General features: G+C 35.2%; 8 protein-coding genes and 1 long non-coding RNA gene across 15 annotated transcripts; 3 read left to right on the top strand and 6 right to left on the bottom strand.

Annotated features, from left to right (window-relative positions):
- Positions 1-16,615: 16,615 nt before the first annotated feature.
- Positions 16,616-17,359, bottom strand: LOC123988223. Its single transcript, XM_046287461.1, has one exon. It carries the CDS (start codon positions 17,357-17,359, stop codon positions 16,616-16,618), a length of 744 nt encoding a protein of 247 aa, XP_046143417.1.
- A 1,668-nt stretch (positions 17,360-19,027) lies between these two features.
- LOC123988258 lies at positions 19,028-19,850 on the bottom strand. Its single transcript, XR_006829811.1, has 3 exons — positions 19,501-19,850; positions 19,185-19,428; positions 19,028-19,119 (listed from the first exon to the last, which is right to left on the bottom strand). It is a non-coding gene; the product is annotated as an uncharacterized LOC123988258 (long non-coding RNA).
- Positions 19,851-22,308: 2,458 nt separating this feature from the next.
- On the top strand, positions 22,309-24,314 carry LOC114881347 (ragulator complex protein LAMTOR2 homolog). Of its 3 annotated transcripts, none has more exons than XM_029198108.2 (4): positions 22,309-22,434; positions 22,853-22,924; positions 22,992-23,154; positions 23,519-24,314. In XM_029198108.2, exons 2-4 carry the CDS (start codon positions 22,857-22,859, stop codon positions 23,666-23,668), a joined length of 381 nt encoding a protein of 126 aa, XP_029053941.1. In that variant the 5' UTR covers positions 22,309-22,434; positions 22,853-22,856; the 3' UTR covers positions 23,669-24,314. The 3 variants fall into 3 exon arrangements, with proteins under 3 accessions (XP_029053941.1, XP_029053940.1, XP_029053939.1); XM_029198107.2 differs by lacking the exon at positions 22,309-22,434 and adding an exon at positions 22,442-22,558; XM_029198106.2 differs by lacking the exon at positions 22,309-22,434 and adding an exon at positions 22,442-22,618.
- Positions 24,315-27,517: 3,203 nt separating this feature from the next.
- On the bottom strand, positions 27,518-31,498 carry LOC114881344 (BTB/POZ domain-containing protein KCTD5). 2 transcript variants are annotated; one of them, XM_029198102.2, is made up of 4 exons: positions 31,138-31,498; positions 30,365-30,661; positions 30,081-30,209; positions 27,518-28,800 (listed from the first exon to the last, which is right to left on the bottom strand). In XM_029198102.2, exons 1-4 carry the CDS (start codon positions 31,327-31,329, stop codon positions 28,771-28,773), a joined length of 648 nt encoding a protein of 215 aa, XP_029053935.1. In that variant the 5' UTR covers positions 31,330-31,498; the 3' UTR covers positions 27,518-28,770. The 2 variants fall into 2 exon arrangements, with proteins under 2 accessions (XP_029053935.1, XP_029053934.1); XM_029198101.2 differs by lacking the exon at positions 27,518-28,800 and having other exon boundaries at positions 29,786-30,209.
- A 508-nt stretch (positions 31,499-32,006) lies between these two features.
- On the top strand, positions 32,007-34,894 carry LOC114881345 (glucose-induced degradation protein 4 homolog). The gene is made up of 4 exons (XM_029198103.2): positions 32,007-32,241; positions 32,613-32,780; positions 32,850-33,082; positions 34,032-34,894. Exons 1-4 carry the CDS (start codon positions 32,095-32,097, stop codon positions 34,093-34,095), a joined length of 612 nt encoding a protein of 203 aa, XP_029053936.1. The 5' UTR covers positions 32,007-32,094; the 3' UTR covers positions 34,096-34,894.
- A 4,489-nt stretch (positions 34,895-39,383) lies between these two features.
- LOC114881343 (ras-related protein Rab-40C) lies at positions 39,384-41,189 on the bottom strand. Its single transcript, XM_029198100.2, has 4 exons — positions 40,602-41,189; positions 40,191-40,384; positions 39,824-40,046; positions 39,384-39,744 (listed from the first exon to the last, which is right to left on the bottom strand). Exons 1-4 carry the CDS (start codon positions 40,759-40,761, stop codon positions 39,437-39,439), a joined length of 885 nt encoding a protein of 294 aa, XP_029053933.1. The 5' UTR covers positions 40,762-41,189; the 3' UTR covers positions 39,384-39,436.
- Positions 41,190-44,692: 3,503 nt separating this feature from the next.
- Positions 44,693-49,936, top strand: LOC114881829 (ATPase family AAA domain-containing protein 5). 4 transcript variants are annotated; one of them, XM_029198708.2, is made up of 6 exons: positions 44,693-44,779; positions 45,452-46,304; positions 46,377-46,693; positions 46,894-48,046; positions 48,117-48,534; positions 48,746-49,936. In XM_029198708.2, exons 2-6 carry the CDS (start codon positions 45,475-45,477, stop codon positions 49,469-49,471), a joined length of 3,444 nt encoding a protein of 1,147 aa, XP_029054541.2. In that variant the 5' UTR covers positions 44,693-44,779; positions 45,452-45,474; the 3' UTR covers positions 49,472-49,936. The 4 variants fall into 4 exon arrangements, with proteins under 4 accessions (XP_029054541.2, XP_046143459.1, XP_029054540.2 ...); XM_046287503.1 differs by lacking the exon at positions 44,693-44,779 and having other exon boundaries at positions 45,225-46,304; positions 46,894-46,977; positions 47,206-48,046; positions 48,746-49,935; XM_046287504.1 differs by lacking the exon at positions 44,693-44,779 and having other exon boundaries at positions 45,801-45,886; positions 45,978-46,304; positions 48,746-49,935.
- Positions 49,937-58,490: 8,554 nt separating this feature from the next.
- Positions 58,491-60,920, bottom strand: LOC123988222. The gene has a single exon (XM_046287460.1). It carries the CDS (start codon positions 60,918-60,920, stop codon positions 58,491-58,493), a length of 2,430 nt encoding a protein of 809 aa, XP_046143416.1.
- A 277-nt stretch (positions 60,921-61,197) lies between these two features.
- Positions 61,198-62,151, bottom strand: LOC123988221. The gene has a single exon (XM_046287459.1). It carries the CDS (start codon positions 62,149-62,151, stop codon positions 61,198-61,200), a length of 954 nt encoding a protein of 317 aa, XP_046143415.1.
- Between the last annotated feature and the right edge of the window lie 8,887 nt (positions 62,152-71,038).

Here is a 71,038-nt window from a genome sequence, read left to right as displayed (position 1 = left end):
AACTTCACTGCGACATCTTCGATGGGACTGAGTGTACACGTGATTCAGCTATTGAATATTTATCCAGGTTGCGATTTATGATCACCACGATCTCGAACGACGCAAAAGGTATTGTAATGCGTAATCGCAACCGTGGGCCACGTGGCGCAGTTTGTAAGTGAGCTTACCTGGTCTTCGTAATTCTTTCCTGATGTATCTTTTCCTTCATATTAGCATACCATCCTCGTCGCCAATTCTTCTTGTTGTGTTAAGGGGGTAGACACGGCACGTGATCTCTCCGATTCGAGACGTCGGTATTACAGCAGTTTTTTCGTTGGGCCTGGTGGAACCACTTGCGTGGTCTGTTACGAATTTCAAAGGTTTAATTCTCAGCTAGCGTGCGCGCAATACGATCTAGGAAGGCAACAGCGCTTCAAGTACTTTTACAAGCACATTCAAACGCCAGAGGCATCGCGACAATACGGCTGAAGAACGAAAACGAAACATTGGCGCGTGTTTAGAGTGAGATGTACGGTGATCATGCTATCCTTCTTTGAACCTAAATGATAGAATTGTCCCACTCCGGTAAATTCTGATTGACTGAACGCGTGGATTTTATATAGCGCACCGTAGCACGCCTCGCTGCTGAAAAATATATGCCTACTCTGAAGAACCGAAGGAACGTGCAATCTGCGAATTTTTATAGAAAAAGTTATGAGCTTCTTTTATTTTTTAATTCATAACAGCATACAGGGTGCATCAGGCAATTGGGACGGGTTATATCTTGAATTTGGTAAGAGATAGGAAAAAGCTGTTCATGTAAAAGTTCAATGGTATGATAATGTTTATTTTTCTATGACTTTATTTTCTTCGTGAATGCAACTATGCACTAAAAAAATGCAGATGCACTTTTTGTGTAAATAGAATTGCATTTCTTTCTTTACTCGTATCAACTCCTTGGAAAATTCTGGATAAAAAAGTAGTATTAAAACTGATAAATGGAGGAGCCTTGGCTCCTTCTCTCCTTCTCTTCCCTCGCTACTATTCCTCCTCACTATTACCTATCAGCTATATCTAACAATACAATGTTTAAAAAACTAATATTTCGTGAGATATTTCATATTTTTCATAAGTCATACCATTCAACTTTTACACCAATAGCTTGTTCCTATCTCTTACCAAATTTAAGACCAAATAACTCGTTCCAATTGCGTGACGCTTGTATTTCCAGAAATCTATAGTAATTTTGTTTTTCGAAACTAATAAAAAATACAAAGGAGTCAATATTCTGAGTGAATGCAAATAATTTAAATAAATACATATCTCATATACAACTTATGTATGTAAACATTTGCAGAATTATTGCAAAGAGGAGGTATATTCTTCTCTTGTTATACCTCTTCTTTGAGCGAGGTTTGTTATGGGGCGCTGTGAAAAATCCAGGCGGGCGTCAGTCAAAATGAGAGAAGGACAGCATGACTGTAATGTGTCTCACTCAGTGTTCGGGCGTTGTTGCCTTTTTCACTTGCCTTCGCAGCACAGTTCGAGTGACGTAATCAAGCTAACGCTTGATTCTGACTACGATTCCAAATCGGCAGCCTTTCTACTTAGACGCCACCTTATAACTACTAGCTGAATTAAATTTGTCACGTGACTTACTCTGTAATATCCAGATAATAGCGGAACTCGTCTTTGGGAATGCTTTTACGGGAATTGGTTATTCGTCCTTATATGAGAAGATCTTGAGCTGAATAAGGGCTCATTCGAAAGAGGAAGGTTCAATGAATGGGGCTCAACAAATCGTATTAGTCAAAAAACTCTTATAGTTACCTAAAATATACTTGGATTCAATGGGCGTATTTTCTCGATTTTTCCTCCACTTTGGACACTCATATTATTAGATATCAACACAATCTCGTTAAACCATCGGTTGAGCCCCCTGCGTTGGACCTTCCTCTTTCGAATGAGCCCTCACCCAGCCCTAAGTGCTCTCATATAAGGACAAATAACCGATTCCCGTAAACCCATTAATAGGCCCATTTTTACCGGTAATGTCACCTCGCTGCATTACCCGTGTCTACCCCCTTAATAGTAAGTAAAAGCTGGATAAGTACAACAAAAGATTGGCTGGATAAGTGCAACATCGCTATCCTCTCCACTTGGGGGGATCCTCCTAGGCGAACCATTACATTACATTTTAATTTTCCTGGGCAAGCCCAAGATGGCGTTTCAGGGGAAAAATTCAGGGGACGTCGCCTTATTTAGCAACCAGCTCTCTTCATGCCAAGACCCCTCAAGAGATCTAACAGCTATTCCTGCACCAGTTACCTCCGACAGGCCTCTTTTTGAGCCGTCAGCGTAGATTTCAATAGCTTCATGGGGTCCTTCCTCCCCCCAAAGACCCTTCTTAATTTCTCCCACCAGACATTCATCTGGGATTTCGACCTCTTTCCTTTTTTTCCCTGCCTCCCACTCAACTAATACACAACCACCCTCTATCATATCACACAATCTATTTCTTTCTTCCCTCTCTATATTACAACTCAACGTTCTATTTGCAAAGATTTCAGTATTCCGCCATGCCCTGACCCACGGGTCTGAATCCTCGGGGAGATCCTCGTCTCTGGCAACCAGGGTCCTCATCAAGGATTCAAAGACCAACCCCTTCCCTTTAATTCTTTGTTTTAGGATAAATCTTTCAAGGAGGGCTTCCGCCCTTGACTCCAGGTCCATTATACCTGCCTCTACATTCATAACATTGATAGGAGTAGATATCCTGTAACCCATAGCCGTACGAATGCCAGCGTTATGCAGTCTCATCACTTTATTCATAGCTTTGCTGTTTTCCCAAAAGAAAATAAACAAACCGTACTCTATGACCGATCTAATCAAGCCTTTAAAAAAGATCAGCATAGTATTAGGCTTGACTCCCTTTTTGATTCCTGAGATAAATCTTAGGATATCTAATCTTTTCCTTACTTTATCAACAACATACTCTATGTGTTTACCAAAGTTCAAAGCACGATCCAATATAATCCCCAGAAACATTGTTTGGTTTCCTACTTCAATTAGCAATTCCCCTATTCTAACAACGCTCGAGACCCTACCACTGTTCCTCGCCCAAGAGAAAAGAACAGCCTTCGACTTTTCCTCTGCTAGGTCCAAACTTAACGACCTAAGGTTTTCCTTAAGTGTATCCACCGCGCCTTCTAAACTATGTCTCATTTCTCTAAAGTCCTTACCGGAGATATAGATAACAATATCGTCAGCGTACAACATAATTCTAACACCCCACTGTTCGATGTTTTTACTAATTTCTGCCGTATAAATATTATAAAGTAAGGGGCTCAAAACGGAACCCTGTGGCAAACCTCTATTGATATTCCCTTTAACCTCTGCTGAGAACTTCCTAAGACAAACGGCAGACCTATCCATTAACCAATTCTCTATAAAACTCCTAATCTTTTTCGGACAAGACTTCCTCTTCAAAACATGAATTAGTTTCCCATAGTTCACATGATCATATGCAGACTTTATATCTAGAAAAACCGCTAGTGTGTCTTGTTTGTTTTTAAAACCCGCTTTAATATCAGTTACTAAGGTCACGAGATTATCAATAGTGGATTTCCCTTTCATAAAACCACTCTGATTAGAATCAATAATATCCGCCTTCTCCGTCCATTCAAAGAGTCTATCTTTAATAAGTCTTTCTAGAATTTTACCCAAACAATTTATCAATGATATTGGTCTTAATGCCTTTTTCCCCGGTTTCTCCAAGAATCTAATTATAACCTTTTTCCAGCTTTTCGGAATCCTACCTTTATTCCAAATCCAGTTATAAATCAACAGCAAGCAACCCCTCATATTCTTACCCAGTCTCTTGATATATCCGTATGAGATACCATCCACCCCAGGAGCAGAAGTGAGGCGGACGTTATCCAAGATATTTTGTAAGTCCCTGTCACCAAAACAATCAAAGACCCCGTTTGTTGAGCTGTTTACCTGAATCGACAAGGATTCCAACTCTACACTATCAGGGCTAACATTAACTAAATTATCCTCCAATTGGGATAATTCAAAAACTTTTTTAATCTCCTCTTCCTCCAATTTATTTAACTCCTCCTCATTAATGATCCTACATCCTGTTTTGTTAATTCCATTTTTGATTTGTTTAATTTTCTGCCAAGCTTCCTTTGAGCTTGTGAAACAGTCTATTGATGCAGCGAAATCGTCCCAAGCCTTGTTCTTTTTACCCTTAATCAACTTCTTCATATTTTTTCCCACCTCCCTCAGTGTTAACCAGTTATCCTGATTAGGTCTTTTGACAAAATTCCTAACAGCAGATCTTCTAGCCTTTTTCATTTCGTTACATTCATCATCCCACCAAATTTGTTTTTTGGGAGGGGTCCTACCATTATTTCTCTTCCTAATTCTAAGATTGTTTGGCCTATTTCCCGGGGGAGCTCCACCAGCCTTAATAATAGATCTTTCTAATGCATCAGTGAATTCAGTCACCCTAATGTCTATGTCGACCTCTTCCCATCCCTCTATATTCCAATTTTCTAACAGCTTAGATCCCTCATCCTCAGACGAAATCAGGAATAAGTCCCAGTTCGTATTATTTACCTTAAACTTTTTTGTCGAAACCCCTGATACACAAGACCTATTCAAAAGCTCATCTTCAAAACTCAAACCGATTACCTGATGGTCCGAACCCAATGTCTCGTTTTCTTCGAAAACCATGGCTTTTTCCATAATCATGTGTGAACCAATAAATAAGTCTAAGTTGGACGCAGGACGCCCGTCCGAACCTACCCTTGAGTTCGTATGGGGATTTACTACAAACATATTATTATCCCTAATTACACCTTCCAGTAAGGAGCCTTCCCTGCTGTCCACTACGCAATTCCAAATTTTATTCCTAGCATTAAAGTCGCCCATGAAGATGGTTTCGACTCCAGTCCGTTTATTTTTAAATAAGTACACCCAATCCATTCTATCCCACTTACCCCCCGGCCTTCTATAAACCAAAATCAAATCCCACCTAGTTTGGTCAATCTCAATCGAGATGCCCAAGATCTCCCTATCCTCTCCCTTCCAGGAGATATCACGCCTAATCGAAAACTTTACACCCTCCTCAATAACAAAAGCCAAACCTCCCCCTTGTCTGTTTTCATTCAAATCATGTCTAATGACATTGAAACCCGGAATTACAAATCTATCTTTTTTCTTAAGCCAGGTTTCTGTGATTCCCATAATATTAAAGGGTCTAGCCGTATAAGCATAGTGAATCGGCCCCAGCAACACTTTCGGTTGATATTTATACCACATAATGCTTTTTGCCTAAACAACAACTGTGTGCAATTTCAACCCCCAACCCCCTCTGATAAGGGAGATATGAGGGTAAAACCGAAAACCTTTATCATTTTTTTTCTCGCAAACTATTTAAGATATTTGATCAGATTAAAGTGCAAATAGTAGGTATTCATTAGCTGTATATCATATTTTTTTTTCAAAATTTTTATTCGATGATTAAGGGTTGAAAATTAATAAATAAATTTTTGAAAATGATTTTTATAAACAATCCCTTGGATGACACCCACCGAAAAAATTACAGCGTACCAGTACTACCTGGAAATGTACTAACATTATTCCAGTTATTGATGAAAACAGCGACGAAGATTAAAACTTATTTACAAGCGTGTTTTTTTAACAAAAGTTTTTGAGTGTTCTGTTTCAAATCATATACTTCAACCTGACAATACATAACACAATCAGCTCTTTTTAGGGCTTAATAATCAGCCCTTTTCAGGGCTCCCACATACTTAAAACGAGGAACACCTTAGTTGCATTTATCAAAGGGTGCCATTTTTAACGTACAACATAATCAGCTCTTTTTAGGGCTCCCACATACTTAAAACGAGAAACACCGTGAAAACACGGACGTTAAAAGTTAGGACCAGAAAACTTAATTAAAAAATTTAAATTGTTAATATATTATTTAAATAAATGACTGTTAAGTAACACACAGTTTAGGGAAAGAAGAACTCATACTTTTCTGAGAGCTGTTTCTGGTACGAGAAACGTGGCGGGTCGGCGTTACGTATTCCCCTGTAGGTCGGTTAGGTTGAGCGCCTCTATCGTTCAGGCCGGCTTTGCCTTATGAAAGGGCGTTGCATTGGTTTTATTTTTTTTTAACTATGATGTACCAATCCGACACTCTTGAAATTTTTACAGATAATAGTTAAATAGTAAAGGATTATTCGTAATTTTTTCGGTGGGTGTCATCCAAGGGATTGTTTATAAAAATCATTTTCAAAAATTTATTTATTAATTTTCAACCCTTAATCATCGAATAAAAATTTTGAAAAAAAAATATGATATACAGCTAATGAATACCTACTATTTGCACTTTAATCTGATCAAATATCTTAAATAGTTTGCGAGAAAAAAAATGATAAAGGTTTTCGGTTTTACCCTCATATCTCCCTTATCAGAGGGGGTAGGGAGTTGAAATTGCATACAATTGTTGTTTAGGCAAAAAGCATTATGTGGTATAAATATTAACCGAAAGTGTTGCTGGGGCCGATTCACTATGCTTATACGGCTAGACCCTTTACCAATATATTCTTTGATTTCATTTAGTTTACCTCTAACACTTCTCGCATTCCAGGTTCCTAGACAAAGCTTACCATTAATAACAGGAGTCGCCATTTCTTCTTTTTAGAAAAATAGTCATATCTCCCCGCCCTTCTACCAGCCATTTCATATACTCCTTAATCTCATGAAGTATATTCCTTTTTTCTTTCCTCCATGCATCCAAGTAGGAGGGGCAATAATAAAATTCAATCCTACAAAATATAGCGAAATTATAAACTGTATTTATATAAATGACACAACAATATCTTACTAAATGGCTCCATGGGGCCAAACCCTTCACCTTTTCACATACAGATATCAAAAATAAGACAAAAACATTACTTCTTATAGATATTAAATTCGAAATACCTACATGTTTATGTTTTTTATTACACACAACCACCTTAATGTATCGAAGGTGACTTGACCTTGTCACTGAAAGGCTATAAAGGTCTATTTCCAGGACCCAACGCAATTTTATCCTTATACTATAAAAAAAACTCAAATTGTATTAATGTCAAAAAAATTTTAAGCATACTAAATAAAATAGGAAATAAAATGTCGCCTGATAAACCAACGATAGGTTTTAAGCTCAAAAAATAAAACAAATATAAGACATTTTTCACTTTTTCCCTAATTAAGTAGTATAATAGAAAAATCCACAAACACTTCAACACATACGACCAAACCACTCTCATCCTAAAAAACACAAAACCCTTATAGTCCATACAACTAATTCTCATTACTGTCTTCTTTGTTAGAGGTAATTCTTCCTTCTATCCTCTTCATTAACTCTTCGATTCTACTCTTTTTATATTCGTCCTCCTGCCTAATATTTTCACGCGTCCATCCATACTGCTGGTGTGCATTGCGAGCAATGCTTTCCAATTCTGCCTGTTGCGCCTCCTTCGCCGCCTTTTGGGCTTCATAACGTTCTCTTCTTCTTCTGAATTTCTCCTGAGTTTTTTCTGGGATTGGAACTGACCAGTTGGGCCTATGCCTTATGGTATTCCAGTAGTCATAATCTTCATTCTCTATTGAGGTGCTGGTCCTCTTTTTGTTTTCACATAGCATCTTTTCCACCTCCTGTTCGTATCCTTTGTCCACTATTAATCTCATCAAATCAGATAAAAAGTTCTCTTCCCTTTGCTTTTCTAACTGCTCGATCAACTTTTTATGCGCACGCTGTTCCAACACACTAATCTTCTTGATTGTCTTCTCCATTGGGTAATCGTTTCCAAATTGTAGGCCTTCGAACCTATTTTCTACAGTAATATTGATTGAACTCGCACCCGGTTGGGAATTCTCAGTCCTTTTTTCTTCTTCCCGCAGTCTTCCTCTTTCTCTTCCTCTTCCAAAACTCTGTAAGTTACTACTTCTTGTGTTTCCCAAAGTGTTCTCCCATCTTCTAGCTGCCATGTTGGCAGCATCATATTTATTCTTTGCCTCTCTTGATACATAAAGTTCATCGTCCAGGGGAACCTCCTTCAGTTCCCAGAAATCAGTTTTTTTCAAAGGGAGCGATGGGTAGTCCCTACTACCACCTTCTCTTCCCAAATCTTCATTTTCCCAGCTTACACCCAGCTGTTTAGCAACAATACCTTTTGCAGTGGCATAGGCCACATTTTTATAGGCCATAACTTTTCTAATTGCCCTTTCTCTTTGGTGCACCCAGCAAGTTTTCGACAATGAGGTATGATTCCCACCACAATTCAGGCAGATAGGCGATTTATCACATCTCCCGTGTTCTTTATCTAGACAGATAAGACATTTCCTTACCGCTTTGCAAGAATCTTGAATATGCCCATAGGCAAAGCATTTATAACATTGCTTTACAGGGTCTATATAAGGCACCACATTTAGGGCTACATGGTCTTCCCCAATTTTAATCGAAGTAGGGAGTCGGTCGCCCTTCACTGTGACCATTATGGCGATACCATCCGTCCATACTTTTTTTCCATCCTTGATTACTTTCTTCCTCATCCTCTCGAATTTAAAATCCCCCTGCCCTGGCATTACAAAATCAATCAATTCCTCGATTGAGTCCTCCCATTCCGTGATGACCCCTCTACGCGTCTTTTTGCGATCCAGAAGAAAAGCGTCGTAGCCAATGCCCTGCTTTTCCGCCATCTTGATTATTTCATTAGCTGCTGCCATATCACTGAAAGTAATTTCTGCTTTATTGAGACCTATCATTTTCAGGCCTCTAATGAAGTGTGTTTTTCCACTCAAAATCTTAGAAATTTTTACTATATTGTTCCTTCTGAATTTACTGGTATTTTCCCTCCCCAGTACCATTGTAACGAGGTATTCTCTGCTTCTCAATTCTTCTACATAAAAAACTTTGTTCTCACCTCGATTCCTATTTTTCTTCAGATTCAAGAAGTCTTTATCCGCTTCTTTATTCACAGGAACCTTTGAGGCCGCGCTCGATGATGCCACGCTTTCACAAGCTTCTTCGCCTTGCTGGTTGTTTAACTCGAGGTCCTTACTACCTGGATTTAAACTATTAGAGTCGTTTCTACTTTCTTCATCTCTCTTGTCCCTTTTATTACCTTCTTCAAAATTTTCTACGTCCTCTTCAGCAGCTCCCTTCCTTACTTTTCTATGCTCATCCAACACCTTATTGCTTATAGCGTCGTCCTTTGAAGACTGGGACGCCACAGGGCCTTTCTTCTCACAAACTTGTACGACATCAATGCCAACCTTTGCAGGGGGCTCAAGCTTATCCCTAGTAGGGGTTGGTGACCCTACATTGGTATCATCTAGGGATCCTAACTGCTCTACACTTTTACTAGGAACTTCCTTATTCGTCAGGTTGGTAGTATCCAACGGTACGGTGCTACGGTTAAATTTTTCAAAAAACTCCCTAGCCTCCGCATCTTCTTCTAGATATTCCGATTCAAAATCAACAACCATAACTTTATCTTCCACCGCTCTATTTTTCTTCCAAGACACATCTCCTTCACTTACACTCCTATTCTTCTTTTTTTTACATTTCTTCTTTATTTCTCTCCACTGGAACTCTCCACCCTGTGGCACGGAGGTGTCACAGGGGGGCCCACCGGCCTCCCCTTTATCAATTTTCCTATGCAAGCTTTTCGTGAGAAAATAAAACCCCAACGAAAAATCACACCTATACAATAACCCCCCTGCGTATTCTTAAAAACTCAAGCCCAGAACCCACTGCAGTACTACTCCTTATAGTCCAAAAAATCACACCGCTCTCAGAAACGTCCGATCCTTACGGTTGCCTCCGTGGAACCTCCGACTCTAATTCTCCTAGGCGAACCGAGACGCTCGACCAGGAAGCCGTGTAATATGTTCCGAACCGTAATATCGGTGTGACTAATACTAATTGAACGATAAAACTTTTTTATTTTTAAATTTTTCTTAATGAAATTTTTACTAACGCATTGGTAAGATTTTTCTGATTAAAATGATACCAAACACGATATAGTTTGAATTATATTTATTTATTTATTCAGAATATGCAGCGGTAATGCCACGAATGATCGGTAATGAGCAAGAGCCGTTATTCCATATTTGATTGTGAGTCGAGCAACACACGGTGCGATTGATAGCAAAAATTTTAAAAGTAACTAAGTCACGGTATTTTCAGTGTTAGATTTGTATTCCACGAAAAAATAAATATCTAAAATTACCACAATAGCACATACAAATTTGTCCACTGCATGACACAGTCTGCGACCTTTCAGAATATTCGGGGTCTGTTTTCTGTTATAAAGTCTTGCCATAAAACTTTGAAAAAGAAAGGACAGTCAATGATGGGTCATGATGGGGTATGTGCGGGCAATGACGCACTCAGAATTTGTTCTTGGAAGTAGCTAAGTTGAACGAATAAAAATATTTTTAATACAAAAAACAGTGTTATTAATATGTAACATAAACAGTAATATTAATTTAATTTGGAACAGATTTTGGAAAATTTTCTGTTGTTCCTCTTCCTTTTTCTTTGGGGGGTGCTAGAGCCTCTTGGCCCCCCCTTGAGTGCGCCAGTGTCAGCGCGGGGTATGCAAGGACGCGAACTTTCAAACGTTTGGGACGTTCGACTCTGTTCACCACATGGCAGAATAAGGGAATATACTAAGCGCTTAGTATGTCATTCTCTGTTAAAAATGCCTACTTCCGCTACCTGTGAAAAAGGTAAAAATGCCCACCTGTTAACAGTCTGCTAAGAGACGAGTCTCTGTTAACAGTTAAATGATATTTTTCGTTTAAGAATCATTATTTTATAAATATAACAGTAATTTTCGAATTATTTTTTATTCAGTTCTTGTATTTTTTCAGAATGTTATATATCAAATATTCTTATTTTTCATATATTTATTTAGTATCGATTATTACAATAATTGTATTATTGTATTACAATTAGAATGTAATACAATTATAAGGTAAAATATAATTGTTTCCCAAGCAGCACCGACGAGATAATTATTGTACTGTGACAAAGCTAAATCATCTCGTTTGTGGTATAACAGTTTTCTTCGGGGGTACAATGGGTAATATCACTATTCTACATTATCCATCATTCCTATTTACCGATCGTACCCCAGGCCCACTGGGTCCACTCATCGACGAGATACTGTTAAAGACTGCCAGCCCCTGTGTTAAAGTTCGGCACGCCAAGTGGGCCCAGTGGGCCTGGGGTACGATCGGTAAATAGGAATGATGGATAATGTAGAATAGTGATATTACCCATTGTACCGCCGAAAAAAACTGTTATACCACCAACGAGATGATTTAGCTTTGCCACAGTACAATTATTATGTCTTCGGTGCTGCTTGGAAAACAATTATATTTTACCTTATAATTGTATTACATTCTTATTGTAATACAATAATACAATTATTGTAATAATCGATACTAAATAAATATATGAAAAATAAGAATATTTGATATATAACATTCTGAAAAAATACAAGAACTAAATAAAAAATAATTCGAAAATTACTGTTATATTTATAATATAATGATTCTTAAAGCAAAAATATCATTTAACTGTTAACAGAGACTCGTCTCTTAGCAGACTGTTAACAGGTGGGCATTTTTACCTTTATCGCAGGTAGCGGAAGTAGGCATTTTTAACAGAGAATGACATACTAAGCGTTTAGTGTATTCCCTTATTCTGCCATGTGGTGAACAGAGTCGAACGCCCCAACGTTTGAAAGTTCGCATCCTTGCATACCCCGCGCTGACACTGGCGCACTCAAGGGGGAGCTAAGGGGCTCTAGCATCCCCCAAAGAAAAAGGAAGGAGAACAACAGAAAATATTCCAAAATCTGTTCCTAATTAAATTAGTGTTACTGTTTATGTCACATATTAATAACACTGTTTTTTGTATTAAAAATATTTTTATTCGTTCAACTTAGCTCCCTCCAAGAACAAATTCTGAGTGCGTCATTGCCCGCACATACCCCATCATGACCCATCATTGACTGTCCTTTCTTTTTCAAGGTTTTATGGCAAGACTTTATAACAGAAAACAGACTTCTGAAAGGTCGCAGACTGTATCAAGCAGTGAACAAATTTGTATGTATATACTATTGTGGTAATTTTAGATATTTATTTTTTCGTGGAATACAAATCTAACACTGAAAATACCGCGACTTACAATTAGTTACTTTTACAATTACCGCAGCATATTCTGAATAAATAAATAAATATAATTCAAACTATATCGTGTTTGGTATCATTTTAAACAGAAAAATCTCACCAATGCATTAGTAAAAATTTCATTAAGATAAACTTAAAAATAAAAAAGTTTTATCGTTGAATTAGTATTAGTCACACCGATATTACGGTTCGGATCATATTACACGGCTTCCTGGTCGAGCGTTTCGGTTCGCCTAGGGAGATCCCCCCAAGTGAAGAGGATAGCGATGTTGCACGTATCCAGCCAATCTTTTGTTGCACTTATCAAGCTTTTACTTACTATTAAATAAAAAATTTTATTGAAATACATTTCTCTTCTTTTCGACACCTGTTACTTATTATATTATTATGATTATTACATTATTATTATTATTATTGGTTATATCCTACAGAACCTATGTAATATTTTTTATTCATTTTTATTTCTAAATGATTTCTAAATGAAATTAGAAGAAAATAATTTTTTTTCTAATTTTGTTTTCTATTCGTCATTTTTCCTAAATGAATATTCTTTTACCTTAAAGTTCACATACCCTAAACTTAGAACTAGAGTTCGTCATTTATTAAAAAAATAATTTCCAATGAACTAAAGAGGGTTATTAAGTTACTCCTTTAAAATATTTTACGTCTTAAAAAGTATCTCCGAAAGGTTTGTAAAACGAACTGAACTCGAATCACCGAAGAAATAATAATAGCATCGACCAGATAAAATATCATCTCATGTCTCATGATACAGTTCAGCACCGAACCTCGTCGTTGGTAAACTCACTGATTCTGGTTCTGTTTCTTACTGCGGCCGCAATATATTCTAGAGGGCGTACGAAAACGTCGACTTATAGGAATAAGTGATTCCTTAGGAGTTAGGGTTCCTACTTTATCACTTGATGGAAAACAAGCTCACCACCGTTTTTCATATAGGATTTTATTTATTGTCAATTATTATAAATTTGTAATTACGATGTACATTAACTGGTCCTAACGCACTTGACACAGCTTAGAACGCCCAACAACGCATTTCAATTTTCTGATGAGAACACCCACGCACGGAATACAAAGTTTCTCAAACACAAAGCTACCGCTTCAAACGTCCCCACGAGAATGGAAAAACTTCGATCCGGAACGGGAAAACAACGCTTTTCCCGGAAGTAGATGTCGCGGTAAATTTATCGGAAGTGTACGCTTCGGCGAGACGGTCGACCATCAGCAGAGGTCGCCACACTACCCCCTTCCGAGTCTCTCGACCCGTTAGGGAGAGCAGACGACACCCTCGAATAGGTCCTTAAGGGTTGCGTTGACTCTTCCAATATTTCCATGAATGCGGGTTTCAACCGTTCCACCGAAACGACCTGTTCCTTTCCTCGTAACTCTATAAGGAAGGTGCGATCGGATATTCTCCGCAATACTCGGCATGGGCCCTCGAATGGCTGTTCCAGGGGCCTTCTTACAGCGTCAACGCGCACAAATACATGACTGCACGAATATAAATCTTTGGATACAAAGTGCGATTTGCGTGCGTGATGCACCGTGGGTTTTGGTCGTACTTGTCTCATGGCGTCACGGAATTTACTAATATTAAAACTGTCAAGAGGTTGAACGTCCATAAAAAATTCGCCAGGTAATCTAAGGGGTGCACCATACAATAATTCAGCTGCCGATGCACCTATGTCCTCTTTAAAACTACATCGCAGTCCCAATAACACCGTGGGAAGCACCGCGACCCAGTTCCGTGACTCGTGACACATTATTGCCGCTTTTAGGGACCTATGCCACCGCTCTACCATGCCATTCGACGCTGGATGGTAAGCAGTGGTGCGGATTCTTTTACACCCTACAAGAACCGTTAACGCAGTAAATAGTTGAGCTTCAAATTGAGCTCCCCTGTCGGTTGTGATAGTGGCCGGGGCTCCAAACCTCGCCACCCATGCGGCGCTGAATTCTGAGGCGACGATTTCCGCAGAAATATCTTTGACTGGCACAGCCTCAGGCCACCGGGAAAACCTGTCTATCATCGTAACACAGTATTTATAACCCTTCGCTATGGGCAGAGGTCCTATAATGTCTAAGTGTACACTGAGTCCCATCGAAGTTGTCGCAGTGAAGTTGGCTACAAATTCATTAACGCATTCACGCCGCGTCGGTGAGCGAAGCGTGGTCAACTTCACTGCGACAACTTCGATGGGACTCGGTGTACATGGTCGAATCTACCCTCTGGAACAACCATCTTTTGAGGAACATTGACAGTATGTCTGGCAACCTTACTTCTTTGGCAATTAATACAAGTTCTGGCCCACCGAACTACATCTCTATTCATTTTTGGCCAAACAAATCTACTGCCAATCATCCTCTTCGTAGCTCTACCACTCGGATGCGCAAGATTGTGGACGGTATCAAAGATGCGCCTTCTTAACACCGCTGGTATATAAGGCCTGATATTGTCGGTGGATATATCACAGTAAACGATAGTTTCGGAACCATCTAATTTAAGCTGTTTCAAGTCTAATGAAGAACCACCCTGCGGAATACGTGTAAGCTCTGTATCTAATTCCTGCTGTTGGGCTATTTCTTGTGTACTCACCACGACTGGCATACTGACAACGTCCAGCCGTGATAGAGCATCAGCCACTGAATTATTTACTCCCGAAATGTGAACTATCCTAGTAGTGAACTGTCCTATATAATCTAGTTGACGTAATTGTCTAAGTGAGGCTTTATCAGATTTCTGTGCAAAAACGTAAGTCAGTGGTTTATGGTCCGTCTGTATGGTAAAGTCACGTCCTTCTAACATGTGTCTAAAATATTTGATTGCTTTAAAAATTGCTGTTAATTCTCTGTCATACGTACTATACCTTGACTCTTGGGGTGTGAACTTCTTTGAAAAAAAACCTAGTGGTTCCCACATTCCTTTAACTTCTTGTTGCAAAACCGCTCCCATAGCAATATCGGAAGCGTCTGTAACCAACATTAAAGATGCGTTATCGCGTGGATGTACCAGCAGTGCTGCATCCGCCAATGAGCCTTTACACCTATCGAAGGCTTTCTCAGCCTCAGGCGTCCATTGAATAATTCGCTTATCGCGTTTCCTTACTCCTTCTAAGTATTTATGAAGTGGAGCCTGTATCGCAGCTGCATCCTTAATAAACCTTCGATAAAAATTTAGAATACCCAAAAATCTGCGCAAATCGGCTATTGTCTTTGGCTTATTATAATTTTTAATAGCTTCAACTTTTTCCGGTACAGGCCTGGCTCCCATGGAGTCTATCAGGTACCCCAGGTACTGTACGGAATGTGCCCCAAAAACGCACTTCGACAAATTAATCGATAACCCGTAAGCCTTTAACCTTTCAAAAACACACCTCAGATGCTCCTCGTGTTCAAGCTCATTGGCAGAGGCGATCAAAATATCGTCCACAAAACAGAAAACGAAGTTCAAACCTCTGAGTACATCGTCCATGAATCTTTAAAAACTCTGTGCTGCGTTCTTTAACCCAAACGTCATCACATTAAACTCGAATAGCCCGAATGGCTGGATTGATTGGTATCTGGTGATAAACCCACGTTAAATCTAAAGTAGTAAAAACTGTCGTTCCGTCAAGTCTATGTGCGAAATCCTGCACGTGAGGAATTGAATACTTGTCAGGGACTGTAATGCTGTTTAGACGCCGGTAGTCACCACATAGTCTCCAGCCACCATTCTTTTTTTGAATCATATGTAATGGACTTGCCCACTGACTACTAGAAGGCTGGCAAATCCCTGCTGCAATAAGGTGGTCAACTTCGGCTTTTGCTGCCTTTAATTTTTCAATGTGGTGACGTACCTGATGGGCGGGAACTTCCTGTTTTTGTACTGTCCGAGTAATAGCAATAAATTCCTGTAACAGTCGTCTGTACGGGTTGTTTATGTCAACAGTCGTCAGTGAAGTTTGAGTCGCCGTCTGTAAAAAACCAATAGTTTGTATTTTAGTTAATTCGTCGATCAGTCTCTTATTTCGTAAATCAACCAGAAGACCGAAACGCTTGAGAAAATCAGCACCGATAATAGGCTGTTGAACCTTCGCGACAATGAACTCCCACGTGTACGGACGACGCAATCCAAGGTTCAGAGTCAACCTCCGCGATCCGAATGTACTTATCGGAGTGCCATTCGCCGCATAAATCTTAGAGTCAGTAATGGCGGGTTCTCCTCTTACCGATCTGTGCGGCAATACGGGGATATCCGCCCCTGTATCAATTAAAAAATATAAGTTACTATTCCTATCCTTAATAGTGAGACGGCAGTTCTCGTCGCGACCATCCGACGCCATCTCGATCCGCGGTTGCGCAATCAGTTTCCCTGCGTGGCAGGGTTAGCCGAAGCTCCAGTAGGCGGTGGACCTGGCCATCCACAAGGAATGACGCATCGATGGGCCCTCTCAGCGAACCTCCGGTGGTAGAAACAATAGTTGTTCCCTTCGCGTGAAGTTGACCGACTTCCAGATCGCCCCCTTCCAGGGCTACCGCGTGGCCGCCATCTTGGCTGGGACCTATAGGGTTGGCGGGACTGTCGCGTAGTGAGCGTCTCCACCATCGAGACTAGCTTCTCCACCTTAGCCTCCAGCGCCTCTATCCTGGTGGACGGTGGTGGAATCACAGGGGTTGATGCTTCAATGGCCGCCACCCTCGGCACAGACATCTCTGCAATCTTATCAGCTAGGAGCGCTAGCCGTTGCAGATCCGCCGTATCGCTAATAGCGAGAACAGTTCTCATGCTCTCCGGTAATTGCTCCAAAAAGAGCGTACGCAGAACGTTTTCTCCGACTTGCCCACCAGCCAGATTTCTAAATCTCTGTAAACAATGCGAGGGTTTCTCGTCCACCACTTCACTTCCTCGCAGCAGCTTCCTCAATTTAGTCTCGTGGGACTCATCAAATGCTTCGATGATCCGTTTCTTTATTTCCTCATATTTACCACGCGCCGGTGGAGAGGCCAATACATCCATGACGAAGGGCAGTGCAGTGTGGTCCAAATTCGTCACCACGTAACGGTACTTCGTACCGTCGCTGGTTATTCGCGCCAGATCAAAGGTCATCTCCACTGTGATGAACCATGCAGCCGGATTCTCCTTCCAAAACGGCGGTAGCCGTCATAAGGTAGCTGAGTTAATGGATGCCTCAGGAGCGGGCTCATTTACCGTTTCCTTTCGGTCCGCCATCTTGTCTTGCTGTCCGTCCTCTCGCGTGAGTGAATGTTCTAGCGGCATTTACTGTTTTTTTTTTTGCTTTGATTTCACGCGCTTAATAACGGTTGCACTACGACGATCACGTCGGGGTCACCAATTGTAGGAATAAGTGATTCCTTAGGAGTTAGGGTTCCTACTTTATCACTTGATGGAAAACAAGCTCACCACCGTTTTTCATATAGGATTTTATTTATTGTCAATTATTATAAATTTGTAATTACGATGTACATTAACTGGTCCTAACGCACTTGACACAGCTTAGAACGCCCAACAACGCATTTCAATTTTCTGATGAGAATACCCACGCACGGAATACAAAGTTTCTCAAACACAAAGCTACCGCTTCAAACGTCCCCACGAGAATGGAAAAACTTCCATCCGGAACGGGAAAACAACGCTTTTCCCGGAAGTAGATGTCGCGGTAAATTTATCGGAAGTGTACGCTTCGGCTAGACGGTCGACCATCAGCAGAGGTCGCCACAGACTTTTTCCGCCGCCGCGAACTCCCATAAGGCTGGCAGTCTTTAACAGTATCTCGTCGGTGGTCCACTTGGCGTGCCCAACTTTAACACAGGGGATGGCAGTCTTTAACAGTATCTCGTCGGTGCTTGAACGCAGAGCTTACCCAGGCCCTCCAAACTCCCGTATATACTGTAACTAAAATTAGTTTGGCGCAGAAAATCCAGGCGGCGCTGGTGTCGATACAAACACATATAAATGATATCGGTGAGGTACACATACACAAGCACATGATCCCTATAGACGTGTGCATGGTCTTACTTATTCAAAACTTTCAAAAATAAAAATAATGATAGGGGAAAAATGACAACAATATATGTATAATAAATAAAATATATTAAATTTTTACAAAAATATAATAAATATATATATATATCAATAATAATATACAATTAATCACAATCATACATACAATAAAACACACACTCTGCTCACAGGTTATACTTAATATATTAATACCATGTTAATGGTTTTATACAGGGTGTTCGACAACAGGTGGGCAATATTTTAAGGGGTGATTCTAGGGATCAAAATAAGACGAAAATCAAGAATAACGAAATAGCGTTTACGGCTTTGTTTTCCAGTTATTAGCGTTTAAAAATTCGAGTAAAAAGCGCCAAAAACCTGCAATCCGCTCAGCACCGACGACCGAACGTCAGCTGAGCAGGGGTCGGTACAGTCATAATCAAGAATCGTTCAATAGTAGAAACTTACCTCGTGCTATTCTGTTTCTCGGTACCCCATCATTCGGCTTCGATTCTTAGTTATGACTGTACCGACCCCTGCTCAGCTGACGTTCGGTCGTCGGTGCTGAGCGGATTGCAGGTTTCTGGCACTTTTTACTCGAATTTTTAAACGTTAATAACTGGAAAACAAAGCCGTAAACGCTATTTCGTTATTCTTGATTTTCGTTTTACTTTGATCCCTAGAATCACCCCTTAAAATATTGCCCACCTGTTGTCGAACACCCTGTATATTGTATATGTAAACTGAATACTTACAATCTTCTTCTTCTTTTCATTTGCATCCAGGTATCTTGTTCCTCTATTTTAATAGAGGCGGCCTCTGACATGCAATATTTATTACAGCCTCTGCAATAAATATTTTCATTAACAATTATTTACGCATGCTATAAAAAGTATATAAGAGTTATTACCAAATAAGTTCAGTGTTGGAACTGCTGATGTTGTTAATCTTTTACTCATGAAGTACTTTTATTTAAAGTAGCTGCTACAGATCACCCAGAATTTCAGTTTTCAGGTGGAAGCACAGACTTTGGGTTGTCGCATACTTCCACTCACTGTACCATCCTCTTCTTATCCTTTCTCTCTTGGGGGAAGAAGAACATCCTGTTGTTTTCGTTAATACACCCCCTGATGCTGCATATTTTCTTCCTCTTTCTTTTAAGATACATTTTAATAATTAAAATTAAATATATTACTAAAACAGCAATGTAAACAGTTAATACTTACTTAATTTCTACCTTCTCCTCCTGTTGCTGCATCTCATCAACAGAAGTTATTGAAAAACTTAAAAACGTAGAAAAAATTTTAAAAAATATCTTTTTAAATAATAATAATAGTCATAATAATAATAGCAATAGTAATAATAATAGTAGTAATAATTATAATAATGGAATTCACGAACCTGGAAATTCTGTCACCACTGTCACCCACTATGCGCCATATTTCTTCAGTCTCTTTAAATTTTGAAACAATTGAAAAACGCGACGACAAATTTTCACAATATCTTTAGTTGTGTATGTTAAAATCAGTGATACAAAGTATGCATGTAGAGAAGCGACATCAGCGCCGCCTGGATTTTCTGCGCCGAGTTAAAATTTGCATCAAATTCACAAGAGTGGAATTTGGAGGGCCTGAGCTTACTCAGCACCAGCCCTATCCGACTCTTATATGTTACCTGTACATACATTATCGTCAGTGACTATAGATAGTAGAAGACTGGACATGCCTTTGTTCTCAAAGGCTCGTGAATTTGTGCCTCGAGAACGAGCGCCATCTGCTCTATCCTAATATAAAAATGTGAAACACTTCGCACTATAACAGTCTAATACGCGTTGACGATAACAGAAGATTGCTTCGGTACCCAGGATTGTACCCTTTTGCTTACAGCCTTCAGCTCAGCGTTGTCATATCTCAGTAGACAAAGAAAGAGAATACACGCAAGAGATAAAATGAGATAGATACATGTCAAAGGTATGCCGCAAGATATCTTATTTTGTCGAGCTATGCTCGAGTTAATTCCTAGAAAAAAAACGTTATCCTGCAAACGAGAATTCAACTGCTGGCTCCTAATAAAGCATTACGATTGAGCATGTGCTATCGTGTGTTCACTTGCCAATACTGAAATATTACGGCATAGTAATGAATTAAAGTGAAACACCGTATATGTCATATAAACAAATGTTATAATGTAATCATCTGATATACTATCATCAAATGGTTTCAACAATTTTTTAATATGTTCTGAATCACTTTTTCCTTATACATGGTTTACGGACAGTTCTAGAAATTGAATAAAAATATTATCAATGTAAAAAAAATTAATGTCTACAGAGGGATTTGAACCTGGTACAAAACCGTCAGACCTTAGCACTCTGATACATTGCCTCAGGACTACTAACACTATCGAAAATATGTACTTACTTTAATTTCCTTCATTTTCTATGCTCGTTTGTTGCATTTATAAATATTAAAGATTGCATAAAACACTTATTTGATAAAGAATGAAATTCCTGTATATATGTATGTATTCTTATATCTTTTCTTAAAGACGTACGGATATAATATAGCATTTACATATTAAAAAAGAAAAATTCTCCTCCCTTTTGTTTAAATACTTCACAAATTAATAATTATCAAGCTTTAATTTTTTTAAGAGGTTACACACTAATTAAAAATAAAATTGTCTCCGTGGGATTCGAACTCGACCTTCTGATTGTGACTTTTGCATTCATCGTCAGATTGCTCGGGACTCGCGTCAGAATACGTGAATTGACGGTGGAAAGCACCGAAGCGATAGCGCACACGGATGGAAGCAGATATATGCTTGTGTGTGAAGTGCGAATACTAGTTGCAATACATATGGAAACAGATGTGGCAACATTGCAGTCATACTATATGTGCGTGCGTCTCTTCACCTTACCGTAATCGATAAGGTAGTTGTACCAGTGAGGTAGGGTAACAGAAGAACTGCCAAAACAGGCACGACTGTTATACCGACTGTGGAAACCTCTCTTCATACTGGGGCGTGCTCGCCCCAGAAATGACGACCCTTCGGTAACAAAGGCATGTCCAGTCTTCTACTATCTATAGTCACTGTTATCGTGGCGATGTAATGACCAAGAAATCGTAGGTGGCGATACTATCGAATTGGCCGCAGTGACTACAGATCCGTAGATCGAGTCGAAGTGGTCGAACTAGTCGAAGTGAATTAGTAAGCGTAATACGTGATATATCATATATTGCATCATATATTTTATCACTGGACGTATTTGTCAGCAATTGTTGACATTTATACAATGTACAACATGCAAGGAAGCAGTTACTGCAAATACTAATAATTACAGTGCCAAACAAAAATTCGGTGACGAACTGTCATGTATTTTTGTCTATTCAAATATAGGATTTTTTAATTTTATAAAAAAATTAGAGAATCTATTTGTACAGCATTGCCACAAATTAGATGTCGTAGATGCTATACTTAACAGCAGCATTGAATCAAACATATTGATGTTTCCTTGCGAAGACCATAAACTGGATATAATTTCATATATTGTTTATTATTTTTTGGAAATTAGATTATCAGAATATTGTAAACAATTAAATGATAATACAAAAAATAATCAACACGTGAAAAAAATATCAAAATATTGTAAAACTTAGAAATATAAATAAAGATATAATTTATAAAAAACATTTTAGTGTATTTTCTTTGTATTACGTACATACGAAACCACCTACATAACCATAGTATGTTATCTAAACACCTTTTATTGAAAACGAAAAAATTAGTATTTAAGCTGCGATAAACGATAAGAGCGTTGATTAGAAAAAAAGAGACTAGATAAAAGAAAAAAAGCGCCGCTTCGATTGACGCTCTTATATTTTATCGCAGCTCCAACATAAACATGCCCCAGCCAATCTGATTGAAGAGCCATCTACAACTTTTTCGTCACTAATTTGCCAGGTGGAAGCTCAAGTCGGATAGGCCTGCCCAGCACTCTCGTGGTTCGGCTCATGCTAAAGGCGCGCTCTGATTGGCCAATGTTTTCGTTAATAACTCGAAAACGAAGTCTTAAACATTTTGGCAAAGGAAAAAGTTGTTTAGAACGACCTCAGCAATCATCTCTTTTCGACTCCTACCCCAGTTCTGGGACACCCTGTGTATGTTCACGTGCCATTGTCGTCATACTACATTCATCCATTCAAGAGATAGTGTTACAACGCAAAATTGTCATACTCCTCTCATATTCCTCGCAGAGTAGGCTGTGACATCACACTATTAAATGTCAGGTCAAAATAATCAACTCAAAATAATAAAAACAGAGTTTCAAAATTGATATTAAAAGTAAATTATTTTGAAGTTCCCGGGCATTAACAATATACATATTAAGAATTGAAATCCGTGATTAAGATGTCCGATTTTTGTATTTGTTTATATTATAAACTTCATATGCACACATTTTTATAAAATGCAACTATCAAAACTTAATAATTATTGTTACTGTTCAATATTACGTTTAAAACAAAATTAATTGAAGGAATTCTAAAAAAAAAAATAGTAAAAAGATTTTATTTACAGAATCATGTTGAAGCCAAAAGCTCTCACTCAAGTACTTAGTCAAGCTAATACAGGCGGCGTTGAAAATACTTTGTAAGTAGAAATGATAAAATTGTTACTTATGATAAAATGCTACTATAAATAAATATATATTTTTCAGATTATTAAACAGAGATGGTGGTTTATTAGCTTATAGTGGTTATGGAGATAAAGATGCAAGAGTAACCGCTGCTATTACAAGCAACATTTGGTCAGCTTACGAAAAAAATGGACGAAATGCATTTAAGGAAGATGAATTACAATTTGTGTTGATGGATTGCGCGGTAATCAATATTTTCTTATTTCTTTTTTTTTATTTATTTACAAAAAGTTTTTATAATATGTAGTATTTAACCCTTTGATTGCGAAATACGCATATATACATATACGCCCAGTAAATTTTTCTTAAACAGATTTATTATTTTACTAAATTAATATAGGCACATTGCTATGTATATAACAGGAACCAATCAAATAATTTGAATATTAAAAACTGTTTCAATATTTTCTTTTTTTAATAATGCAAAATTCTAGTTTTAAAAATATTTTACTGCAATGGTTTCCTTTTAGAGCACATCACAGCCAAAGAGTTAAATGTAATCCATAAATTGTGAATATTGTTCATATACATTCAATAATTTTTTGTAGGATGGAAAAGTTGTAATTACTGAAGTAGCCAATCTATTATTATGTTTATATGCAAAAGAAAATGTGGGATTTGGTTTGTTAAGAGAAAAAGCACAGGCTTTAGCAAGATATCTTGATCAGCCACTGAAAATAATAGCCAACATGCCTTAACAAAAAAGTATATTTACAAATTTATTTTGTTATGACCTTATGCTTTGATATTAATTATCTTTTAATAAAAATCGGTACACAATTCTATCATAGAAATGAAATATTTTTAATTGATGAAAAGTATGAGTAAGAGTTTTTAAATTAAAATCTATAAAATAGTCATAAAGACAACTCTAATATGTGTCACTATTATTGTTAACTTTTTTTTCAATTACATATGTGTCATCAATTAACTGATATTGAATCGTGTAGCTATTTGTTTATTTAAAGTACAATTAATACAAGTAATTATTCTTAATATATTATTATAGTTCATATAGTACACTATAATAAAAATTATTCAAATGGTTTGTATAAATGTCTATAATATGTGTATGTACAATATTAAAAACCTTATGTAACGTGATTGTTTTAATATTTATATTTCATTTAAAAAGTGTTCTCAGTTATATTTTTACCAACTTCATATTAACAAAATGTTTTGTTAGTATTAATTTATCATAAATGTTATTTTATGAAATTTGTGTTGTATCTTGAGTAATACAATGAAACTTTATTTTCAAACAAATATAATGAATTGTATAATTATTCAGTCATACTGAATTTATTGCGAGTTACAAGTAGCAGAACACTTGAATAACCATAAGATTTAATTCTATTGAAAAAAAAAGTATTAGTAATTACAATCCAAAAAAAAGTAACTTTCTGAATAAAATTATCATCAACATCGTTTAAAATCATATAATTTAATCTTATAAATCTAATAGATGTAGGTGTTCCATTTTGCCTACTTATTCTTTTTAATAAGAATTCTTTTCATATCAACATATATTACTTCAAGATATTATATTAATCATACATTTTATATGTAACTGTTACATATAATGGACGAAATAATTCTCCTTTTTATGGTGCATATTACATTTTGTTTTATCATAGGAACTAAAGCGATGTTTCTATTTTTTTTAAATAAATTTAATATAAGAAAAAGTTATCTAATATCAAAGTACTTTTTATATTATACATGTCGAATTTTTACAATATTTATGTTCTTAATATATATAAACATATAAGCAAGTAATTAAAACAAATAGCATAAGAGTCAGTTTTACAGAAAATCTATTTTAAGAAATTATATAATTGAAAGAGCACGCTACATTAAAAATATACAATTTTTAAAATAACTCACAATCAGTGCTTTCCAACAAAAAAACTCACACACTTTTTCATGGGAAATAGAAAAGTCAATAAAACTAGCTTAAATGTAGTTTGATTCAAATAAGTTGTATATAATACAAAAAGTTGCTTTTGTTAACTTATATTTCAGGTAAAATAATTTTTGAGGAAAGGAGAAAAGGGTAGAAGGTTCTTCCTTTGTTCTATGAGTAACACTTTGAGAATACTGTAATAACTAAAGTATTTCTTTAAAAATAGAATTACTTTGTTTTTAAGCTATAACAGTTTGTATGTTGTAAACTCTAGTCTATATTATCTGTACTTATGCATTATGTATGTACATGTACTTCCTTCTCCGTTTATTTCTGTAGTTAATTTCAAATAATTATTGGTATTAAAATTTATTCATACAAATATTACTTTCTTTTCTAACGATATGAATTAAATAGTTAATAGATGTAGAAATATATCTATGAAAGTACAAATTCTTGGACATATACAGCAAATCATAAAAGTATTTATAACTTATTAATTGTTTATTTTTCATGATATATTGTTTTTTTAAAAGGAACAATATTGAATTTTCAGTGATAAAAATGTATATTACACTACCTTCAACTAATACACACTTTATTACAAAATAATAAATGAATATTAAACGGAAAATAATATTGAAAATAAAAATACATTTTATTAAAGTAGACATAGCAATATAGAGAAAACTAAATACGAAATTAATTTGAAAAACTAATGTAATTGGATTCTTTCAATTACATAGAAGTAAAAACTGACAAGATATAAATACTTTTATGACTTACTATAGCTATATATGTATTCCTATATTTAATGTAACAGTAACAAATACTAATAGTAATTATAATACAGGATTAAAATACAATACAGTACCGCTTTTTAATGCAAACAACATTGAATACCATAGAAAATTTCTTATATTGGTCGTAATTTTTCAGTGTAAATAATAATTATTAGCAGCCAATTGATAAATTTCCATTGCATTCTTATAATTATGTTTTTTGTTAAATATATAATTATATTTCTTTTCAGTAGTATTTGCTTAGCAAGATATAGCATTCATGTAAAAATATAACTAATTAACGATATGACTGAACTCCTTTGCACCAATATAAAAACAATCTCTTTCTGGGAAACTACTAAATGTATACAAAGTATTCAGTGTAACGGTCCGTACGATTTATGAAATATTTGTGATAACTTGATAAAATTAATTTATTTCAAACTGATATCAAATTCCGTTAAAATAAAAGGCTAAAATTATTTTTCATTTTCTAAATGAAGATGAATTCAATGAATATCTTGATATATCTGTAGATATAAGGACACTTTAGTTAAACAAGTGTTCCGAGAAAAATATGTTAAACAATATTAAAGTAAATTCATTTTAATACACAGTATTGCCTTCTTAAATGATTATCATTATCTCCATCAATTTTTGGAATTGACCTTGCTGAATGAGCTTTGATATTATACATTCATATCTAAAATAAATGAATATTGAGGATAAAATAAACAAATATATGAAGGTCAGCTGTCTTTCCCAGTTGCATTCAATAGAAAAAGAATCTTGGCATTACCTAAAACTCCTATCATTGGTGTAATTAGGTAGTGACCAGGATGAGCCTCTCCCTGACAAATGTGGACTGACCCCCTTACTATTCTAAAACTATGAAATTCTTAGATTCTAAAATTTCAGAATTTAAAAGTTCCAGAATTTCAAGATTTCAAAATTTTTAAATCCTAAAATTCTAAAATCTTATCTTGATAGAAATATTTTTGCCAAAATGTACTAAAAAGAAAACATAAAATGTTTTTATCACATGAAATTATGAATAAAAAGAAATAAACGTTTGATATTGTTCGTAAAGCTAAGGGATTTGGCCCACCCCAGACAAAAGTCCTAGATAAGCCAATGATTTCTACCTTCCTTGATATCTGGTCAGTTTCAGACTTAAACCATAATCAAATCAACTATCAAAACAATACTATGTACGACAATTATTGGCGTAATTAGAATTTTTATTTATTGGGCTGGACCACCTTTATTTAAAATGTGATGTCTAGTGTTACTTACGTTCAGGTAATAAGAACATTATTGTATCTTTGTATTGAATTACATTGCATAATGCATACAATTTGTACAAACTAACAAATGTTTCTTTTTACTTATTCCAATAATTTCTGTTATGAGAAAACCAGACTCTGACCTCTAGTTATGCTAATGATTATAATGTATTGAAAATATAATAATCGTTTACTATTTTTGTTCCTACTTCTAGACTAGTGTTGCTCAAATATTTGCACTTATAATAATGTTATGCAAGAGAATATTGAAACATAGAGAAATAAAATGTGAAACAGGTAAGGTCTCTATTTTATGTAATATTATATTAAGAATTTGATATTAAACATAAATGAAAATGATGTATTAGTTTATACGTTAAATTTATTTTGACATATTCTACAACATTCTTTAATTATGTACTGTACTATTTAAAAAACCGAATATTTCCAATATAGTTCATTACCTGTTTAAAACAGATAAATTTCTATGCAAAATGATGTTTTATGAAGTTATCCCAAATGCTTTAAAAAATGAATGCTTTGTATATAATATACAATATATTATACATAATATAATTCTAATAGTACTTATAATATTTTAATGTTACATGTATCTTTTTACTCGCGAATAATGCTTTTAAATATGAGTATATTGTCTACGACATTTGTTTAATAGGCCTTCAGCAATTGACAACCTATATTATTAATATTTGTTTGAAAATTGTATTATTTCTGTAAGTAGAATAACAATTTTATTATAAGTTTTAATACTTACAAAAACAAAGATGGTGCGTATATCATAAAAAAAGTAAACGAAAAAATCTATTGTGATATTCGCATCGTGTTAGAATCAAACATTGGTATAATAAAAGTTACATATATTTAGGAAATTAGATTTAAGTAATTGAAAATATGTAACTGTATCTTTTAATACGATTACTTCGTCATATTCAAATTTCTTTTTCAATTTATACATTATCAAATAATATAATTAATTGTTTTTGTTAACAATTATATTTCTTTATGCACACTATTTCATTTGTTAAAATCAATTTAACATACTTGTGATTATAATCTTCATCAGATAACGAAAAATATCATGCTCAAATACCATTTTATGTTTTATAACGGCAGTGCGAAGGTATGTAATTTAAGTAATGTTATGATAAAGACACGATTAGAAAAAACATACTTTTATACAATTGTTTTTGTTACAAAAAGATAATCTATTTAATGCTAGGGAGTATTAATATTCATTGTAGAAATTTATATGAAAAAAATTGCCTTTACGAATGCTATTGTCTTTTAAACCGTTTAGCAAAATTAAAATATAATTTCTACAGCTAAATAACAATTTTGTTTCATAGCATATCAATGTTGATGTTTGTACATATATTAATATTTTTATTTTTTAATATACCTTTCTCGAAAGAAAAGCGTCGATAGAAAGTTTTATTTCAGTACAATTTTCATTATTATTTATAAAATATACGACCCCATATGAAATCACTATATTTACTACAATATGTATTATCTTCTTAATGAACAATTAAAAGAAAAAAAAAACAAATTCACACGCCTATACGTGATACTTTCAGTTATTAAAGCTTCATATTGTTGTTACGTAATGTAGCTTCGTAGCTATAGAAGATATATTTGCATTTTTTTGTTCTTTCTGCAATTACCATCGTGTAAGAAAGAATGGAGCAATGAAGATTTGTATAAACTTAAATCTTTAAGTGTAAAAATAAAAACAGTCTTCATCTTGTCGCTGCACAGTTGATTTAATGAAACGAAGCAAGAAAAGGAAAGGACGGATTTAAAGATTACATACGAGAACCCTTCTGCTGCAGAACCTAAAATATAATTCAGTGGTTGAAATTCATTAAGATTATATTAGGAATTATAGTTTTGTATTTTACAAATGAAACAAGAAGTATGATTAACTTGTTTGAATTTTTCTTATAACATATTTAGCATTGTTCAGCCTCTGCATTTTGTTGTATAGGTTGAATCTTATAGATTTTATCAAAATAATTTAGTTTCTCAGATATGATTGTTAGTTTTATAAACCATTTAACATTTTATACCTTTGAAATTGTCAAAAGATTTTTATCGAACAATTAGGTTTAACGTTGTTGTAATGATAACAAAAAATAATGCAGTCATGCAATGATGAATCATGCAGGATATAGGGTACAAAGTAATCAAGCCAATAAAAGAGAAAAATCTTTATTTAATGCATAGCATGCGATACAAAAATAATGATATTGTACGTACAACAAATATCAGAGACAGAACATGCTAATAAAAATTGGCCCCTGTATTAATACATACTAAATAATACTCAAGTAATATGATTGTTACAACAAAATCAATTACCAGCAACACTGTACTTTAGTTCAGTTTATATAAACTGTAAATAACAATTTTAATTTTTAAATGAAAATTCTTGAAAACAAACTGCAATATTTCGCATTTAGTGTCTATTACAAGGTATTTTTATATTGTTTGATATTAAACAAAATAAACAATACTATATAAAAAAATATACATATAGAAAGTATAACTTAACTAAGATTAAAAAATTTACATATCTTTACAATGATATTTAGTTTCTCATTTTTATTTAGTCCATCTATTTGTAATAAGATCAGTTGTATAAAATTTCAAAATATACACTTGTTATAATTTTATATAACTGGCACATCATGTATATTATTATTACACTAAACTGTTATTGTATAATATCTAGTTTTTATTTGTAATATTCATTATTAGAAAAGTTTTTACGTAACATTTCATTTCTTATTACAAATGGATTAATAATCTTTATAAAAATAAATATAATACTGATACAGAAATTCTTTTACTTTGTAAAATTTTACAAATTCCTAATTTATTGATATTGTGATTCTGATAGTTTATCAAAAATATAGCCATGTTTGGTTAATTAGAACTTTTAATAATAAAAATATAACACTTATCTATTAATATTAATAATATTCTTTTATATTAAGAAACCATAGGGTAATAAAAAATGTAATCAAATCAAAACTATATGAATATAAAAAAATTATGTGTGACTACTTTGGTTGAAGGAATGACATGAAAAACTTGAATATGATAATGGTACCTTAACACGATCCGTTGATTCTTGTTCCTTGCTACCAAGTTGACTGGCCCCATATTCTCGACTAACCACACACAAAAATTCAGCATGATCATCGTTTCCATAATTATACTGAGATCCTATGTTGATTAACTAAAACAATAAAGTATATTCAAATTTTCTAAATCAGTATTACTAACTAAATATTGTTAACCCTTTTAAACATTTTAATAAAATATTAATATGTGGTTTCATCATACAAAATAATATATAAATATTCTAACTGTTTAAAGTAAAAAAATAAATACCTGTTCAAATTTCCATCCATCTGACATTGTCGATACCATTTGAGTTAATTCATCTTCGTGACATTGAAGAACTCTATATACATGTGTTTTTGAATCTCGTAATGGTCTGGTATCCCTTAATATAATTCTTTCTTTGACTAGCCGTATTAATTCTGTAATATTATAAAATTCTGCTTCTTCTAAAACACCTTCTTCTATTAAATCTTTGTTAATTACTAATTTTCCATGACGTAGATAATTTAAAATAGGGCTAAAATATGTTGGATCACGATCTATTAAATATGCTCCAGTTTCATCCTACATAATCAAATATAGAGAAGATTATTTATTACATGTTTTTTCTTATAAATGATTTAAGATTTCACATTAAATTTTATAAACAGTTTGTATGTAAGCTATTTACTATGCAAACATATATTAATAGTGTTCATGCGCGCGTGTGTATATACGTAATACATATATACACGTATGCGTAATCCACACTTACTCGGCATACATACGTACTAACCACATACCTATGTATATATACATATACAGTTCATCATTTATTACATAGTAAATACAATTTTTGTATAATCATTAATAATTAATGACATCTTTAAAATTTGTGTCTATTTTAATTACAAAATATTGTAAAAGTGTTCGCAAAAACATTTACATAAATATTTATCTTTTGTTTAAAGAAAAGTATGAGTATTATATTACGCACAAGAACGAATTTAATAATGTTTAGCAATAATTTAAAATTCGCGCTTATTTAAAAAGCAACTAACCCTGTCTGAGATAAGTTCTGAATCTTCTTGACACAATCGATAGAGAAATGAATTAGGATCTCTAGCTAGAGTAGTTTTTGCTGTTAAGAAATATGTACCACCAACGTTTAGTCGAACCCACTGATTATTACACCGACTTTGTACGTGATTTTCTGTCATTTTGTGTGAGTTCATATCACTAAAATCCGCCATACTTGCTTGGATACAACATACATACAACCAACTTTTAGTTCACAGCAGTTTAGAACAGGTCAAATCAATATCTCGATAACGTTCCATTCCGACATATTAATTGAATTAAAATACTTGCTCAAATAACTGATAAATATTGTATTTCAATTATTTCCATATCTCGTTACTGTTCAACATATAATGTCAGTATAAAAACTATAACATTTTTGGCGGGAAAACAGATACAAATAATTATAAAATTGCAAAAATTAAACAATATTTTAAATTCAAAATAAAAACAATGTTTTATACGTTATACTTATAAATTAATGATACAATAATATTAAGGAAATCAGTAAAAAAAATATAAGATTTGTGAAATTAAAGAAAACGAATATTTAAATTATCGGTGAATCGTACAAAACTGTATATCCGGCAAAATGCAACTAGATCTGTAGATACATATATACATACACAAATGCATAACAATAGATATAAGTCAATAAAACAAATAAACATGTTATTTTTTATTTTCATAATAGCAAATTATTTTCATGTTAAGAAAAATAATGTAAGTAATTTATTTATATAAAAAATAAATTTTTTTCAAAATACTTCTGGCATATTCTCTAAATAAAAATAATGTGTACGAACGTGTCTGGATTCGAGGCTACGTATGAATATACGTATGTCCTGAAAATTACCAGCAGTCTTTGCGAGAGTCTTGGGATGTGAAGATTGATATTTGAGGAGGGCAAATTTTCAAAGCGTTCACTTGAGCCGAGAATGCCGGTGAAAGTTGACGTAGTACCACCACCACCCGCAAATTCAAAGCAGCCGGGTGTCACAAAATCTTTACTTTACAATGGTTCACGGTTTCAAGGTTCTCAGAAGTCTAAGGGTAACAGTTACGACGTAGAAGTAGTTTTGCAGGTTAGTTCTTCATTTCTCTGGAAATTGCGTCACAAATGTTTTAATTTTCTATTACACCATTGACATCTGTTTAATACCCATAACGGTTGATTATATTACGGTTCATATGCTTTTCTGCTTTCAATATTTATAAATGGTCGAATTATCATGAATTGATTATGTTTGCTCGGTTAAATAATTAAAAATGTTAAATAACCTATTAAAAAATGTTACAATTTCTCTTCATCTTCTGTAGCTTATAGATATTTCCATAAAGATTTCATTAAGGAAATAAAAAAATAGAATGTTTTTAATAAAAGTTTAAGTAACGGTTATCAATTTAAGTAAAGTTATAGCTAACAAATTTTTTACGTATATTGTTTTTATTGTAGCACGTGGACGAAGAAAATAGTTATTTATGTGGATATTTAAAAATTAAGGGCCTTACGGAAGAGTTTCCCACGCTTACCACATTTTTTGATGGTGAAATTATATCTAAGAAATATCCATTTCTAACACGTAAATGGGATGCAGATGAAGATGTTGATAAGAAACATTGGGTTTGTACCATAATATATATTTTAATTTTGTTAATGTTTATATCATTTGTCATACTTTTATAATTGCAGAGTAAATTCGAGTCATTTTGTCAATATGCGAAAACATTTAATTCAGATACATTTGATTATGAAGCTCTGAAGGGAACTGATTTTGTTTTTATGAGGTGGAAGGAACATTTTTTGGTTCCTGATCATACTATTAAAGACATCAATGGTGCTTCGTTTGCAGGATTTTATTATATTTGTTTTCAAAAATCTGCTGCCACGATTGAGGGTTTTTATTATCATCGTAGTTCTGAATGGTAATGTTCTTTCTATATTTTATGCATGTTTATTCATTTTATTGCAAAAGAATATTACATAATCTTTCCATGAAATATGTTTTGTATGATAAAAATAGAATTAGTTTTTTGTTACAATGTACAATATTGAGCGTAGTAGGTTTCCCTAAAAAAAATGATGTGGGGAAGGAGGCTTTATTATTCACTATAATATTCGGGAATTATCAAGAATTACAAATAAATTAAATTTTTAAGTTTTAAGATTTAAACATTACAGAACTTTAAAATTAAAGATTCAAAGATTCCAAAATTCCAAAATACAAAATCTTAAAGCTCAAATTACACAGTTTCAGAATTTTTTTAATTCAAATTTAGAAGTTCTAGAAGTCAAATTTCTCAATATCAGAATACAAAGTTTCAAAAACTAATAATTGTAAACTACATATTGAATAAAATTTTTATTGAATTAACGTTTACACAGCAGTAGCAGAGCCTTCTTTCCCAAGAAAAATGACGCTCTAGAAGGAAATAGCTTATATATATAGAAAATATGTGACATTTACGTGCAGACGTTTACGCGGGAAAATTTGATTTGATATTTATTTCAATATCCTTTATTTTATATTTCCTTAATTACATACTAAATTTTATAATATTAAATAATCAAGAATTATATTATTTATGTTTTTAATTAAATTCTTAATATCTTTAAAATTAAGATTTTGAGAATTCTTGCACCCCTTATAGCCCCATTTTCCTTAGAAAAACTTACTTTGCTCAATACTGTATGTGTTTACAGTTCTCGAATACCTATTTCGTAAATTTAAATATTTCAATTATAGATAATAATTTGTATCATAATGAAGAAGTCATATTATTAAATTGAGAAATCATATACTGAAATACAATATTTTATTTATTTATTTTTTTTAATTACATCAAACTTCATACAATATCTTTATTATTCTAGGTATCAATCTTTGAATTTAAAACACGTTCCAGAACATAGCATACAAATCTATGAATTTAGGTGAAATCGATGATTTATTCAATTTCAAACCCATATTTTGCCTATCCTAGCATACAGATCTCATAAAAATCATAATCCTTGAACTAATTTAAATCGATTGATACGGATAACAATTTTTTAAATTGTTTTCAAAGGAAATTATTTGGTACGAAGACTATTTTTAGTTAATTTTTGTTTTAATATGCAATATATATTGAATATTATATACTTTTTATGAACATTAGACACGTTATACAAAGGAAGTCGTATTAGAAAGTTGACAAGAATTGCAGTCATTGATACGCTTGATTATAAATTAGTTCTTAATGATATTCAGTGTAAGATGTTTTATTGAAATAAATTTATCGATGATTTTTGTCTATTAAAACTAATGTTGTTAATTATTTGATATTTTTACATACTATAAGATTGTAATATCATTTATGAGTGTTAAATGTACCCTGTAGTTCACCAAGGGTATTTCTTCTCTTGTTTAATGTTATCGAATCATAAAAATCTTATTTAATTAAATTATATATTAAAAAGAAGGTAGTAATATAATAAAAACTAAAAATGCATTAGTTGTATTAGAATTGCATGTTATAGAGTATAATGTACAAATTTAAATATCGTGAAATTTATTTCTTAAACAGTATACAGATGTTTATGAGATCTGGAATTAATGTGGATGTAGTGAATGGAATCAAATTGGAACATTAAGATAACTTTAACATTATCTTAAGATATTTCTCTCTTGTATCAACGCGATACTAATTCTAATAAATGTTGAATACTGATTAATCAATCAGTCTGCTTAAACCGAATGCTGCATAAAAAAGATTTGTTTGTTCATCGATTTGTCTGGTCTCTGTTTTACACAAGTATTTTAAGAAACCTTATTTTATAATATTACCTTTAAATGACAAAATTTTAATGAACTGACAATGAGTAAAGATTTATTAATATAAGGAGTTTGATACAAGTTGGCTATTTATAGAATTTATAGAATTCATACTATAATATCGATGAAGTATATAATGTGTTATAGAAATAGAAAGTTATGATAATTCATTATAACGATTAATATATTTATTTGATAAGTTATTAGGTAACAAAAACTCGCATGAATCTCTTTCTAAAAATATAAAAATTATTTTTAAAAATATGAAAACCAACATTTTGATGTTATCACGATAAAATTTCTCTATTACTTAGAGTTTATATTAATCCGTTATGTCCAATAGAAATACATATTTATTTCAAAAAAGTATGTGAGTAAGTTGTGTTTAAAAAAATTCAAAAGTTTTCTATTGCATCGATCAAAATAATTACATTCTTTTATGCACAAAACTATAAATTTTTAGATACATTACTACTTCACTGTTTATGTAAATTAGATTCATATTATTAATATTTATTTATAAATAGCTACAATTAAAGGAACATTTTGTTCAAGTAAAAATTTGTATGCAATATGTATTTGAAAGTATATCATTTTTTTTTTATTTAACATTTAAATAAGTGAACTAATAGAAATATTTAATAATGATTAAAAAATAAAACTTAAGGAATTTGTATAAATAGTTAATGAAACATTTACATAGTATTAATTATAATTGTCATAATACATATTTATTTTGTGTTTGTGTGCATAGTAGTTATTATAAAGCAAAAATTAATTAATAATAAATTGAGATAAGTGTAGGAAAAAAATATGTAAACTCTTGTTGTATTGTACATTGCTTATTAAATACAATGTCCTTGTAAAAACAATTATTTAGTATTTCTCAGTATAACAATGTGTAATGTATTATGAGACTATGTCAATTTTTCAACATTACTTAACTAAAATTTCATAAAATTATCTGAAAAGCAAAAGAAAATGGTTTTAAGCTTTAGTAAACGATGATTTACTGTAAAAGATTTTAGCACTTGTATTAAATGTAATGAAAATAATAAAAACTTTTTGTAAAATTATATAAATTATTCGTTTAAGAAACTTATATTATTATTAGAAACAAATAATAACTGCCAGAGAATATTAAATTTAATTAATAAAGTCTTGTGTTTGGGTATTAAATAATAATCGATCATCTATGTTATCAATTAATAGAGTTGATTTCTTCGGATCTCTTTTTTTAAATAATTTGCTAGATCTAGTTAAATATTTAACTTTTCTAACTGTTCGATTTCTTTGGTTGATAGTGGCGTTTCCAAATTGTTTGTTTTTAGTAGATGTACTTCTCTAAGGTACACAATTATATTTATCATTTAACTGCATTGTAAGAATATTAATAAAACTTCATTTACCGTTATATTAGACCAATAATGATGATGACAAATTGCATCAGTTGGAGTAGATGTGATTTTATGCAATATAGCTTCGAATCCTAAAAATTTTCTATCAAAATTATCTTTTGCTGAAACTACATCAGTAAATGAATTTTGAACTGTCAATATATCATTAATATAATTTGGAACTTTTCTCGTTTCATTTAGATATTTATTTTTCAATGCAGATAGATGCACTGGTTCTACATTAACGCCGCTTAACATTTTGTATTGTTGTGCATTACATTGATTTTGTATATTGTACATATTGTCAGAAGTTAGATTGGATAATTCACCTTGTAAGAGATCTAAGTAATAAATTACGAAAATAGTTCAGTTTAAATTAATACGTGTTTGTCATTATTTAGAGTAAATTTACTTGCCAATAAAAGTTTTTAAATATTCTGAGAATATTTTATTATAAGCAAGTAAATATTGAAATATTTCATCGAGATGTTTTTCACTAAAATATGTTCTTGCTAATAAGGAATGTTCAGATAAATTGCCTTCGATTGCTTTAGAGTTGAAGATTTTCCACTGTTTATGAGAAATTTTTGCTTGCCATTCCAAAGCGCAATCTTCTAATCTTCTACTAACTGACTTTAATAATTCATTTGCTTCTGTTAACGGTTGCGGAACATAAATGTTACTTTTACAAAATGAAGCGAAAGAACTTTTTGTAAATTCTTCGTTTTTAGTAGCCATTTTCTAATTTTTTTTTCAAATAAACAATAATTATTTGTCTACAAGTTTTTTTGTAAAAATTAGAAAATTATGTAAAATAATATAAAAGTACATACGTATTTCAAACAAATTTAGATTACATTAGTCTTTTTTTAAACAGTTGACAGTTTCAAAAATGAATTCTATTAAAAGATAAAAATTTTTTATTTTATAATCAAAATTAATTTTAAAATGACAAAGAATAAACAATTTTTATTTTCATTGTATAAACATACGCACTTAAAATTAAATAAAATACATGTAATGGTTAAACATAAACTTTAAATTAGAATATCATTTAATACACTATTAAAACTACATTAAAATATGTTATTTAAGTTTAAGAACGATAAGTATTTGAAATATCTATAAAATAGATCAGTTTTATAATTGTATCATACTACACATACATGAAAACAATAAATATCATAAAATATAGTATCTAATTCTAAAGTAGATAAAATTTAAGAATTTAATTATTATATTTTTTTAATTATCACACTTGTATCCAACTATTATAATAGAATATATTTTTTCTTTATACATTAATAAATCTAATGTAATTTTAGAAACATTTAAGTGGAACATTAAACTATAGTACATTTTTATAGAAAAAAACTTTCATTACTTGAATTCATACTTTTAAAAAGAACTTGTTTCGCTTTGTAGAAATAATTTTATTCATTTACATTATTATTTCAACTAAATTATCAAGACTAAGAATAAATAATTTTCTTTTTAAATCAATGTAAAAAAAAGCACTTTTTAACTTATTCAGGTGGCCCCCTTTCTTAATCCTAATATCTGATAACCAGATATAGGTAATGATGAAACCAATATTCTCTTTTAGATTCTATGTTTCTGTTTGTTAATGAATAACGAAATTTCAATTGTATGTTTATGAAATCATTTTAAAATAATGCTAAAATTATTTTGTAAATACTATGCAGTCTTTGTTTGAATTTGTTAGTACATTCTTTATAATCGTCTTGTATACACATGTGGCTGGTTTTTACGTATATATATAATATAAATATATTTTGTATGTATGTATATTAAATTCAGCCTATTGGCCTAGAGTTTGGACTTGGTCTTACATTTTGTTTCGTTTCGTGCTCTCTATTCATTTACACTTTCCTATATTTTGTATGTTTCACTGACAATAAATGATTGTGGAAAGCTCATATACATTATTTCATCAATTTTTTATAATAATAGATTTCTTCGATTTAATAATAATTATTCTGTTTAACATAAATTTTGTTAATAAACATTGTAAAAGAGTATAATATAATTAAGTTTGAAATATTATACTAAAAGATTTTATTAATCCTGTTGCATTGAAATTGATCAAAATATGAGTGTAGTTATAGATGTATCTTTTTATATTTACACGATACATAGTATAATATTACTCCTAATAATACATAAACTCATACTATACAAATAAAACAATATGTAATTATGTTAAATTATTTTAGATACAATCTTTATTATTATAAAAATTAATTCATTTTTATGCAATATATTTTTCGTGAAAATAGAAAAACTAAACATTTAACATGAATTTTGAATTTCTTTCGATAGACACTAAGATCCATCTTTTTAACTAACAGATTAGTTTTCTTTTTGTATGTTATTATGTAAAATCAGAATTATAGTTAAATTTTTTAGGAAATTTAAATACATTTGTAAGTTTATTTAATATTTGATCGTTAAGATCTATAACAATACCTCTAGTCTATACCGTAATCTTTACAGACTTAGTAAAATTGTACTTTCCATTTTAACATGTTACATTTTAATATACATTTATTTCAAGAAATACTGTGCTTTGAAATCTGTGAAACAATTTTCGGTTACCAACCAAAATAATATTTTGTGTTAATCATTGTATAACTATATTGGCATACTATTTATCTAATAATATTCATAAATCTTTTTCAATAAAAAATTTTGAAAGTACTAAGTGATTTAAAATATTAATAAAACAATTCTTTGGTAGTACCAAATTATTACACAAAGTAAATCCTTCTTAATCCTATTATTGTAATGATCATCAGGTTTTTTTACATTAAACATAAATGCAATCATAATTGTTCAGAATTAATAAATGTAAATATACCACTTTTTTTCGTTTATTATATCATTAATACTTTATATTATGGCTATATTTATGAAAAAAGTTTGAATTATTCAAAAAGATAATGTTATTTAAATAAAATAATCAGACAGTATATGTTAATAAAACAAAAAGAAAAAGGATGTTAACACTGTGTTGTATATTGATAACTATAACTGTAGAGTTATTCTCAAGATATTGTGCAAGAATTCCTACCAACACAACTGGTACGTGAATCTGTTATACTACCAGGCGAACTACCTGGTGTTGATAGTCCATTGTGACCTACACCAACGAAACGTAATTTTCGATGATAAGAGCCTAGACTTTTACTAGGGTTTAATGATCTATTTCCATTATAACGTAACTGAGATGTAGTTGTCATCGCATACGATTTTAAGTGAGATTTAATGGATTTGGGTAATGGAAGTTGATCAATTCCATAAACTGTTGTTCTTGCTACTATTGCACGACAAGCAAGTTCCTGAAGACTAAGAACTGAAAGATAAGATGATTTTATGTAGTTTTTTTAACAAGATAAGTTTGCCCATCCTTTGTATTAAGATAATGAATATACCTTTATTAGATCTCCACAATCTTTCCATGCCATTACGATGTAGAGCCATTCGAGAAAGTTCAGAAAAACTTTCACGAATATTAAAATCACAAAGAGGCGAAACTTCAAAAAATGCCATATGATTTTTAGCTGCATATGCTTCAGCATCACGTTCTCCTACTTGTCTCTTAAAAGCCAAATGAAGGCGATTGCCAACAAGTACTTTTGGCACTCCAGGAGCATGCTAAAATATTTAGAAAAATAATTTATTTCATATAAAATTAGTTTATTATTTTATTACATAGTGAACTTTTACAATGGACTAAATCATGTTTAATATTTTATTTCAATATATAATTGTGGTTAAAAATATAAAATTTTTAAATACCTCTTCGACTTCTTTTAACCATCTGTCAATGCCATCAAAGGACCATTTATTGGTAATATCGTACACTAAAAATATACCTTGAGCTCCACGAGAATAGGATCTAATTATTGTACAAAATCTACCTTGACCCGATGTGTCCCATAATTGTAATTTTACTCTTTTGCCATCCAATAAGATAGTAGTAGTTTTGTATGCTATAATATATAAAGCAATAAATTTAATTATTTTTATGAAACAATGTAACCAAAAGTGAAAATCAATTTCTCATAAAATATTATAATTAAAAGAGTTTATCCCACAAATTTAAAAAATTTAATCTGTAAAAACGATATATAAAGTAAGTATAACATTAAAAAATAAAAAGGTTTGACTAAAATTGAATAAGGATAAAGAATGATTTGAAAAAAGTACCACTGCCGCTACAAAACGGAGATTCAGCAGCACCATCTTCGAGTCCACTCAAGATTTCTTGTTTTCCAACGTCACTATCACCCACCAGCAAAAATTTTAAAAGGTAATCGTACTGTTTTTCTTGTCGGGACTTTGTTGTATTGGCTTCACCTGTAGCCATAATATTATATTGCCAATCCTGAACATGCTGTACGTAAGCCTATAAGCACTGATCGTCTCTTTTACGTTTTTCTTATTCAGGATCCGTGGACGGATAAACTTCTTTAACAAATTTTTTTTTGTAAATCACCATACTGCACTTAACACCAAGTCTGTTTATGTGTTGATAACACTTCTTTTTGTATTGTTTTTTTCGTCGACTATTTTATTTTTGAATGAAATGATAACAAAAAAGAATAAACTCCATTCTTTACTTTATTTGTCATACTATGCTTAATTGTTCGGTAAAGTGCCTGCTGTCAAATTTTTTGAAGGTCAGGTATGTTCAATATCAATTGTAACGTGAAACGTTATCACGTGAATATATCTAGAGTGGTATGGCGACATTGACATGGGAATATTTATCGATAGTCTATTGTATCGATATGTCTCGAATGTTCTTCGAGGACCTTTTGTATCGATGGCTATAAATTAAGAGCGGAGTTTAAACCATCTGCGTGTACGCTCATATATAAAATAAACAAAGCCTAAATTGTAAACCCCTCGACGTGGGTGATCGAGCTGAGAGAAGGCTGGAAATCCAGAGAATGGAATAGTTTCACTTCGAAAATTCCTGAAAGACTAATTTATGATAGACCATATCAAATTCGTTGTTTTCGACCAAGTCACGAACGGTCCTTAAAAGCTACGAAGTCTTTTCCGATATCCTGCCTATTCATGTACTCTAAAGCCGGGTATCCACCAGTATCAAACGCCCGTATCGTATCACGATATAAACGTATCACCGAAGATAATTGATCTGTTTTAATATATTTAGACGATAAAATTTATCTACATTAAATCAGATTAAGTTCATAAATAATTTCGTCGATTTTGAATTGAATCCAATAATACTGCAAGATTTCAAATAAATTGAAACCCAAGTGACGGCACGAAACGCTATGTCAAGTGCAAACGCATGAACTTTTCCTTCGATGGAACGGCAAAGAATCGACAAATTTTTCGGATCAGTCCGTTGCCTCTGTTCCTTTGGAACGGCACGCAGCAAAACGAAACTCCTCGCCTGTAGTGGCCCAGTCCTATTGCCTAACCGTTTATATCAAGAAACGAAGAAATGTTGTCCGCGCCGCAGCATGCCGTTGCATGCAACGAGGCAACGTCTGCCTATTCAAAAGGGTTCGGAACGGTGATATGATACGGGCGTTTGATACTGGTGGAAACCCGGCTTTAGCGTCTTGGCGGAGCGCCTCCACTTCACCTACTTGAACCTGGCACCCGACTTTGAAAAAATCAATTTTTTCCAATTGCATTGTATTCTCCTTCGTTTGTACCCGTTTGTACCACTTTTCTTTTCGTTTGTACCCTAAGGGGTGAAAAGATATGAGGGGGTGAAAATAGCCTAGCACCCCACTTTAACATTTTTTATTTCTTTCAACGCCAATTGAAAAAGAAACGTTTGTACCCGTTTGTACTACCTTTAGTTTCGTTTGTACCCCAAGGGGTTCGTTTGTACCGACTTTTGAAAAAACCCGCAAGGGGTAACTTCGCCATTTTTGAAGATTTTTCAAATCTTTTTACGGGTGCTGTTTTCTAATCGTTTATACCCGTTTGTACCACCTTCACTTTCGTTTGTACCCCAAGAGGTTCGTTTGTACCGACTTTTGAAAAAAGCACCAAGGGGCAACTTCGCCATTTTTGTATATTTTTTATATTAATGACATAAAGACTATAAATATTGCGTAACTTGTATTACTAACTTCAAATCTACGACCTACAGTATTTCATCGTCTATGCGTTGGTCGGAAACTCTATAGTGGCTCGTTAAAAGAAAGGAACTATTTGTGATGTTTGAGATCTCTTATGTGCTGAATAACAGAAAACAACGCAAAACTGTTTCCACTCCCATAACATGGACGATGGCAGATAAAAAATAATACGTGTTGAATATTTTTATAAAACCTATATTTCCCCAAAGTTTCATCAAAATAGGCGTGTTACACTTCGATACGTTTCATTGTATGTGCTGTTGGGTCGCGAAAATAATTCTTTGTTGGAAACAGTAATGTTTTTCTCGGTAATTATTTAGACTATGGACGGCGGAATCAAATTTGATGATAAGTGAACAAGTCTTCTCAGATATATAGTGATCGATATTATCGACAACCTTGATCATTCATTATCGACAGTCTTGAACAGGTAGTCATTAGAAAATATTTAAAGGTACTTAATATTTAGAACAAATATACGCGTTAATGCTTAAACAATTAAAAAACAGCACCCACAAGGAGATTTGAAAAATCTTCAACAATGCCAAAGTTACCCCTTGTGGGTTTTTTCAAAAGTCGGTACAAACGAAACTGAAGATGGTACAAACGGGTACAAACGTTTCTTTTTCAATTGGCGTTGAAAGAAATAAAAAATGTTAAAGTGAGGTGCTAGGCTATTTTCACCCCTTAGGGTACAAACGAAAAGAAAAGTGGTACAAACGGGTACAAACGAAGGAGAATATAATGCAATTGGAAAAAATTGATTTTTTCAAAGTCGGGTGCCAGGTTCAGGTAGGTCTCCACTTCCACGCACCTGAGGGTGGACCACAGACATGAGAAGGGGCCTACATAGGACTGGGTGGATTCTTCCACCATTGGACGAGGGAGGATCCAGGATCCACCAAGGAAGGGGTATCGACCGACATCACGTGAAGATCTCCTCCGCCAAGCGCAGAATGATCAGAATGATTTTGTCAGCTAAAATCGACGGGTCGTTCTCATGTGCAAATAAAACGCATAATTGAACTTTACAATTTTCACGATTGTTTAATAAAGAGTTTGAACAGTGAAACAGTAAACAACAGTGAATAACAGTTTGTTTAATTCATTTTCGCGCCTTGCGAGCAGGGTGCTTTAGCGCTCCACGGGTACCCTTACGTATTGGGCACGTACTTATTATACGTGAGATATTATACAATGTATTATACATGGTATTCTACAGTATATTACGCTACTTAGTTTTATATGTATGTATTATTGTTGCGCGATTCTTCGTGATTCTAGGGATTTTAAGATCCAAGGAACGTGGGTAAGTCGCCCGTGGAGCGCTAAAGCACTCTGCTCACGTGAATTATTTTAAAGAATAGTAAACTGATTTAAACTATTTAAAATGAACTAAACTTTTAATAACGATTAACTTTAAGTTTAATAAATTAGAACAAGAACAATAAATTGAATTGAAAATAAATGTTTTACACGAGTACTTCTCTTGAGCGTTTACAAAGAACAAAGGACAAAATTTTCTGGAAGGATCCACTATATATAGCTGCTTATCGCTAAGTAAATTATCGTTAGCAACGCTCATTAATTTAGTCCTTGATAAACATTTTGATAACGATAAGCCGATTTTCTTCTACTAACCGAGCTACTGATAAGGAATTCTTGATAACAATTTGATAATGTAATATTGATTTTCTTTTACAATTCAAATTTGACGCGCTTCAGCTTCTTCATTCAACTTTCTTTATGGCCTAGTTCACAATTTATTTCACTCTATGCAGCCTAGTTCACAATGCGTTACGAATCTATATTCTCTTAAACCGGCGAGGATCGCAACATTATGTAGCGGATCTACATACTACAGTTTTACAGGAAAACACCACGCGAATTACCAATCAATGAAACGTCTTTATTTCGTAGCCCGTTTACAGGAGCCCACGCGTGGGACGATGCCTTGGTACAGAAAAGAGAATGCCATGGAGGAGATGGCTGACTATGTTGTTATTTTAGCGTGTGGCGTCGGCCGCTCTTCGCGCCTTTCGCGGCTGTTGCCCGAACGACCTCCGGCCAGGAACACTGCTCGCGGATGTTGGCAGGCGTGGGCAGGGCTGCCACAATTATACTCCAGGTGGCGCCATCTCCACATAACGTTATGTACTATAGATACCAACCAGCACAGTAAGATATAACTGTGGAACTCTCTGATTTTAATAATAAATAACGTAAATAAAGATCTATGGATAACTACGTCTGGTTGGTATCTATAGTACATAACGTTATGTAGAGACGGCGCCACTTGGAGTATAATTGTAGGAATAAGTGATTCCTTAGGAGTCAGTATTCCTACTTTATCAATTGATGGAAAACAAGCTCACTACCGCTTTTCATATAGAGTTTTATTAATTGTTAATTATTATAAATTTGTAACTACGCTGTACATTTAACTGGTCCTAATGCACTTAACACAGCTTAGAACGCTCAACAACGCCTATAAATTCTTTGATGCGAACACCCACGAACGAAATACAAAGTTTCTCAAAACACAAAGCTACCGCTTCAAACGTCCCCACGAGAATGAAAAACTTCCATCCGGAACGGGAAAACGACGCTTTTCCCGGAAGTAGATGTCGCGGTATATTTATTGGAAGTGTACGCTTCGGCGAGACGGTCGACCATCAGCAGAGGTCGCCACATAATACTAGCGTATTATACTGTAGAATACCATGTATAATATATTGTATAATATCTCACGTATAATACGTGCCCAACCTCAACCCTGCGTAGCAGTAGTAAAACAAAACACTTCAGTGCTGCCAACAAAAATCCAGAATAAATGGCGGCAAAATATTATGCTTACATTACATACAACATACATGGCAATAGTCTCTGTGTTAATAATTTTTGCATCTTTTTTCTAATTTTCAGTTTTTTGTACATGGTTATGAAGAATGAAAAATATAACGCGATATTTTATGGACACGGTGAAAGCCAGTGATAATATACCACTACAATCTAACACTGCCAAAAAAAATGAAACTGAATCAAAGAAACATTTTAAAGAAAAGTATAATTGTTCTGTAGTTGAGATATCTAACACTAATTCAGAAAAAAATATATACGATATGATAGAAAGCAGCAGTGATATTAATTCATTTAAGGAGATCAGTATCCAAACATCCAAGCAGCCTTTTTCAACAAAATTATCATCATCAACAAAATGTAAAAAGCTACAAAACCAACATTTAGACTGTTTATCTCTAAAAACCAACGATGTTCTCAACATTAATAATAAAAGGCAAACTAGGAGCAGTTCATTGAATATTTCAAATGATAAGAAACAGTGTGTAAAAAAGTCAAGAAGTAGGGAAAACAGTAGCAGTAATATACAATTAAATGATACAAAAAATAAAAAAGGTACCAATAATATGAATTTGTTAAATATACATTCCAGTGATGGAAGTAAAAGTAACCATGGAGAATCAAATGCTTTTGAAATTCTTATGAACCGTAATAATTCAATTCAGTACATTACGCCAACAAAACTTTTTAATGAAAATGAATCACTTGTTAAAAAATCTGAAGAACAATTAATTTCGTCAACAGAAAAGTTAATAAATGAGAAAAAAAAATGTTTCAAAAGAAAAATTTCAGAGGTAGAAGGCGAAAAAATAGAGAAAATTATTCAGAATCCTACCAAATTTTTAAAAAAAGATGATTTTGAGGATACTGGAGTTCTGTATCAGAAACAGCCATCAGGCAATTTATTAGATTATTTCAGGTAATAAATTAATAATTTCTTTGTCAAAATATACAACAGTAATGATTAAAAATTATGTTTTGTATTTAATAGTAAAACTCCAGTAAATTTAACGCATACAGATATGGCAGATATATCCACTATTATAGTGAAAGCTGACGTACATATGTCGCAAAACACTATTGACCATGATTTATATACTTCAGTTTCGAATAATGCGATACGACCAAATAAAAAAAGTAAATCCAAAGATTTACAGTTCTCTCAGATGGATGACATTGATGTTATAGAATCTGAAAGCAGTAATATTTCAAATAATGAAAAAGAACGAAATGATCAACTACAAAATAAACATAGATGGTCATTACGAATTAAATTTCAAACATATGAGGATGAAAATACTTTATCAGGTAAGTTAAAAATAATACTTTTAATACATTGTATAAGAAATTGTATACATGATGAAAAAGAGTGTTTGAGTCTCCCAGATATTGATGTTTGGTAGAAGGCAATGAATTTGTGCACTTTGATCACTGATTTGTTAATTTTTCATACTACAATTAAATAAATTAATATGTACACCTACATATTTGTTTCCTACTTTGTATAGGTAATAGCAACGATGAAGAATTTTCACCCAAGGGTAAAGCTAAATTAAATATAGAAGATTCTAAGAAATGTGGAACAAATAAAGGTACATATTCAGAAAATTTATGGATGAAAAATAAAAGTAACAAAATGAGTGAATCTATGAAATTAAAATTACGAAAGTGTGAGCAACCAAAAAATGTAGAATATAATGTTCCGATACAAAATAATAAATGTCGAAAGGGCAAATTTGAAAATGCCAATGAAATAATGAAGCTTGATAAACAGAAATCAATTTTAGCACAAAATAAAAATTTTAATATTGATTTAATAGGTAACATAGAAAATAAGTCCAATGAGGATTTCTATATAATTGATGAAATTATTAATGAAAAGAAAGCAATTGGCAAACTAGCTCCTATATTTACAAAACAGCGAAAACTACATTCAAAAGTGATACCAACAAAACAGTCGGTTCTGCAAACAAATATAAAAGATAATAACGATAAAACTATAAATCAACAAATACATGTTTGTAGCACATTACCATTTCCACTTATTAGTCATATTACACAATTAACTAATTCAATGTTCAACAAAACAAATAATTTTAATTTTCCCCCAAAAATTTGTCACAAGTTGTATATTCCAGATTTAGATAGAAAGCATTATAAACATATAGTAGATTTTTCTGAGACCAAATTAAAGCTATCAAAAAATATTAAAAAACCAAACGTTGAAGAAGTATTAATGGATCTTGAAAAACATTGTTCAGGTGTAAAAAAAATGTGGAATGTTATTTCGCTTACTGTTAAAGGACAATCTAATAAAACAATGTCTGCAAAAACGAAAACTAGAACTAGAAAACAATGGGAAAAAACAGGAACAGGTAATGAAAATAAAATTGAAAACGTTAGTTGGACTTACAAATTCAGACCAAAGTCTACTGAAGAAATAGTTGGAAATGAAAATGCAGTTATAAAGTTAAGAGAATGGCTGGTCAGATGGAAAATAAAATTTATAAATGAAAGCGATGATAGTGAAAACGATTTTTATTCGTCTGACAGTAGTTATTCAAGGAGCAATGGAAATAATCAGGTAGCTGTACTGTTGGGACCGCATGGAAGTGGTAAAACTGCAAGTGTATATGCATTAGCAGAAGAATTTGGTTATACGTTAGTATTAATTTTTAGCCAATATATAATTTTACATATAATATAATGATTTTAGAAAACTTTTATTTAGGGTATTGGAATTAAACGCATCGTCTAAAAGAAGCGGGAAGAAACTTTTGAAAGAATTAGAGGAAGCGACAAAATCATACCAGATTAAAAATAAAGAAAGAACATCTGCTTTTTGCAATTTAACCTCGAATGAAATTTTCCCAAAGAAAATATCAAAAAATTCCCTCATTCTTATAGAAGATGTTGATATTATATTCGAAGAAGATGAAGGCTTTATTTCTGCTATATATCAGTTAGCATCAAATACGAAATGTCCAATTGTTATGACGTGTAAGGACGTTTGTCCTCACTTAAATAAATTAGCACCTCAACAGAGTAGAATTTATTTTCAAAGTGTTGTTGGTAACAAGGTTTCTGTTTTATTAGAACTAATCTCGTTAGCAGAAACTGGTTACAGGCTTCCTTCTAATTACATTATGGTAAGTATTTATAGATTCATAAATTAATGTAAACAAATTGTTCGCGGTACTCTGATACTGCTTCAGAATCACGAAAGTTTCTAAAAAGTAAACTCGAAGTATCTCGATTTCAACGGTTCGGGATCTCGCATACTCCTATAAATCGATGTTTTTCATTGCCATAATATTTTATATTTGTATATTCTATTTATATTATCTTTTTTATTTATAGGAATTATTGCAAAGTGGCGATTTACGAAAAGCAATATTACAATTACAATATTTATTACTATCTGGTCCACCACAAATGTTAGAACATGCCATCAATTTTAAGAACTCATTGTGGCAAAATATGCAATACTATTTGTACAGACCAGCAATTATAGTAAGTAAAAAAGAAAAAAAGAAAAAGGCTGTGAGTAGCAAAGTTATAAATAATAATCGAAATTTATTAAACGATGTGGCAGATAAGTTAGATAGCATAACTTTATTAACATCTTTAATGACCACGGAAGATACCGCGTTAAATTTATACGAATTAAAAGTACAGCCCAGTTTGTCTGTTGTTGAAAATACCGCTTTATATTCAACATGTAATAATGTATGTTTAGAGATAGCTGAATGGATAGGTAACAAAATTATGTACAAAGATCATGATTATGATGGTATACGGTATCAAAATAATATTATATTAAGAAAACAATTAAATAAAGAAATAAATCTAGCATTATCTCATACTGCATCGTTGTTGCTCGATCATCAAATTATAGCTACAGATTACCTTCCATTTATAAGAACAATATGTAGGGCTGAAGAATATAGAGCTAATAGAAATAATAAAAGAGGAAATCGTTATTTTCATTATCTTCATAATTTAAAATCATCTTCGTTACTCAAGCCTAATATTTTATCAGCGGCATGTAAAATAATGCACGATATTGATATGCGTACAAATTAAAATAACATTAATTACGCGTAACAATCAGTATATTATAATTTAAAAAACATATTAATACAAATACTTTGTAAAATTTATATACGGTCTTTTTAATTTAACCAATTGTTAAGTAATAACTAAGAAAAACAAATTCAGGTATTGTATTAAATTTCTCCTACCAAATCAAACAGCTTTTACATGAAACATTTTTGCACATATAGCAGGTATGCATAATAAGCAGTAAAATAATATTACATTATGATATAGGCACACGAAGTTTTCCGCGAGTATAGTTATAGGCTTCTGGTCACTGGGGCACCCATAGGGTAATTTCGTGTACATGCGTAGTCTATACTCTTGAATCGGAAATATTTCGTGTGTTTAAAAAATGATAGAAATGTCGTTAGTATTAATAAGTTTTAAATGTTTCCTTTTTTTAAAATAAAGTGAATAAAGTGGATACAGGGTATTTTTTGGTAATTATCGATATCTCGTCAACCCCACCGATTTCGCTCATTTTTTAATATGTTGTTAGGATAATGATTCTAAGCAACTTTTTCCTATACATATAACTGCCGCTCGGCCTTAGTTTTCGAAATATTTGCAGACGAAAGTTGCTACTATACCAATGAATTCTGCGTATACAGGATTGCCTCGAAATAAGCAACTGGCTCGGGACCGAACCGTTGCTTATTACGAAGCAGGTATGCTATTCGGCTTGACGAATGAGAGATCGTCCAACATACGTCACTCACGGTAGCAGCAAACGGACCTCTCACTCATTTTTCGGACCTCTCACTTTGTGGGCGACTTCATACAAAGAAGAGGGGATAGCGAGTTGCTTATTTTGAAGCAGAGACCACTTACTTATTTCGAGGCAATCCTGTAATTTCTATTTCATTTAAGGTGTTCGATTTTAGGTGTGATGCATCCCTATCACTGTAACACCTTAAATGTGAGGGCATGTTTGTTATATTGAAAATTACAAAGTTTGACGGAATGCATGGACTTGTTAGAATTTTTTCGGGGATACTGTTTGCAGAAACATTAAGTACGAACCTTCCTCTTCAATTTCTAAAAAAGAGAAAAGTCGTTGCCAATTTTTTTCGCAAAGATAGAGCACTTTAAAGTAACACTTGCATTTTTGGCATATTCCACCGGCATTGGCATTACCCGATGTGCACCACGCGGAAGTTGCCGGTCGGATTTTGCACATCATATAGCCCTGAAAAGAGCCGTTTTTTGTATGTGTGTGTTTAAATTTTAATAACGCGTGTTTCCTCCGCGTTGTTGAATTACTGCTTTCAGCCAATTCCTCATGTTAATGCAAGCTCTAATTTCTTCCTGTGAAATGTCATTCCAGATTTAAATTACGTCTTGCGACAAGTCTTGGAGATTGACAGATTGTCTTGCTAAATTTCTCAACCTACGACCCATTATGTCCCATACGTGTTCTATGGGGTTCAAATCTGGACTTACTGTAGGATGTGGAAGCAGTCTAATTGAATTTTCCGCCATAAATTCGTGAGTAATACTTGCGGTATGCGGCCGTGCGTTATCCTGCATAAGGATGAAATTTCTTCCTATACGACGACTCATCACATATCGTACCGCTGTCATTGCTGGTGCTGGTAGAACAACAAGATTGGTACGATGATTCAAGGTGATTCCTCCCCATACCATTATGGAGCCGCCGTTGAATCCTCTTACAGGAGCGACGCATGCTCTGTCATACCGCTGTCCCCGATGACGCCAAACTCGAATTCGTCCATCAGAACCGAATAATGAAAATCGTGATTCGTCGGTGAAGAGCACGTTTTGCCATTGCCTCACTGTCCAGCAAACATGAGTTCGTGCATATTCTAAGCGAGCTCGTCGATGCCCAACATTTAACATTAGTACACAGCAGCGACTCCGGGATCTTTGACCTGCCTCATGCAAACGATTTCTCACCGTTTGATCACTAATTTGACGTCCTGGCATGACTGCTTCTGCAATTTGTCGAGCTATGATCGTTGGATTCCGCATAGTAAAATTTACAATAGCGCGATCTTCTCGTGCAGTCGTAATGCGTGCTCGACCTTGTCTTCGTCGTGGCTGCAAAGGGTATAGCAGGATAAGATGGTCAAAAGTGCCCTTGAGCTGATTTTACTTCGCAATGCACCATTCGATAGCTTATCCCCAAAAACCATGGTACACCAAGTATCAACCCTGTACCTCAACCGGGAGGGTAGTTACAGGGTAAGAAAGAAAAAGTAGTTTTTGCCATATTTCTCCTATTTAACATCATGCAAAAAAGCTGCAAAAATTCTAAAATATTCCAGACATGTTTCTTTATGATTGTGAATTGTTTCAGATTTTTCGGTTGCAAATCCCAGGCGTGAAAAATCAAAAACGCAAAAAAAAGTCGAAAAATTGAGATTTCGGGTAGAAGCTTTCGAGCGACTAGATTTTTACTTTCACAATAGTTAGATATTAGCATGACGATTATCTCCAATTTTTGTCAGATTTTTAGGTGTGGTGCATCGTACTTACAAAAATCAACAACCGTCATTTTCGACAATTTTGTGCGATAACTTGAGAAATACCTTCAATTTTTATCCGACTTCGAAAAGGAGGAGGATACTCAATTCGATCAGTATATTTTTTTTTACTTTTTTATTTTTTTTCCTGGCTTTGTTCGTCGATTACTCCGAGATGGATGGACCAATTGGAACGAAACCTTTTGCATGTTGTAGAGTATGTCTTCCGATTGGTCCCGTTAAAAAAACATTTTACATTTTATTGCAAAAAACAGAAAGTTTCTAATCTCAACATAGGTTGATTTCAATGACCCTTTAGTATGTTGACGGGGGCATGATGCTGAAGAACTTTTTTATTATGCATAATCAAATGAAAGCTTTAGTTTCCAAGATATTCGTGAAAAACTATTGTTACTACTACATTGAATTCTACGTTTGCCTACGTGTATTCTACCGCCTACTCTGGCGGTGTATGGGTCAGAATGCAATCGCCCGTCTCTACTGTTTCTATACACGTATCGCGTCGACCAAAAACCAGTATACAGATAAGTCTCGATTAATGCTAGTTCACATAGTGCGATATTTGGTTTAGTGCGAATTTTAAAATGATACCAGGTCGCATTTAATGCAAACAAAAATTCAGTAAATGCGAGGTTTGCGAGGCTTTTTTCGATCCAGACATGGATCGAAGCATGCAAGTTAACAGAGACTTGGATAAAATATTGCGTGTTTATCAACACATATATGAAGATATGAAAAAGCAGAAGAAAGTGCAATCAACACTGTAAAAATACTTTTTAAAAAAATAATAAACATGTCTATGCTATTATAATTTAATAATATACGTATGAAAGGTATATTTAAAAATTTTGATCGTATATTTTCTTTAACTAAGAATCAATTCCTATATTTCAAGTATTCGAATAGTACGAATTCAAATAATGCGAACAATTTCTGGGATTTATTACTCGCACTAATCTAGATCTAACTATACATTCCTATATAATAACTATTGTCATTGCAAACTCCTATTCTTTAGCGCTACTCTGCAAGGAATGTACCGATTGCTATGAAACATCTCACATCTAATCGGAGATATGTTTGCGATGATCCCAATTGTAAAAATTTGTGGAATTTGTTATTGTTAATAACTATTGTTATAGCAAGAAACATATTCACTGATGTTGCTCTGCAAGGAATGTACCGATCGCGATGAAAGCTTTCCAATCTAATAGGAGATATTTCCGCGATGAGCTCGCTTACAAAAATGTATGGAATTTATTATTGTTAATAACTCTATTATAGCAAGAAACCTATTCGCTGATGTTACTCTGCAAGGAATGTACCGATCGCAATGAAACCGTTTGTAACGGGCAATGTGTTTAATATGGGCATTTTGTAAAATGACCGGGCATTGTGTAGAATGCCCGTTCGAAAAGACATTGTGCAAAATGTCCGTAACAAGATTCGGTCAGTCTATAAAATGTCCGATCATTATACAGAATACCTAGAGGGTGGTGGGCAATGTATCGAAACGCCCTTGTTACATAGATGTGGTAGATTAGATTAGGCTACATATATGTATAAATCCGGCCGCCGCGGCGGCGGCGCTTCGTAAGGCGGCTGGCAACACTTTCCTAAGACAATAGTGTTGTTTAAATAATGACGAAAGCGATGCTGGCCGCTTCAGGGCGGCCGGATTTAAGTGTGTGGCCCATCCTAACCTATCACATCTATGTATGGTTTTAATAACAATAATAATAATAATAATAATAAATTTAATGTCAACGAACCGTGAGTATTATATAAAATGTCCGTGCCATTTGTGAAATACCTGCCCATTATATACATTGCGTAAAAAATGTGCAATCTACACAATGTCCGGTCATTGTACAAAATGCCCACGTTGAATACATTGCCCGTAACACCTTTCTCATCTAATAGGAGATATTTCTACGACGATCTCACTTGTAAACATTTATGGAATTCGTTATTGTTAATAATTATTGTTGTTGTAATTATCCAATAAGAACGGTAAACCACCTTACGGCATGCTACAAATTCTGCTAGTTCCACTAAAAAGTGTGAAATAAAACAATTTTTAACAAAAAAAAAATCCGTAAAATCCGTAAAATAATTTCTATTTCATTTATACCAGTATTCCACAGCAATTAATAAAATCTACTTAATCGTTAAATAGGATACTAAATACATTTGAACTTTTTCGGAGGCGGCGCAAAATTAAAAATTCCCGAATATACGATCCTGCTAATAACGATTTGATTGCGGTATGGCAAACTTGGTAATTAATAAATCGTAAGAAAACAAACGTTATAGATACGACAGAAAACATTTGTAATTATAACGATTGTATCAGAAGTTGTTAGCACTTCTGATGTACATGATATTGCATTTCACGAGAGACCATACTTAATTCGCGCAGCTCACTAGGTCTAGGGAGATTTTTAATAACGTGTGTTATTCCCCTGTATGTACAACAGCTTGCTTCTGTTGCGCGTGGATTTCAGGTGTCTAGGGATTTTTGAATGTTTACTACGTGGGTAAAGTGCCCGTGGAGCGCTAAAGCACTCTGCTCGCCGATGCGAGCGTCGAAAACTTTACCGACAGTCCCTAGAAAAATCCCTAGACGCGAGTTTTCGGTTTTCGTCGTCATTTCCAAACAGAATGCAAAAAAATTTGAGGGACTTTTCCAGGAGGCCCTACAGAATGGCGCTCTGGTCCTTATTTTACCCAAATCGTCAAAAAGTTATAAAATATTGAAATTTGTGTCTGTCCACAGTCAAGAAAATGGCGGATCGGACTCACCTGCATTAGTTTATTTGTAATATAAACATTTTTGCGAAACGAATGTCCAAATAGAGACCAGAGCGCCATTCTTTGGGTCGGATAGAGCAAAACGAGCACTCAGGGGATGGTGTACAACCTTTCGTTTAGACGAAAACCGAAAACTACGATTTCGTTGATTTTTCACTCGCGAAAGACGTCAAGAAGGTAAAACAGACCAGAAATTTAGTTCCTCGTTTTTTCTGTAGGGCGTAGTTCGTTAGTTTTCTTTGCTCGACCGCACGCTTATTCGCAGCTCGTATATGTGAATATGTGTGCGTCGACCGAACCGTCTACGACGATACAATGTATCGTGGAGAATGGGACGTTCAAGCCTTGTATAGGCGATGAACTCCGACGCGTAAATTTTTTTTCACGCATCGTTCTATCGACTAGGATAGCGATTTTCAACCCATGTGTCACAAGACGTACTGTCATTATTTTTTGTTGCTATTATTATTCTTTCTTTTAGTGGAACTGAAGAACAAATACGTCTTTCCCGATTTTAATGATTTTTTGATATGTTATAAAAATTGATATTCTGAACAATTTGGTGAAATACTGATTACTTATGAAAAGTACCCCAAAAATAAATCTGTTGCCAGAGTTATTAAAATTTTTTTAGACAGATAAGCTAGTATGTTTTTTCAGCATAGAATGTGATATTATGCTGGACTCTCTTGATTTTGCGTTACGCCCAAATATTAGATGAATAGGTAACGAAAATGTGATGTTGGAAGAACAACACGGCTGGAGCGAGTTCTTCAATGCTAGCGAACGTAGAAAAGGACAAATAGCGAAAGAGAAAGAGGTCCGAGAATTAAAGGGCCTGAGAAAAAACATTTGAGTGATACAATATTAATTCAACAATAACTTTTTTATTTTTCATTTTTGCTAAATGAAACTTTTACTAATGTAATTGTAAGGTTCGTCTGATTAAAATAAGACTAAACACCATATAATTTACACTATTTTTACTTATTTAGGTATAAATAAGTAAATAAATAATTATAATTCAAATTATGTCATGTTTGATCTTGTTTTAATCAGAAAAATCTCACAAATACGTTAGTAACATTTTCATTTAAAAAAATTCAAAAATAAGAAGGTTTTAATCTTAAATTTTTATTGCGTTAGTATTGTCTCACACGTAAGTACACGGGTATTTAAACTTGCTTTTCTCCCTGGACGCTGCTTCGATTCTCGGCTGTCACCACATCAAAGGCGAGCCGAACTCGCTCGAGAAACTGTGGTTTCTTCGGCGACACGCAAAAATTGGTCTGATTCATCGTACATAATACATATAGCTATCGTAGCATCCGTGTGTCATTTAGGTGTATGCGAAGAGTGACGTAGAATAGCATGCCGTTAGTTGGATGCAATAACTGAGGTAGCGCTGAAATCAGTTTCTGTTCAGCCTAATTTTCGATGAAACGTTGACTGTTTTACCGACGCGGAATTCGGAGTTCGGCCTCGACGCTCGCATCGCCTTAATAAAATACACTTTGAATTTAAGGAAAAATAATAGTTTGAATTTCTTTATTTTTTCCAACAATTTGACTCAAGTCGGGTTGAAGCTTTGAATCGTTCTGAGCTTGGCGGTGAAGATCCTCGATCGAAGTTGGCTGCCATCCCCTCCTCGCTGGATCCTGAATCCTCCCTCAGGATCATCCCTGGTCCAATGGTGGAGATGCCCATCCTTGTCCGGAGGCGGTCCCTCTCCCTGGCTTCGGTCCACCCTTGGGCGAGCGGAAGATGGTGGTGCTCCGCCAAGACTCGAGAACGATTCTGTGCACACGTGCTAAGAGAAAGCGTGGGATCCAGAGAAAACGGAAAATAACAAAAGGTCTCGCGCTAGCGAGCCAAAGCAACCCTTAAGAGAATTTACGACCCTCTGTAAATAAACAGGATGTCGAAGAGACTTCGACAGTTTCAAGAACCAACATGATTTTCGTTACGAGTAACGAATTAGATACGGCCCGCAATAAATTAGCTCTTTAGAAATTTCAAGTGTGACAGTCTTATTTCTCCGGATTTCCAAGTCTCTCCCAGCACGATCACCCGTGTTGAAAGTTTTACAATATCTTATCTTTTGTTTGTATATTCCTTTGAATTTTGGCTCCTAATTTATAAGCATTGATATAACATAATGCAGACATGCTGCAGTCATACTATTATGGCATCGTCGCCATATTACATTTCATTCAACACTTGCGATTACAAACCTGCAGCTAAATTCACACGATATTGCACACATACATACAAGCGAGGTTCGCAACACTTCTTACTTTCCGATCATATAAATAGTGGACAGAAATATATGACGTACGATAACTGATAAGCGATGATGACATGGTAAAGATACACGATACAATGAAATTCCTATTATTTTTCAAAGAAAAAAATTATATGATCGTCAAGAAAGAAGCAAGCTGTATAGGGGAATCACACACGTTATTAAAAATGTCCCTAGACCTAGTAACCTGCGCGAGCACAGCCGACTCTAGTACTAGCCATGCTGAACAACGTGGCAACACCGCTCACGTGACAATCGGGAGTCCTATTTTCAAAAACAGAGTCCTGTGCTCGGAATTGTAATTACCGTGTTTTTTAATTAAAAGCTGTAGTAATATACGCTATTTTGTATTAATTATGTATAAACAATACATAAACGTTGCAACTATGGCAAGTAGAAGTGATGTGGTAGTATAAAATTGTTATAAATGTAATATAAATTTTGTGTACTCTCGAAGTAGTTTGGTGTTGTGAAGCATGATATTTGAAATATTTACAGTGGTTTCAAGAAAATTTAGGTATGAAGCAAAATGAGACCATCTTTTGATCAAATTCAAACATTTAAGAATTGATAAACGTGTATATAAGTGAATAAAAACCTTGAAACAAGCGAAATTATTGGAACGAAACCAAAGAGGTTATGTGAAGTCCAGAGAGTAGCCGAGAGTCCGACGACGTTGATTGGCTGGGAGTCTGGGAGTCCGGGAGGCAGATAGAGTAGGGTTAGATGTTGATATATTCAGACCGGACTCCCGCGGTATTGCCATTTTTACTTCAGCACGGCTAGTACTATACTCTGTTCAACGAGACGAGTCACCAAGTCAAAACAAACAACTCCCTCGCTTTTCACGTGATCGGCTCTGCGACTGCTGTCATTGGCTGCCACATGCTACAACTCAGGGCCAAGTTATGGTGGTTCCTTGCCGAGGGCCTCTGCATACAGGGACAGGCAGAACCAAAGAATTTTACGATGCGATTTGGGGATCCGGAACCCGTAAGACGGCCCTGCCCTGTTCACGTGCACGTGTTTATACTTGGTGACTCGTCTCGCTGAACAGAGTATAGAGTCGGCTGTGGCGCGAGTTGTATTGTATTGTATTTCAGTTTTCTTGGGCTTTGCCCAAGATGGCGTTTCAGGGGGACAACGCCCCCTATATAGCCAAGTTACAAAAGCGCCAAATATAAACTTTTCAAATCATCATACATCTCATTTCATACCTTAAACTGCGAATAAATACATAACATACTTAATAACACATACCATACTCCATCTGTTTTTTAATATATCTTTTCTTCTCATTATAGTCCTCTCATTACTGTCATACCTGTTGCATAGCAATAATACACAACTAATATGTAACATTACTTTCACTTTATGTTTAAATAACTTTTCCCAGTTTGTTTAGGAACCTGGCAATGCGCTTGATTACACCTAGGTCACCCTCCATTAGCATTTCTATTACATCTGCTCCCTCCGGAAAGCCTTTTGAAATTAAGAATCTATCAAGTTCTTCTCTATTTTCCCAAAACCTATCGCATTCCCATATGACATGTTCAATAGACTCCAATGCAGCACCGCATATACATCCCTTCATATTTGTTAGATTTTTCCTAAATAACGATTCTCCCAAATTAAAATGATTTGCCCTAATCCTGCTTAGTTTAACTAGGTCACCCCTTGCTATTCCATTTATCCCATCAAACCAAGGTTTTTTTGAGCCTACATTATTTTTTTCCATCCTGAAATACTTTATTCCCTTGAAATCCCCCTTTCTCTTTGCTCTATCATAGTTTCTAACCCAGGCACTATTCATTATGTAGTTCATTGCATCCTTTTCCACTATTCCATGTTCATATGTCTCCTCCCCATAGGTGGCATCCCCCGCTATTATATCGGCTCTCTCATTCCCCTCAATGCCCACATGGCTGGGGATCCATGCAAAACCTAATCTGTTCCCTGAACAGGGTAGGCCCAGAAGTTGGTTCTCTGATCTTTTGTATTCAAGTTCTAGATTCATCATTTCGTTCACAATTTTCTTTATCCACGGGTTATCCCCCATCCTTCTAGGAAAACCCATTAGTTTTTTTAAAACGCTAGCAGAATCCGTAAAGATTACTATTTTGCTACTACCCCAGTTTGCCCTTGCTTTTTTCACAGCCTGTAGAATTGCAAAAGCCTCCGCTGAAAAAACCGACGTGATTTTGTTTAAGGCCCATGACTCCTCTTGCCAAACCCCTTCCCTATCTCGATATACCAAACCAGCCCCAACCACTTCATTAAAGTCCTTTTTTGACCCATCCGTAAAAATTTCAATTATCTCTTCGTCATTTATTCCCGGCCATAATCTTTCTTTTACTTTTATAGATAGGCTGGAGTCGGAGAAAGTGGCCGTTTTCCTTTCTTTTCCTGACTCCCAGTCCACTAATATTCCTCCCTTTTCCAAAAAATCTCGTTCCCTATTACTCGACTCCCTATCTACCCCTTCCTTCAGAATTCTACCCGCAATTCCTTCTGCTTTGTACCATGCTCTAGTCCATGGATCCCATTCCTCAGTCCCCACCTCGTCTCTTACCACCAGCGATCTCAAGAGGGCTTCAAATACTACCCCTTTTCCTCTTGTTCTCTGTCTCATTACAAACCTCTCTAGTAGAGCCTCGGCCCTAGACTCTAGGTCCATTATGCCCGCCTCGGTGTTCATAACATTTATTGGTGTGGTTATTCTATATCCCATAGCAATGCGAATTCCCGCATTGTGCAACCTCATAATCTTTTTTAGTGACTTTATATTATCCCAAAAATAAACAAACAGGCCGTATTCAATTACAGATCTTATCAAACCCTTAAAGAAAATCAACATTGTTCCTGGTTTTACTCCTTTCTTAATACCCACTATGAATCTTAGAATATCCAGTTTCTTTTTAACTCTATCTTTTACCATCTCTATATGCTTCCTGTAATTTAAAGCCCTGTCTAAGATCATTCCCAGGAAAGTGACTTGTTCCTCATTTTTAATCCACTCTCGTCCTATCCTAAACTCACCTTCCATCCTTCTTTTGTCTCTAGACCTTGTGAAAATGACTACTTTTGATTTATCCTCTGCCAAGCTTAGCCCCAATTTATTTAGATTTTTTAACAAAATGTCCACTGCCCTTTCAATTTTCCCTTTCATGTTATTTAAGTTATCTCCCATTACATAGACTACGATATCGTCCGCATAAAGCAGGACCTTAACCCCCTCCTGTTCCATACCTCTGCATATTTCAGAAGTATAAATATTATACAATATCGGGCTAAGAACCGATCCCTGTGGTAGGCCTCTTTCAACCCGACCATGAATCGCGTCTCTATACTTCCTACTGCACAGGGCTGACCTATCCTTCAGCCAGTTCGTCAAGAAGTTAATTAACAATTTAGGACACCTCCTTCTCTTCAAGAGATCTATCAATTTGTTATGGTTAACATGATCATAAGCCGATTTGACATCTACAAAGACTCCACATGTATCTTTTTTCTCTCTAAAGCCTCTTTTAATGTCTATGGTTAGCGCTACCAGATTATCCATGGTAGATTTACCTTTAGTGAAACCACTCTGTCTATGGTCCACAATTTCCTCCACATCCGCCCATTCCCCCAATCTGTCTTTAACCAATCTTTCCAAAATTTTTCCTAAACAACAAATCAGTGATATGGGTCTCAAAGCCTTCTTCCCCGGTTTTTTCAGGAATTTTATTACCACCCTCTTCCAGGCCTTTGGAATACATCCATTTTTCCAAATCAAATTAAATAGATCTAACATACGTTCCCTCATTCCCCTACCCATTTTTTTGATAAGTGTATATGACACCCCATCCTCCCCCGGTGCCGATGATGTTTTAATTGAATCTATAATTTCTTGTATATCTCTTTCCTTAAAAGGCTCAAACACTCATGCAGCGAAAGCATCCCACGCACCGGCTTTCTTTTCTTCTATTAGTTTTTTCATTTGTTTTCCAATCTCTCTCATCTTAATCCAGTTCTCCTGGTTCGGTCTTTTAACGAAAGCTTGTACCGCTTTTCTCCTAGTTTTTTTAGCTTCATTACATTCCTCATCCCACCACAATTGTTTTTTTTTGTTCAGTCCTGTCAGGCTTAGTCCTATTGTTCCTTCTCCTACTAGTCACCTCGTCCTCCTCCTTGGCCCCTCCTGATTTCCTGATAGCATTTACTATTGCATCTGTGAGGTCCTTGCACCTTTCCTCAACAGCCCCCGCAACCTCTTCTTGTCCTACCTCTCCCCACCTTTCTATCAGTTTTTCGGCCTCCTCCTCTGTAGTGATGGAGAAAAGGTCCCAGTTTATTTTATCCTCCCTAAACTTTCTAGTGGAATTTTTAAACTCCCTTATTCTCTGTAACTCTTCATTTCCCAGCATCAGGGTTATAACCTGATGGTCTGACCCCATAGTCTCATTTTCTTCGCTAATTGTTGCAGTTTCCATTACATAGTGGGATCCAATAAACAAATCTATATTTGATGGTGGTCTCCCACCCGTCCCAATTCTCGAATTTGTATGCGTATTCACAACAAATAAATCGTTTTCCCTAGTTACCTCTTCCAATAATAATCCCTCCCTACTATCCACAGCACAATTCCAAACCTTATTTCTAGCATTAAAGTCCCCCATAAATATTGTCTCTACGCCCTGTCTTTTATTTTTGAATAACCCATTCCAGTCCTCCTTCAGCCATCTCCCCCCTGGTCTTCTATATATCAAGATAATATCCCAAGTGCTCCTATTAGAGTCTACTGATATGCCTAGGATTTCTCTGCCCGTACCCCTCCACTTCAAGTCCTTCCTTATTTTATATTTTACTCCTCTGTTAATTATAAAAACTAAACCCCCACCCTGTTTATCCTCCTTCAAATCGCATCTGACTACATCAAATCCCGGGATCACGAATCTGTCTTTATTTTTAAGCCAGGTTTCCGTGACTCCTAATATATCAAATTTTTTTATGACTTCCTTAAGCTCACCTAGTTTTCCCCTCGACACTTCTAGCATTCCAGGTTCCCACAACAAACTTACCCTTGGTCGTTGAGATAGCCATTTAAGAAACTGATTTTTTTCCCTCTCTCTTCTTTCACATCTTTGTATCTTATATACTCTCCTTCAATCCTTCTCCTTAAAACCCTCCACGCTTTGCAACAGGTTAGGCAGTAATGAGTCACAAGCCTACAAAAAAGTATAATTTTAATAAGAAAAATAATTGTCACTATTACACAGTCTTTTTTTATTTTATCATATGTTATTATATCTTAACCCTAAACCATCACCCATCAACAACAAAAGACACAAATTTTTTTTTTGGTTACATATTACAATATCAATACCTTCAACTCCTTCTTTTCCATTGTTAACCCAGTACATGTTCTTATCAATTTTCCTCCTTCTTTTCTTACAGACTTTACAACGACATTGCTTACCCGTTAACTCTTTCACCTTGCTTTGTTCGAAACCATCATTCCACCTAGGGTATTTCCTTAAAATTTGTACGATTCCAGATTCTTGGGTGGACCCTTTCGCAGTCTCTTTATACCTTATAATAGAGTAACATAATACCAAACTGTTATAATCAGCCATTAAAATTGGCCAAAAATAAAGTCTTTCAGCCTCACTCCGTATTAGGATTATAAAAATGAAAATGAAAATGAAAATAAAACTAAAGTAGTATCTTATAACCTGTCACCCAAACATCTATGTTTAGTGGTCTTTTTACCCTAGCATTAAACTTAAACTCGAACCATACTTTACAAAACAAACTCGCATACACAACCACACACAAGTCAATACTTTATCGTCCCGACGCTTCGTCACACTCAACTATATTTCTATCACAGACTCTACCCTCAATTCTTTTCATCAATTCCTCTAGTCTACCTCTTCTGTAATCCTCTTCTTGATTGGCTCTTTCTCTTGTCCATCCATAGTCTTGATGGGCTCGAGCTGTCATTTCCTCCATTTCTTTTTCTTTTGCTTCTTTTTCCTCCTTTTGTTTTTCATACCTTTCCTGTCTCCTTCTTAATTTTTCCTTCGTTTTTTCTGGAATAGGCACATGCCAGTCCGGCCTATGTTTTGTGACGTTCCAGTATATATATTCCTCTTCTTCCGTCCTCTGGTTTGTATTTTTTTTATCATTTAAGAGCTTTTCCACCTCTTGCTCATAACCTTTATCTGCTATCAGTCTCGTAAGGTCAGCGAGAAACTCTTCCTCTCTTTTTTTTTCCAATTGGTTAATCAACCTTTTTTGTGCTCTTTGTTCTACATTGCTGATTCTTTTTATAGCCCTTTCCACAGGCAGGCCATTTCCATATTCATATTCGGCGTCTTCCTGAAAGGTCCCATCTTCCTCAGTTTGGAGCGCTTCATATGCGTTAGAAATTCGGATAGCTGGGCTTTGTGATCCTCTACCACTGGTCAGTCTAAATCTTTCTTCCTCCCCTAATCTGCCTCTACCTCTTCCATATCCTCTTCCTCTTCCTTTTTCTTGAGTCGAACTGCTTCTCAGGTTGTCCTGCTCTTTTTCCTATCTTCTAACCCCTCTCATTCCTGCGCCTGCTTTGGTTTTTGCTTCTCGTATCTCCTCCAGCTCGTCGTTTAAGGGAACTTCTTTCACTTCCCAGTATTCCGTCCTCCTCGTTGTTAAGGATGGGAGGGATGGGAAATCTCTACTTCCCCCATCCCTTCCGACCATGTCCTCATCCCAATCTTCGCCTATTTGTCTGGCCACTATGCCTTTGGCCGTTACATAAGCGACATTTTTATATGCCATCACCTTACGAATCGCCCTCTCACGTTGATACATCCAACAGGTCTTAGACAATGATGTATGCTTCCCCCCACAATTTAAACATACAGCCGATTTCTCACAAGTCCCATGTTCTCGTTCCAAACATACCAAACATTTCTTAGGCACTTTACAAAACTTTTGAATGTGCCCATATTCAAAACACTTATAGCATTGTTCAACCTGTTCTACATATGGGAACACTCTTAACCCCACGTGACCCGCACCAATTTTAATCTCCGTTGGAAGCCGGTCTCCCTTGACCGTAACTAGAATTGCGACACCCTCAGTCCATTCACTAACACCATTATTGTATGTCTTTTTCCTCAGCCTTTTAAATTCAAAATCCCCTTGGCCGGGCATCACAAAATCAATCAACTCTTCTATTGAATCTTCCCACTCCGTTATCACACCCTTTCTGAATCTTTTCCTCTCCGGTAGGTAGGCTTCAAACGGCGCTCCTTCCTGATCCGCCATTTTGAGTATAGCGTTTGCTGCCGCCATGTCGCTAAAAGTAAGTTCGGCTTTATTGTATCCCACCATTTTTAACCCGCGCAAGAAACGCGCCATTGATCCCAAAATTTTGTAGATTTTAATTATATTGTTTCTTTTAAATTTGCTAGAGTTTACTTTTTTAAGAGCCATCGTAATCATATATTCTCGGCTCTTCAATTCCTCCAAATACATTTGTTTATTCTCACCTTGTCTTCTAACACCTTTTTTTTCCTGACTCTTTCTTAACTCTGTCCGTTTCTTCTGATCTTTATCGTCCTTATTTTCGTCGTTCGTTTCTGTGGGGTCACTAGCAGCCTCTTCCTGCTGCGTGAGTGCTCCTTTATCCTTTTCAACTATTAGAGAAGATAGAAAACTTGTAGGCTCTTCTTCATTTCTCCTTTCCCTTTTATCTCTTTTATTACCTTCCAATATTACAGTTGTTCCTTCTTCGGCGCCTCTCTTCTTCGCTTTTCTGTTTTCTTCACACACGTCCTTCTCGTCCAACGGATTCCTATGAGAAAGCAACGCAGCTTTTTCTTCTTCCCTCCCCTTATTCCGGGCAGGGGTACCAACACTTGTTAGTGCTGCCCCCTCTGGGCTCTCCGACCTCTCCCTAGTCTTTTCTGTCGCCCTTTCTTTGTCTTCCACCTCAATGTTTTCTTTCACAATATTTGTTTCCTCCAAGTTGGCACTATCTAACGGCTTCTTATTTTTTATAAGGAATTCAAAGAATTCCCTAGCTTCCACGTCCTCGTCCAGATATTCTGCTTCGAAATCCTGTGACCCACCTTTATTTTCAATGTCCATGTCCTTACTTTTCTTCAATCTTTCTCCTTCACTTTTGCTTCTTTCCTTTATTTTCCCATTTTTCTTCTTCTTTCCCTTCCCATTTGGGCTGTGTCTCCTCCCTGCGGCAACAGGCCGCCGCAGGGAGTTACCTCGTTCTCACTTCCTTCTATTTTTCTGGGATCCGCTTCTCTTGGCAAACCCCAATAATAGAAAACTCACTGATAAAAACTACCCCCCTAAGAAAATTTTTGTTTAAACACTACCACAGGAAAAACCTCTGGACAAAACTCCCTAAAGATTCTCCTCCTTTTTACACACGTCCGTTCCCTACGGTTGCCACCGTGGAACTCGGTGGCGCGAGTTAAGTATGGTCTCTCGTGAACTGCAGTATAGTTAATCGGCAATGGTTATGTTGATTCCCGTTGAATATTGTTTACTTGAAATTATCAAATGGGTTATTTGTCACAGGTTGCCGACGCCTGAACTAGGATCTTCCTAGTAGAAGAAAAGTTTTTAATTTTGCGCCGCCTCCGAAAAGGTTGAAATGTATTTAGTATCCTATTTAACGATTAAGGGGGTAGACACGTCACGTGACCTCTCCGATTCGGGACGTCGCGCGTCGGTATTACAGCAGTTTTTTCGTTGGGCCTGGTGGAGCCACTTGCGTGGTCTGTTACGAACTTGAAAGGTTTAATTCTCAGCTAGTGTGCGCGCAACACGATCTAGGAAGGCAACAGCATAGACATATGAAATATACACGGAGCCTTTCTACGAGGGGTAACTGATAATCGCGGTAAGGGGGAACTCATCTGACTTCGACTATTTTCGTAAGCGCAGGCTCGGGTATGTTCGGCTTTTCGCATCCGTACGATGAGTTGCATTGAACTTGTCGCAGTGAAGTTGGCTACAAATTCACTACGCATTCACGCCGCGTCGATGAGTGAAGGCGTGGCCAACTTCACTGCGACAAGTTCAATGCAACTCATTGTCAGTGTACATACACACATGTGAAATGTGAGCCGAATACTACCGAGTCTTGCCGGAATAAGTCGATGTCAGACGAGTTCCCTCCTCGCCCCGATTATCAGAGCCCCCCTTACCTAAAGTAGCAGTTTATGCTCCGTCTATATTTCATATGTCTATGGGCAACAGCGCCTCAAGTATTTTTACAAACACATTCAAACGCTCATCTCGCCAGAGGCATCGCGACGATCCGCCTGAAGAACGAAAGCGAAACATTGGCGCGTGGTTAGAGTGAGATGTAGGGTGATCATGCTATCTTTCTTTCATCCTAAATGATAGAATTGTCCCGCTCCGATAAGTTCTAACTGACCAAACGCGTTGATTTTATATGCCTACTCTGAAGAACCGAAGGAACGTGCTATCTGACAATAATTTTTAGAAAAAGTTATTAACTTCATTAAATAAATGTATTTTAATTAATAAAAGTACACAAGATATGTCATGCAATTGGGACGGGTTATATCTTGAATTTGGTAAGAGATAGGAAAAAGCTGTTCACGTAAAAGTTCAATGGTATGATAATGTTTATTTTTCTATGACTTTATTTTCTTCATGATGCACTAAAAAAATGCAGATGCACTTTTTATTTAAATAGAACTGCATTTTTTTTTTACTTGTGTCAGCTCCTTGAAACATTCTGCATAAAAAAGTACTATGGTACTATTAGAACTAATAAATGGAGGGACCTTGCGTCTATCCAGTAAAAGCTGAATATATGCAACAGAAATTGGGAACCAGACGTTGCATATATCCAGCCGAGGTGTTGAATCTCGGATTACACGCGACGACCAGCCAACACGATATAGTTTGAATGGGGCGCTGTGAAAAATCCAGGCGAGCGGCAGTCAAATCTTAGCGAAAAGGGACAATCTCAACATTCAGAATGAGAGAAGGACAGCATGACTGTAGTGCGTCTCACTCAGCGTTCGGGCGATGTTGCCTTTTTCGCTTGCCTTCGCAGCACAGTCGAGTGACGTAATCAAGTTAACGCTTGATTCTGACTACGATTCCAAATCGGCAGCCTTTCTACTTAGATGCCACCTTATAACTACTAGCTGAACTAAATTTGTCACGTGACTTGCTCTGTAGTATCCAGATAATGGCGGAACTCGTCTTTGGGAATGCTTTTACGGGAATCGGTTATTCGTCCTTATATGAGAAGATCTTGAACTGAATAAGGGCTCATTCGAAAGAGGAATGTTCAATGAAGGGGGCTCAACAAATCGTTTTAGTTACAAAACTCTGTGGGATGATAAATAAATAAATAGAAACATCCACACTCTTACTATTACCGGCGGAAGAATTTATTTCCAATTCACAAGATCTCAAGGTACAAAAATATATCCGGAGACGCCCGTGACTTTCGTCCTGTACAATCGAGGCCCAAGTGAAGTCCTCGCACAAACCGGGGTCATATATATATCCAGTCAAAATGACAAGGACAGCTAGCACGCCACTTACCGAAAACGGCGCGGAAAACTACGCGGGAAAACTTTCCACCGATGTGGCCAACGTCCGCGCTCATTGTCCGCCAGGAAAAACCCAGGCCTGTGCAAGTGGTCACCAAATGCTACACTCGACCTTAACCAGGCTCGCCCAAGCCTCTCCTTCAAAAAGGCAATAAATTCCTGCAAGGGCATGGTAGCGACGAAGTCGCTACATCACCCCCCCCGCTAGAATACAACTTATAACTAAGGAAATCCCGCTTGAAATCTATCTGGAAACTTCACTCGCCTACCAGATCGCGTAATATTAGGCGCCGCACTGCGCGTTGGAACCGGTAATACAGATTGCTGTGCGGCTCTTACGGGGCTACCTGCCGGACACGGCACTGGCTCGATAATAGTAGACCCTGAAATCCTCGTAGGTATTATTTGTACCTGCTCTGGAGGTATCATAATTTCATCCGCAATTACAAACGCTGGCTTAACTCTATTGATCGAAACTACTCTATTCTTACCATCTATCCTAATAGTTATAATCTTATCCGTTCTATCCACAACCTCATACGGACCATCATAAGGCGGTTGTAATATCGCTCTCGGAGAGTCCCGTCTTAAGAATACATACTTACAATTAATCAAGTCTTTATATACAAAGATCCGCGAACTGCCGTGACGCGACCCCGCCACTGGTCCAATATTGCGGAAATGGTCACGTAACTCCCGAACAAAAACGGCGGTATCGCGACCATCCGCTGACGGAGATAAAAATTCGCCCGGCAACCTCAGGGACTCGCCGTAAACTAAATCCGCAGAAGTAGTCTTCAAGTCTTCTTTCCATGCTGAGCGAATGCCCAGCAAAATGGTCGGAAGCACCTCTGTCCATCGATTATTCTGATGGCACCGGATTGCCGCTTTAAATTGGCGATGGAATCGTTCCACCATGCCATTCGCTGCCGGATGATACGCCGTCGTGTGTAAATGAGTCGAACCTAACAAAGCATTGAGCTCCTTGAAGAGGTACGACTCGAACTGCCTACCCTGATCCGTCGTAACGCGTACAGGTGTTCCAAATCGGCAAACCCAGCACTCGAAGAAAGCCCTCGCAACCGTAACCGCCTCTTGGTCGCGCAAGGATATAGCCTCAGGTCATCGGGTAAAACGGTCAACGCAAGTGAGGCAATAACGGTACTCCTCGGAAACAGGTAAAATAACTATATCTAAATGTACATGTTCAAAACGACCTGAAGGACGGGAAAACGACCCGATCGGCGCTGAAACATGTTTATTAATTTTATTGCGCTGACAAGGTAAACAGGCACGGGTCCAATCGCGACAGTCCGTTTTGACAGACGGCCAAACGTAACGTTGTGTTACGATTTTGACCGTTGCATTAACTCCAGGATGCGCAAGACCGTGTAACGCATCAAATGCAGCACGACGAAAAGGTGCTGTAAGAAAAGGTCGTATCGAATCCGTCGATACGTCGCAATAAATTTTTACCGCAGAACCGGGAACAGACATTTGCTTAAAAGTCAGATCCGATCCGCCCTGCAACAACTCTCTCAATACAGGGTCCGCAGACTGCGACGCTGCCAAAGCCTCAAAATCTAATTTATTTTCTATTAATTCTATACGCGATAAAGCATCTGCAACAACGTTATCGCGACCCGAAACATGTCGAATATCGGTAGTGAACTCACTTATGAAGGCTAAATATCGGATCTGTTTTGGAGTATGCTTATCTGAACTATTGGCAAACGCAAAAATTAACGGCTTATGATCTGTGAAAATTGTGAAATGTCTACCTTCAAGAAGATGACGGAAATGCTTAACAGATTGATAAATGGCCAATAATTCTCTGTCAAATGCTGAGTAATTTTGTTCTGTAGGCGAAAGTTTTGTTGAAAAGAAAGCAAGCGGTTCCCACACACTACCGATACGCTGATGCAGAGCGGCACCGACCATAAAGTTCGAAGCGTCGCAGGTAAGGGCAACAGGTGCATTAGGTTCGGGGTGCACTAACAAGGTTGACCGCGCCAAATCATCCTTACATCGGTAAAACGCATCCCGAGCCTCTGATGTCCACGCAATGGGCTGATTCCCTTTAATATTGTTGACCAACAGGTCATTCAACGGTGCCTGAGCCTCAGCCGCCCTGGGTATAAAACGTCGATAGAAGTTTACCATACCCAGAAAACGGCGCAACTGTTTCGCAGTTACTGGTTCGGGATAATCTCTAATTGTTCTAATCTTTTCCTCACATGGACTCGAGCCGTCCTTAGACGCGGTATAACCCAGGAATTTAACGACGGATTCCCCGAAAACGCACTTCCTAGAATTAACTACTAAACTATACTGTTTAAGGCGAATAAATAAAATTTCTAAATGAGTTAAATGCTCTGATTCCGAACTGGACGCGACCACAATATCGTCAATATACACGTAACAAAAATCTAACCCCCGCAATACCTCATCGATGAACCGCTGGAACGTCTGAGCGGCATTACGAAGACCGAAGGTCATAAATGGAAATTCGAATAATCCGAAAGGGGTAGTAATAGCCGTTTTTGAAATGTCTTCTAATGCTACCGGAATCTGGTTGTACGCTCTAACCAAGTCTATAGTTGAAAATATTGTCTTACCACGCAAAGACTGAGCAAAATCTTCAATATGCTTGATAGGGTATCGGTCCGGAATCGTACGCGCGTTAAGAGCGCGATAATCGCCGCAAGGTCGCCACGCATCGCTTCCTTTTTTCGGAACTAAATGTAACGGCGAAGACCAACTGCTTTCAGATGGTCGCGCAATACCGAGACGTACCATATCTTGAAACTCCTTCTTCGCAATTTGGAGCCGGTCCGGTGCAAGCCGTCGTGGTTTGCAGGCAACGGGTGGCCCTGGAGTAGTCCTGATGTAGTGGCAGGTACCATGGTTTACCTCGGCAGGTGTTCCGCTCGGCCGAGTAATGTCCGGAAAACGGCGCAGCAGCTCGTGGAAAACGGACTCTCCTTGTACCTGCTTGATACTTGGTGCGTCCTCCTGAGTCGGTGCGCCCCTTGTAGACAGCGTCGTGGTCTGGTCGATCAGTCGCCGATTCCGCACATCAACCAGGAGTCCGAAATGGGCCAGGAAAGAACCAGGCCTGTGCAAGTGGTCACCAAATGCTACACTCGACCCTAACCAGGCTCGCCCAAGCCTCTCCTTCAAAAAGGCAATAAATTCCTGCAAGGGCATGGTAGCGACGAAGTCGCTATAACTCTTATAGTTACCTAAAATGTACTTGGATTCTGCGGGCGTATTTGCTCGATTTTACCGCTACTTTGGACACTCATATTATTAGATATCAACACAA

This window comes from Osmia bicornis, chromosome 10 (assembly GCF_907164935.1).
Source record: "Osmia bicornis bicornis chromosome 10, iOsmBic2.1, whole genome shotgun sequence".
In the NCBI taxonomy this organism is placed as follows: domain Eukaryota; kingdom Metazoa; phylum Arthropoda; class Insecta; order Hymenoptera; family Megachilidae; genus Osmia; species Osmia bicornis.
This window is presented reverse-complemented; position numbering and strand designations above follow the sequence as displayed.

What these genes read in the sequence shown, in the direction of transcription:
- LOC123988223 (XM_046287461.1), bottom strand. Translation starts at nt 17,359, where the DNA reads ATGACCTTTGATCTGGCGCGAATAACCAGCGACGGTACGAAGTACCGT.
- LOC123988221 (XM_046287459.1), bottom strand. Translation starts at nt 62,151, where the DNA reads ATGCTAGAAGTGTCGAGGGGAAAACTAGGTGAGCTTAAGGAAGTCATA.
- LOC114881343 (XM_029198100.2), bottom strand. Translation starts at nt 40,761, where the DNA reads ATGGCTACAGGTGAAGCCAATACAACAAAGTCCCGACAAGAAAAACAG. An exon ending in TCCGTTTTGTAGCGGCAGTG is followed by an intron (nt 40,385 to 40,601) that starts GTACTTTTTTCA and finishes TATATATTATAG; the next exon opens with CATACAAAACTACTACTATC. An exon ending in ATTGTGGAGATCTAATAAAG is followed by an intron (nt 39,745 to 39,823) that starts GTATATTCATTA and finishes CTTATCTTTCAG; the next exon opens with TTCTTAGTCTTCAGGAACTT.
- LOC114881344 (XM_029198101.2), bottom strand. Translation starts at nt 31,329, where the DNA reads ATGGCGGATTTTAGTGATATGAACTCACACAAAATGACAGAAAATCAC. An exon ending in CAGAACTTATCTCAGACAGG is followed by an intron (nt 30,662 to 31,137) that starts GTTAGTTGCTTT and finishes TTGATTATGTAG; the next exon opens with GATGAAACTGGAGCATATTT. An exon ending in ATGGATGGAAATTTGAACAG is followed by an intron (nt 30,210 to 30,364) that starts GTATTTATTTTT and finishes TTATTGTTTTAG; the next exon opens with TTAATCAACATAGGATCTCA.
- LOC114881829 (XM_029198708.2), top strand. Translation starts at nt 45,475, where the DNA reads ATGAAAAATATAACGCGATATTTTATGGACACGGTGAAAGCCAGTGAT. An exon ending in GGATGAAAATACTTTATCAG is followed by an intron (nt 46,694 to 46,893) that starts GTAAGTTAAAAA and finishes TACTTTGTATAG; the next exon opens with GTAATAGCAACGATGAAGAA. An exon ending in GCAGAAGAATTTGGTTATAC is followed by an intron (nt 48,047 to 48,116) that starts GTTAGTATTAAT and finishes ACTTTTATTTAG; the next exon opens with GGTATTGGAATTAAACGCAT.
- LOC114881347 (XM_029198108.2), top strand. Translation starts at nt 22,857, where the DNA reads ATGTTGAAGCCAAAAGCTCTCACTCAAGTACTTAGTCAAGCTAATACA. An exon ending in GGCGGCGTTGAAAATACTTT is followed by an intron (nt 22,925 to 22,991) that starts GTAAGTAGAAAT and finishes TATATTTTTCAG; the next exon opens with ATTATTAAACAGAGATGGTG. An exon ending in TTGTGTTGATGGATTGCGCG is followed by an intron (nt 23,155 to 23,518) that starts GTAATCAATATT and finishes AATTTTTTGTAG; the next exon opens with GATGGAAAAGTTGTAATTAC.
- LOC123988222 (XM_046287460.1), bottom strand. Translation starts at nt 60,920, where the DNA reads ATGAGGGAACGTATGTTAGATCTATTTAATTTGATTTGGAAAAATGGA.
- LOC114881345 (XM_029198103.2), top strand. Translation starts at nt 32,095, where the DNA reads ATGCCGGTGAAAGTTGACGTAGTACCACCACCACCCGCAAATTCAAAG. An exon ending in ATGTTGATAAGAAACATTGG is followed by an intron (nt 32,781 to 32,849) that starts GTTTGTACCATA and finishes TTATAATTGCAG; the next exon opens with AGTAAATTCGAGTCATTTTG. An exon ending in TATCATCGTAGTTCTGAATG is followed by an intron (nt 33,083 to 34,031) that starts GTAATGTTCTTT and finishes TTATTATTCTAG; the next exon opens with GTATCAATCTTTGAATTTAA.